This window comes from Corythoichthys intestinalis, chromosome 18 (genome assembly GCF_030265065.1).
Source record: "Corythoichthys intestinalis isolate RoL2023-P3 chromosome 18, ASM3026506v1, whole genome shotgun sequence".
NCBI lineage: Eukaryota > Metazoa > Chordata > Actinopteri > Syngnathiformes > Syngnathidae > Corythoichthys > Corythoichthys intestinalis.
In genome coordinates, this window is record NC_080412.1 from 38,670,072 (window position 1) to 38,729,055 (window position 58,984).

General features: G+C 38.6%; 3 protein-coding genes across 6 annotated transcripts in view; 2 read left to right on the top strand and 1 right to left on the bottom strand.

The window, feature by feature from the left end:
• Nucleotides 1-289: 289 nt before the first annotated feature.
• Nucleotides 290-12,907, bottom strand: vps36 (vacuolar protein sorting 36 homolog). Its single transcript, XM_057820025.1, has 14 exons — nucleotides 12,731-12,907; nucleotides 12,542-12,610; nucleotides 12,402-12,472; nucleotides 12,193-12,307; nucleotides 11,958-12,047; nucleotides 9,120-9,206; nucleotides 8,934-8,966; nucleotides 8,754-8,831; nucleotides 8,549-8,683; nucleotides 8,409-8,474; nucleotides 8,252-8,316; nucleotides 4,930-5,014; nucleotides 1,936-2,012; nucleotides 290-558 (listed from the first exon to the last, which is right to left on the bottom strand). The coding sequence occupies exons 1-14, from the start codon at nucleotides 12,824-12,826 to the stop codon at nucleotides 477-479; spliced, it is 1,149 nt and encodes a 382-aa protein (XP_057676008.1). The 5' UTR covers nucleotides 12,827-12,907; the 3' UTR covers nucleotides 290-476.
• A 239-nt stretch (nucleotides 12,908-13,146) lies between these two features.
• Nucleotides 13,147-45,081, top strand: proser1 (proline and serine rich 1). Of its 3 annotated transcripts, XM_057820932.1 has the most exons (13): nucleotides 13,147-13,634; nucleotides 14,015-14,080; nucleotides 14,172-14,240; nucleotides 15,799-15,893; nucleotides 15,996-16,089; nucleotides 17,744-17,854; nucleotides 24,546-24,644; nucleotides 24,780-24,858; nucleotides 26,536-26,628; nucleotides 29,022-29,504; nucleotides 30,135-30,375; nucleotides 36,340-36,484; nucleotides 38,449-45,081. In XM_057820932.1, exons 1-13 carry the CDS (start codon nucleotides 13,590-13,592, stop codon nucleotides 38,569-38,571), a joined length of 1,743 nt encoding a protein of 580 aa, XP_057676915.1. In that variant the 5' UTR covers nucleotides 13,147-13,589; the 3' UTR covers nucleotides 38,572-45,081. The 3 variants fall into 3 exon arrangements, with proteins under 3 accessions (XP_057676915.1, XP_057676912.1, XP_057676913.1); XM_057820929.1 differs by having other exon boundaries at nucleotides 29,022-30,375; XM_057820930.1 differs by lacking the exon at nucleotides 26,536-26,628 and having other exon boundaries at nucleotides 29,022-30,375.
• A 1,183-nt stretch (nucleotides 45,082-46,264) lies between these two features.
• The window catches only part of stoml3b (stomatin (EPB72)-like 3b), a 13,284-nt gene continuing 564 nt past the window's right edge, over nucleotides 46,265-58,984 (top strand). The window contains exons 1-8 of one of the 2 annotated variants that reach the window (XM_057820933.1): nucleotides 46,265-46,469; nucleotides 54,464-54,567; nucleotides 54,658-54,730; nucleotides 54,792-54,874; nucleotides 54,951-55,154; nucleotides 56,784-56,918; nucleotides 57,039-57,219; nucleotides 57,471-58,984. The exon at nucleotides 57,471-58,984 is cut by the window's right edge and continues 564 nt beyond it. In XM_057820933.1, coding sequence (XP_057676916.1) covers nucleotides 46,406-46,469; nucleotides 54,464-54,567; nucleotides 54,658-54,730; nucleotides 54,792-54,874; nucleotides 54,951-55,154; nucleotides 56,784-56,918; nucleotides 57,039-57,219; nucleotides 57,471-57,523 — 897 coding nt within the window. In that variant the 5' untranslated portion in view covers nucleotides 46,265-46,405 and the 3' untranslated portion in view covers nucleotides 57,524-58,984. Of the gene's footprint in view, nucleotides 46,470-54,463; nucleotides 54,568-54,657; nucleotides 54,731-54,791; nucleotides 54,875-54,950; nucleotides 55,155-56,783; nucleotides 56,919-57,038; nucleotides 57,436-57,470 lie in introns of those variants that run through there. The other variant, XM_057820934.1, reaches the window with a different exon arrangement.

The window sequence follows — 58,984 nt, forward strand, 5'->3', positions numbered from 1 at the left end:
GAAGTAATTGTCATTTATCTGTTAAATTCCCAAGCATCTGCTTAGAAATCCCAGTTTTTGCTGCACATACAGTATGTATAAAATGCACTTATAATTCATTAAGTTTACCCTATAGTAATTTGTACATTTAGACCTTATTAGGATAAACCCATTTTCATTTCAGCTCCCATTTAAGCTATTTAAACCACGTGGCAGGCAAATTTAATTAGTGGCCAGCATGCTTTGATTTGACCTCTGCAGAAGTAATTCAAAAGCTTTTCTTGCAATGAAAATAACCCACAGTAGTAAATACGTCATTCATAAAAGTTGCCTAGGTGGCATTTATTTACATGACTTTTCATACACGTTCATTCATAAAGGAAGACAGCATACATTTTTCAACATACAGTTTTCATGATATGGTATCAAACAGAGGAGTCGTTCTGAGTGAAAGTTCTGATACATTTTATATCTAATATAGTATGAATGGAAACATGTCAAAAGAGGTTTGGATAGAACCTCAGACCCTCCACAGAGTCATCGCGACACAGGTGGCCCATCTTCTCAGCCAGTAGCAAACTGTAATACGAGAGAAAAATTGACAACATACAAAGAAAAATTGAATCAAATAAACTTCCGTAAACTTAATTCGAAATGTTGACATCGCATGCAACCAGTGGCAGATCCTGGTTTTTCAAAGTGTGTCCGCCTGTCAGTGTTTTATGACAGTGGAGGGGCTGCTCGGTAGGGAAAGAAACTAGAGTGGCAGAAGTCAAGTCTCTAAACATACGCAGCTACAATAGAAAAAAAACCATGCAAAAATATGCTGGATTTTTCGATAGTCGATTTTTAACAAAGAAAGCCGCTAGGATGATTAGGATGATGAAACTAAAATTAATATATGCTACCATGGACGTTTCCATCACACTATCACTAATTCGCTCATTTCGCTAGCAATCAAAAACAGATTCAGCCGCAGATAGATCACTCAATCATCATGCATAACATGTGTAGTCAGGGCATGCCGAGCCAGCGTCCGATGGGCGGGACAAGCTCATGCATTTGACCAATGACTTGTCTCTAAGGCTGCAGCTATCGATTATTTTAGTAGTCGATTTATCTATCAACTAGTTAGTTTGAATAATCAGATTAGGAACATTTAATGCATTGCACAATAAAATAAATTTTAGGAGATGTAAAACAAAGGATAAGGATAAGATTGCACTTTCAAAAGAGCATTAAATGCGAAAACTAAATAAAATTCTTGAGTGGTTCTTCAAACAATGCAGACTTGCACTTTCATTTAAAAGTAAATTATAAATACCTGAGCTTAGCCTCAAACAGTGTAAAAAAAAAAAAAAATACACGATCTCAGTACAAAAAAAACCCCAAAAAACAATTGGCTCACTTGCATGGCAAAAGTCCGCTAGCTTGATTGCAATGAAATGCTAACTTTTTTACAATACCCTTGCTCAAACAGAATCTTACATCACCTAAATGTTATGTTGGTCTAAACAGGGAGCAGCTGGATTTAGCCATGTTAAGTTAATTACCACTAATTAAACGAATACTCGAAGCAGTAAAATTGGATTCAAAGCTTGTTTCTAATTGAATTACTCGAGTGAATCGATTAATCGTTACAGCACTACTCGTCTCGCTTCACTGCTTTGGAAACTGCTTGCGTCCACGCTGTTTAAAGCACTGTGAAGGTGCGCGAACGAATGAAAAGAAAGCTGCGTCGTTACCAGCTATAAGAAGCGTTGTAGTGCATAGTTAGTCAATGACATGTACACACAATAGTATAAGTTTGATCACTTATTTTATTTTTTTACACTTTAAGGGAAGCTGATCTTCCCTTGCAGTCTTATAGCAATTGCTAACGCATGCAACTTGTGAGGAAAATTTGTCCATGCTAGAATGTTTTGTTGTTCTCAGCTGCATCTATACGACACTTACCGCTCCTTAGACAAAAGCACAGAGAGACCCAACAGTTTAGCGAACTCCTCTGCTGTTACAGACCCTTTCTCAGACACCTGATAAGGGAGAAGAAAGTTTGATGTAGTCAGGAAAAGTTTACAGACCTACAAAAATTAGGGAAGTTCCGAATTTTTGGTATTTGGCTTAATTTTTGAGTTAGCGGTCATTTAATTAGTCAGTGGAGTGGGTTTCAACAGATTACAGTGCCTTGCAAAAGTATTCGGCCCCCTTGAATCTTGCAGCCTTTCGTCACAATTCAGGCTTCAAACATAAAGATATGAAATTTAATTTTTTTGTCAAAAATCAAAAAGTGGGACACAATCGTGAAGTGGAACAACATTTATTGGATAATTTAAACTTTTTTAACAAATAAAAAACTAAAAAGTGGGGCGTGAAATATTATTCGGCCCCTTTACTTTCAGTGCAGCAAACTCACTCCAGAAGTTCAGTGATGATCTCTGAATGATCCAATGTTGTCCTAAATGACCGATGATGATAAATAGAATCCACCTGTGTGTAATCAAGTCTCCGTATAAATGCACCTGCTCTGTGATAGTCTCAGGGTTCTGTTTAAAGTGCAGAGAGCATTATGAAAACCAAGGAACACACCAGGCAGGTCCGAGATACTGTTGTGGAGAAGTTTAAAGCCGGATTTGGATACAAAAAGATTTCCCAAGCTTTAAACATCTCAAGGAGCACTGTGCAAGCCATCATATTGAAATGGAAGGAGCATCAGACCACTGCAAATCTACCAAGACCCGGCCGTCCTTCCAAACTTTCTTCTCAAACAAGGAGAAAACTGATCAGAGATGCAGCCAAGAGGCCCATGATCACTCTGGATGAACTGCAGAGATCTACAGCTGAGGTGGGAGAGTCTGTCCATAGGACAACAATCAGTCGTACACTGCACAAATCTGGCCTTTATGGAAGAGTGGCAAGACGAAAGCCATTTCTCAAAGATATCCATAAAAAGCCTCGTTTAAAGTTTGCCACAAGCCACCTGGGAGACACACCAAACATGTGGAAGAAGGTGCTCTGGTCAGATGAAACCAAAATTGAACTTTTTGGCCACAACGCAAAACGATATGTTTGGCGTAAAAGCAACACAGCTCATCACCCTGAACACATCATCCCCACTGTCAAACATGGTGGTGGCAGCATCATGGTTTGGGCCTGCTTTTCTTCAGCAGGGACAGGGAAGATGGTTAAAATTGACGGGAAGATGGCTGCAGCCAAATACAGGAACATTCTGGAAGAAAACCTGTTGGTATCTGCACAAGACCTGAGACTGGGACGGAGATTTATCTTCCAACAGGACAATGACCCAAAACATAAAGCCAAATCTACAATGGAATGGTTCAAAAATAAACGTATCCAGGTGTTAGAATGGCCAAGTCAAAGTCCAGACCTGAATCCAATCGAGAATCTGTGGAAAGAGCTGAAGACTGCTGTTCACAAACACTCTCCATCCAACCTCACTGAGCTCGAGCTGTTTTGCAAGGAAGAATGGGCAAGAATGTCAGTCTCTCGATGTGCAAAACTGATAGAAACATACCCCAAGCGACTTGCAGCTGTAATTGGAGCAAAAGGTGGCGCTACAAAGTATTAACGCAAGGGGGCCGAATAATATTGCACGCCCCACTTTTCAGTTTTTTATTTGTTAAAAAAGTTTAAATTATCCAATAAATTTTGTTCCACTTCACGATTGTGTCCCACTTGTTGTTGATTCTTGACAAAAAATTAAAATTTTATATCTTTATGTTTGAAGCCTGAAATGTGGCGAAAGGTTGCAAGGTTCAAGGGGGCCGAATACTTTTGCAAGGCACTGTATATAAAATGCAGAAAAAAAAAATACATTTTTTAATCATCATTCGTTTTTTTTGTTGTTTTTTTAAGGTTTGATTATTTTATAGGAAGAATAAAGCCTGTTGGGGAACCAGTTGAGTAAAAAAATATTTCCATATAGTGTATAATATATACTATATGGCAATGGGCCTATGTTTTTTTTTTTTTTTTTTTTTTTTTTTTTTAAATGAAACTGAATTTTTCTATCCGGATGGAAGAGGCACATTTTAAATATATTAAAGTGATATAGGGCATCTTTGAGTGAACTTCGAGTAAAATTCAAGCATCTCAAGGCCAGGCCGAGTGTCCTCTTTTTTTGGAAATCAAAATATGGTCACCCTAGCCAACACTATTGATTGCATGGGTGATTCTCATACGTGCATATGTTGTTTTTTATTGGCATGCTAGCTAGTACCGTTGACTCGCGCTAGCTTAGCCACTCCGAAGCCCTGCAACTAACAAGTGATCAACAAACAGCAATGAATTTGTTGAAACCAACTCAGGCAACTCATTAAACTCTCCCTACCTTGGAAATTAAGACTAATGTCAAAAATTCATAACTTCCCCTTTAAGGAAAAATTTGCACATGATACAACTGCCCCCCCCCCCCCCCCCCCCCATTTGAACACATATACAGACATATAACGTACTAACGGGGGCTATTGTAAATATATATAGTTAAAAATATGTTTAAGTACTTTATATAAATCCATATAGGTCAAAAGTTCTGTTTATAATATTTTTTTGTTCATTTTTTTGTTGCTTATAGCTCATTAACTGCTACTGACAATTATAGACATCAAATCCATTTCAATTGTGAATGCTGGCATTGAGTAATTGAGTTTCACTGCCATTGATGGCAATAGACATCCAATTTAGTCTAACTGCAGGGCTGGCTGCCAACCCTCCCAGTCAAAATCAGTTGGACGTTTCTCACCGTCAAAGGCAGCCAATATGTTAATACTTAAAGATAAATAAATACGTTTTAAAAACCCGATCTTTTGATGCAATTTCAAATCACGTCATCCTATCGATGACATCCCGGATAAAAATGGCAGTTTTATAGTGTCATATTTTTCAAGGATGTGGAACCAAAGCCTGCGGCGTGTTTGGAACAGTGGAGCTCACATTGTCTAACGCTGAGGCGATCATTTCCTCTTCGCTGTGAGACTGCAGCTGGACCACCATCACGCCACTGTCGAATACACGCAGCCTACATGAAGATAAAAGTACGTCACATTTTAGAATGAGTTTAGAATATTTTGTCAGTCCATTTGTCTTTTTTTTTTTTTTTGGACACTTAAGGGAAGGTGCAGCACGTAACACTAACAGGGAATGTTTCGTACAAAATCCCAGGAAGTGCCAGGAAGTGTCAACGCGTTCAAAAACAGGAAGCCTGACAGGAAAAGCCTGGCTGGTTCTTCTGTGTAGGTCAACTCTGGGCGACTGGAGGATCAGAAGGTTTTTGTGCTCTAAACCAAGCAAGATAAATGTATATTTTTGTACATATTTACATGTTTTTTTTTAACAAAATAAAAGCATCAACACATTTTGGGGACAGCCTTTGACTAATCCATCAAACCGAATTGAAGTTATTTAAATTTAGAGCGACTAGATTCATAAAACAAACATATCGTGACTAATTTTTAAACCAGAACCAACCAAAGCATGCTTCGACGTTGAATTGGAATGAGTTCATCACTAATAGACGTCCAATCCGTTTGAACTGGGAGGGATGGCAGCGAATGAACATTCGTTCATTCGCTGCCATCCCTCCCACTTCAAATGGATTGGACGTCTAGCAGTAATAAAATCATTCTGTGAATGCTCTGGTTTCAGTGACATTGATGGCGCTGGACGTCATGTTTAGTCAAAATGAATTGAATGTCTAGCGCCCTCAATGGCAGTCAGTGAGCTAACGTAGACACTACTCGAGTGCAGCAACAATTAATAGATTCAAGTAATCCGATTAGAAAAAAAACTTTGAGTAAAATTTTGCTGTTTCGAGGATTCGTTTAATTAGAGGGGTGTTATAATGGTTGGTTTTGAAAGTGTTTGCATTTAGTTTTATTGATTTAGCTGGATACACTGCCCTCTAGTGATAACAATGAATATGACATAACTCTTCTAACATGGCTGGATCCAGCTGCTCCCTGTTAAAACCAACATAAGGTAAGTTTTGTTAGAACAATATGACTTTTTATGTATTCGTAATTTAGTTCAGAGGTATATTTAGCATTTTTTTTTTTTTTTTGTGACAATATGTCTATGAGCGATTTGTTAACTCATTTGCTCCCCAAAAAGTATAAATACCTTCTATTTTTAATTGTTTCAGTGTCCCAAAGACGTATTTATACGTCTTTTACGTTTTTTTTCCACAAGAGACATCTCTAGGCTCTGATGCCACTTAGCTCCAAAGCACAATGCTGAAAATCCATTTAAAAGCAATAAAACTGCCCACTGGAGGGCAGTAGCACATTTGGTAAGACCCGCAACCCGATTCAACGGAACGATCGGCCAGGACGCCGGCGGAAGACGACTAAGTGCAACGACCAGGAGGATGTCCAGGATGCCAGGCGGCGGACGACCGAGCAGAACAACCGGGAGGACGCCCAGGATGCCAGGCGCTGGACAACCGAGCAGAATCACCGGGACCACCAGTGCAGCGGACGATGCCGTTGAGTCCGTGCTGCTCGTCGAGCAGAGCTCGCGCTGCCGTGCTCGGCCGCTCGCGTCCCCCGCTACTAAGCCGTAAATGCTCACGGCCAAACCAGTTCGCCCCAGGAACACAACATGCCCCACAAAAGTTCCCCAGGTGAACAGGCAGTGGTCACCACAAAAGAAAGACAAAAAAAAATCCATCTTGATGGCGGCGATGAGGGAAAAGTTTACCCCGGGTGTCGCGGCCACAACGGCGTCATCTCTCAGTTCAATAGTTTAGTTATGTGTAAATAAATTGTCACTTTGCTATCAAGAGCTCTATTTGTTTTGTTGTTTATGTTCTTTTGTGGAAGGAAAACATTATTCAGATGTTTGGGATGTCACAAAAGCAAAAAATAGCTGTATTAAAGTCAAAGTTATGTTTGAAATGTATGCTTTTACAAAATTTCTCTGTTTTTTCATCAGAAATTGGAAAATTGCTCAGACTAAGCTATTTTCTAATGCTGATTTCTAAAGAATGTAAAAAGATGTGAACTAACTTTTTCCCTGCTGAAAGAAGAGAGTCTAATCTTTCTTTTGGTGGGTTCCATGTTTATATAGCAATAGAACAGAATTTTCTGTGGGCCTTGACAAATCAGTCAAAATCCAGTGAAAATGGCTGGGAGTGAATGAGTTATTTAGAGTAGTGTTGGAATGGTTTGTTTTGAAAGTGTTTGCATTGAGTTTTATTGATTTGGCCGGATACACTGCCCTCTAGTGATAACAATGAATATGAAAGCACACAGTCACAGTTGAAGCCAGTTGAAGCCTGGGACCGTGTGCTTTGGTCAGATGAGACCAAGATTGAGCTTTTTGGAACCAAACACTCTAAGTGGGTCTGGCGTGCCACTGGGACCGTGTGCTTTGGTCAGAGGAGACCATGATTGAGCTTTTTGGAACCAAACACTCTAAGTGGGTCTGGCGTGCCACGAAAGATGCGCATGCTGAAAAGCACCTCATACCCACTGTGAAGTATGGGGGTGGGTCTGTGATGCTGTGGGGCTATTTCGCTTCCAAAGGCCCTGGGAACCTTGTTAGGGTGCATGGCATCATGAATGCGTTGAAGTACCAGGACATTTTAAATCAAAATCTGTTGCCCTCTGCCCGAAAGCTGAAGATGGGTCGTCACTGGGTCTTTCAGCAAGACAATGACCCTAAACATATGGCCAAATCTACACAGAAATGGTTCACCAGACACAAAATCAAGCTCCTCCCATGGCCATCTCAGTCCCCAGACCTTGTTTTGTTGGCAAAAGGGGGTTGTACAAAGTATTAACACCAGGGGTGCTAATAATTGTGATACACATTATTTGATGTCAGATAATGTTTTTCTTTATGTGGGATTTTTTCCCCACTGAATAAATGCACTTGTATTGAAGGTTGGATTTTTCTCTTTTTTTCCATTAAGGTCCCATATTATTTGAATTAAAAAAAATTATTAGAAGCTAAAAAACACATCTTAACCAGGGGCGCCAATAATTATGGCGGGCACTGTATTAGGTGGTGGGGTGTCCTAACTTTTTCCTCAGTTAGTTTTTTTTTAGATGTGTGTTTTTGTTGATAAATTTGGCTTAATAAGTAAAACAATGTTAATTTATGTTGTTTACCTGCTATTAAAGCACTTTCTTTTCCAGAGATAAAGAAAAACAAGATCAGATATGTGAACATTTCTTAATAAAGTACTAAATGTTTAATAGGATGTCGTAATTTTTTCACATGACTGTACCTTTTCAATATATTGTCAACTCACCTCAATGGAAGCTTCAAAGACTCAAACATCTTGCAGGCATTTAACAAATCTTCCGGGGATAAAAGCTGCGAAAAGCGGATAAACACATCACTGATTCTGAATTCTCCAAGCAAAACTCATTTTTCCTTCTTTGTGTTTGTTTCAGTGACAGAATTACCTCCATGCCTCGAGCCCGGTTGACCAGACAGTACACCTCGGTAAGCGCCATCATGCCTCCACGTTCCTGCGAATGGCGTGCGTGATGAAACAAGTAAGGGCTTTAGTAAAATGGCAGTTTAAGTGGTATCTAATGCTTACCTCCAGAGGGGCCTGGAGCATATCTCCTAGTTGTTTAGCCAGCTGCATGTGGTAATGTGTGCCTGAGCCATGCGTTTCCCTGGTGACGGGGTTAGCGATACCCATGCTCAGCAAGTAAGACTTAAAGCGGATGGTCTTTAAGGCAGAAACAAACATGACGTTATCATACGTGCAAGTGTCCAATGTGATTACCTTCAGTTATCACCTCATCCTCTGTGATGTCCCCTTGCTTGTCTTTTATCTTGTTAGCTATAGATTTGGAAAGCTCCACCATCTCTTTGGCCTGTCATTCAGAGAATACAAGCACTCAGTAAAAGCCATAAAACTGTTTATATTCCATAAATATATGAATCACAAAATGCAATACAAATGTATTGTTATTCACCTTCACCATCAGTTTACTGAGATCTTCAAACGCCTAAAAAAGGGAATAAACTGGTTAAGCACAAAATTGCCACAATGCAATGAAAAATGTTTTAGTTGGCCTCTTTATTTACAACAATAACAGATTAATTGCTTGTGCATTTTGCTTTGGTTTAGCCACAACTTTAGACCTGACATTTTACAACACCTCTGAGATGTTTTTGTCCGTTTCTTTCCTTTTCTCTTCTATCTTCCGCTCAATGCCAACAATCCCGACTGCGCGTGTCCTTCCTGACTGCAAGAGCACAATGAAAAGGGACGAAATGTTAACATTCTCAGGGTAAAGGAAGGGAGAGAACGGGGAACAAATTGGAGTTGCTGCTTGCTAAACGTGTCTCTTGTGGGGATCATTTTATACCGTTGAATCCATGAATATAGTCAAAATTAAATAGCATGTCATCCAGAGTAGAAAAAAGTATTTTTCATAGGTAATCTGTACCCACAGTGTAGTAATACGTACCCACAGTTTACAAATCCATACACACAGATTAATAAACTGTGGGTACAGTTGAGTTTACTAATCTGCAGGTAGTTTAGTCATTTTCCCCACTAGTAATCTGTTGCCATAGATTACTAAAACTGGGTACAGTAGTAATCTGTACAGGCAGTTTAGACTCCGAACAGGCTGTTTGAAACAGCTACAAACCAAGCAAGCATCTGCACACCAGTCTGCTGATTTACGAAATTTGTCAAGTTTACATCTACTTGCTTGGTCTGTCGGCGTTTGGAGTCTCCACCAAACCAAATTGGTGAATTCCGTTTCATTGCTAAACTGTGGGTACAGATTAGTAAACTATGGGTACATAAAGAGGTGGGTTAGTAACGCATTACATGTACGCCGTCACATTTACTTAAGTAACATTTTGAGAAAAATATACCTCTAAAAGTAGGTTTACTAAGCCATACTTTTTACTTTCACTTGAGTAGATTTGTGAAGGAAAAATGCTACTCTTACTCAGCTACTTTGGGCTACACAAGAGTTGTTACATTTTTCCTCTTTATTCTACATATTACTTTTTTTTTTTTTTTTTTGCTAGCGATGCTGTTGCCAAGGGTAGCACTACTAATTTGACCAATAAGAAGTCGCAACAATAATCACATGACTCCATTACACCAATCAGACGCAAGCTTGCTGTTCTATGATCACGCAAGCCTGTTCAATCACGTGTCGTTAAAGCACCGTAACATATTAAGTATTTGACATAGAGCGCTGCCCTCAACATGAATCAAAATCGCGGATTTAAAACTCTCTCCCAGTTTTTATTTGGCACCGATTAACCACAGAAAACCGGATATATGATCCTTTTAATTTCATCATAGCAACTATGAAGGAACTACTGCAGACATGTACAAAGTCCGGCCCGGGGTCCAAATGTGACCCGTGGTCAAATTTCATCTGGCCCCCAACCTCTGTCATAAAATCAATAACATCTGGCCCGCACACAAACGTAATAAATTGGTCAGCAGTACTGCTGCCAGCATATGAAGTAGCTTACACACTAAATGCTGCTACTTATTTACCCACTAAAAGGCAGCAGCATTCTAAAGTAAGTTTGACCGCTTACTTCCAATTTTCTAAAATGGTGACAATAAACAAACAAAAAAAATTGACTGCAACGGCCGTCGCTTCGTGGGTAGGTGGAAATTGGACTATTTCTTCACTAAAATACGCAACAACTGTGTCTGCCTCATTTGCAAAGAGACAGTCGCTGTTTTTAAAGAGTTCAATGTGAGGCGATATTACCAAACAAGACACACTGACATGTACGACAACATTACAGGGAAGATACTCAGCGAGAAATTGAAGCAACGTGAAGGTAGTTTAATTTCACAGCAGCAGTATTTCGCCAGAGCCCGAGAGTCGAAAGAGAATGCCACAAAGGCTAGTTGCGACATTGTTGAAATTATTAATTGAAGAAATAATAAAGCAAACGTGACACACAGAATGGCTTGCTAAAATTTGCTCAAATATATTGTTCTACGTAAAAGACGTCAGTCAAGGTCAGCCCCCCACTATTTTACCACACCAAATCTGGCCCCCTTTGCAAAAAGTTTGGACACCCCTGAACTACAGTATTCACCAGTCAAACTAGGAACTATTTTCTCCACTAGAGGGCAGGGCACTCATGCTCTTTGGACGAATAATGCTTCATTACTGTTTTTTTTCTCTTTAATGATTTTTTTCCTTTAATTTCTTTGGTTTAATGTGTTTATGTAATGGGTTATTATACAGTACATTATAACAATAAAGTTCATATCGATCAGTTTGTGCTGAGAGAAAAATCCCTTGTAAAAAAAAACAAAAAAAAAACACAAGCAGTCACTCAAAATGTTACTAATTAAGTATTCTTTTCACGGGATACTTTTTCACTTGTACTTGAGTACAATTTTTTTTTGATGACTAATTTTACCCTTACTTGAGTAATATTATTTTGAAGTAACACTACCCTTACTTGAGTAAAATTGTTGTTACTCTACCCACCTCTGGGTACATATAACAAAACTGTCAATTTATTAATGTGTACCTTAGTTTACCAACCAGTACCCACAGTTTAGTAATCTGTATCCATAGATTACTAAAATTCAGTAATCTGTACCTACAGATTACTTAACTAGCCACGCAGTTAAGTAAAATGTACCCAAAGATTCCTAAACTTCAGTAATCTCTAGGTACAGATCACTAATCTGGGTACAATTGAATAATTTGTGAGTCGATACATGGGTCAGGAAATCATATTTTCAAATCATATTTTTCATAGCTAATTAGTGCCGGGTACAGGTTAGCTAGGATTCTTTTTTTACCCTGGGACCTGGGGATCTCAGGTCAATTGACATTTTAACACAGATATGTTCAAAGGACACTTGGCACTGACACTGAAGTGGAAGCAGCACTGCCATCTTGTGGTAGATTATTGAAGTAGCTGGTTGAGTCGTCATTCTTGAACATAGACTAAAAATCCACGGTAGTGAAAGGAATTGTTCTAACCTGTGTTTCGACTCCTGTTGGGATGGATTGGGAAGGGGGAGTGTTCTCCCATCTCTTCTGAATCATCTCCTCATTTAGTCTCCTAAAAAACTAAAGTTAAAAAAGTTAACATAGCTGTTTAAAGAGCGCATGCTATGCAAAACTGTCTTATAAAGTGTTTATATATTGATAATTGGGTCTATAACTTGAGGGCTAGACTAGGTGAACTACCGGTATTTTAAAATGTGGGATTTACCTCAATTTGTCCATGTTCTTTAAAAGAGAGCTTAATGTAAGAAAACTTGCTGTGTTGGTAGGGTCCTTGCTCTTTGTTAGGAGATGCTGGATGCAGGTGTATTACAATTTTTGCACTACAACACACGAGAACAAAATTTATTCACTTCTTCTTACAAACAAAATATATTATCGGATACATTGTGCTCTTCACTTTAAACTGATAATCACCTTTTTCCTATTCCTGCAGCTTGCTCCTCAAAAAATATAATATCTGACAATGGCATGGAAATGCAGCATTCCTATGAAAAATAACACATATTCACGAGTCCCATTATGACATGGGAAGGTTAAATTCTTGGCTCCCTTACATGATTTTTCCCGTCCCTCCAAATTAGGCGATGAGTACTTAGCAAAGCTACTCCAATATCCAGTTTAGCCTATATCAGGGTAAAAAAAATATATACTTCATGACAATTCACAAAATCTGAGGATATTTTCATATTCAATTATCTTGTGTATGCAGGCAGAACTAATCGTTTCAATCCAGAAAACTATACCTTGTCGTCGCCATCATACAATCTGACGCCGCGCTGTTGAATTACTAAAGTTTCATTAATATCCAAAAGACCATTAGACCACGAAAAGCGATCCATTTTTTGTGTGTGGAATGAATCTCACAACAGTACCGACTAAAAATCACTCATTTTATGTTTACTTCCTGTTTGTACACCGTCTAAAAATGCCCGGCACTGCCTGTCAAAAAGGCGGCATCTTCTTCTTTTATTTTAAAAAGTTTAACGAAAATATCAATCGAACTTATTGTGATAAATGAAAATAAAAAGTTTATACACACACATATATATAACTTTTTAGGCTTAAATTTCCAATTTGGAATTTAAAAAAAAAAAAAAAAAAAAAAAATCTAACCGGCATTCTGTTGTGCTGCCTAAATTAGGTCCTTGAATGTGTTGACGTGCTAACGCCAGATGTCATTTCGCTAGCATCGGAGCTATCACCCTCTTCGTTTTTCTTGATTTTGTTATGTATATCCTATTATTTTAATATTTTCTCGTATCGGGTTTAAAATAAATCAAATAAATAGTACGAGTAAAGGATTTTTCCCAAATGCATATCGTATTTTAGTTTGATTATACACTTAAATTAGGACGCTAAGTTGAGTAGCTTGTTGTTAGGGATGTAATGCAGGCAGGTTTGCACTCCACTCGGCATTGTGGCTTCTCTTTTTTTTGTTGCGTCAAATGAACAGATATTTTTAAAATATGCTTTTTTCTAGTTGCATGTCCAGGCCAGCGTTGTTTGGTCGCACACAGTTTAGATCATCATAAATAATCAGTTTTACAGTGAGTAGTAGATTGAGGCACAGTTCAAAACAGACTGATTTTTTAGAACATCATCATGGATAAGAAATCATTTGACATCGTCTTGGATGAAATAAAAAAGGTAAAATCGGCCGCCAAGTCATATCACAATGGAAGCTTTCTGATTGAGCCAGTGTGTATTATTATTATTATGTATTGTAGTATTACCTACACTGCGCATCTGTGTTCAAATGATAATAAAGCAAGCTTTCAGAGACTGCAAGTGGCATACAATGACTCTGAGTCTGTTTTAAGGACGTTGAAGTTTAATTTTATTAGTCGTTTGAATTCTGGAAGCACTGGTATTGGTGCCTTTTGAAAGTGGTTTGCTAAGAAACCCAATGCTGAATCACTGTAGTTCACTTTTTTATTATCATTTTGTTTTTAATTCTGATATTTTCCTTGTATTGTGTTGTTGTGATTTGGACCTTAAATCTGTTAATAAATTCTATATCTATTCAGTGTGTCCTGACCGATCAACGGATTAAAGCCATTGAGCAGGTTCATGGATACTTCTCCAGCGAACAGGTAATTACCTTTTTTGTATTATAATTCTACTGAACTGCATTATTAAGCAACATATGACGAAGTTGTAAGATGCCTTTTAAAACACCTGCAGGTCATGGACATACTGAAATATTTCTCCTGGGCAGAACCTCAAATTAAAGCAGTAAAAGCTTTACAGCATGTAAGTACATATCAATTAGTCAACCTGATTTAAGAAAAACTACTTGTACTACTTATACATATGTAAGTACTTATACTGGACTAGGGATGTCCCTGATCCGATAACAAGATCGGAAATTGGTGCCGATAGAGCCATTTTTCAGAGGATCAGAATCGGGTGAAAAGGATCGGTTCTTAATTAAAAAAAAAAAAAAAAAAAAATATATATATATATATATATATATATATATCTTTTTTTTTTTTCAAGGACTAAAAAGTAACAAAATAATCCAGAAATGCAATGAAAAAGTCCAAAATATACAAACAAACAAAAATGTTTTATACTCTGCAACTCTCCTGGAAAAAGCATAAAAGGAAGAACTGTAACATGTTTGTAACTTTTGTTCAAATGAAAAAAAAAAACGAAAACTTTTTTTCGGTTTTGGCTCGGGACTCGTATCGGTGGCTTGAACTCGGGTGCAAAAATATGCTGGGTTTCCACTACTATTAAAGATTGTGGCGCACCGCCACATCAAAATAAAAGCTGCCACGTCTTGCAAATTATATACATTTTTACATTCTAATTTATAATTTGTATAATTTAATAATATGTCTGTGCTGCTTTATGCGCCAGTCTGGGAAACCAGTTGACGTTTTGCGTTGCCTTACTGCCACCTGTCGGTTAGAATAATTCACTGCATCCATTTTGTACAAAGTCTAATTGAATATATGTAGCTCATTATTTACATTCTATTTGCCAGAAGTCGTCTGAAATAGCACGTCAAATAAAAATAGTTCCTTTACACGCTTTATTTTGAAAATCACACCGGTTCTCCTGTTGCAAGCTTGTGCCTGACGACGGTTGTGCGGAGTTGGAAATTGAAAGAAAAATCCACAGGAAGGTATTTCAAGTTAAAGAATGTAATTCTGGTTTAAGCCTGTAAAAATGAGCTTAGTATTGACATTGACATAACGTTTAAGTTCTTTACAGCGTGTGTTTGACCCGAATCTTCGCGTACTTGCGTAGCATTTGTTCGTTACTGATATCACTGGTTGTAGTTTCAGATGAGTCTTTTGAAGTATTAAGAAAATATTTAAGTTGTCAACGGACGAGGGTCTGTAAACAGACGAACTATTATTGTTGTGGTAATGTAGTAGGTATTAGGGCCAAATAAAGAAAAGGGATAAAAAAAGACTGAGCTGTGAGTAGCTGTAATCAACTACGCATTTTACGTTCATCTACCGTAGCTGAGAGCGATGAATTTAGCCTGGCTAATAAAATATTTCAAATAAATATTTGTTTTGGTTCTTATCGGAAAAAAATAAATGGGAAAAAAAAAAAATCTCATTTCATGATATGAAGCAATTTCACCACAGCACAACATGTTGTGACTGTCCGACTCCGATTTAGCCCACCACCACCACAGCTTCAAAAAAATCCTAGGCGAAACCCTGATATGGGATCGGGACATCCCTAATAAGTACTTACACTAGTACTTACTTACTCATCTGGAACAATGTATAAATTATTGCCTTGTATTTTGTTGTTTGCCACACTTAATGGATGATTTTTCTTGTAGAAAATGGTCGCAATCTCCACCACTAAAGTTGCCAACATTCTGAATTGCTTCACCTTTTCAAAGGACAGACTTATTGTCTTGGAGTTGATCGCTTTGTAAGTGCATGAGCTAACAAATCACTCTGCATATCAGTACAATCATCCTGTGTAGTTCATTTAGGAGTGAAATTGCTTTGTTTCTCCGTAATTCCTACGCAGGAACATCGCTGATGCCCAAAATTTTCGTCCCGTGGAAGATTTGTTTCGCATACACCTGTCGGAGAAAAAGCGTGCTCGTAGGATCCTGGAGCAAGTACGTGAATAATTTAACATGTTTTTTGTCAACATTAAAGCCCTAACTGCAATTTTGCGTGTTGGATGTAAAGCTGTGCTTCTCAATTATTTTCTGTTACGCCCCCCCCCACCCCCAGGAAGATGTAAACAAACAAACATTAATGGAACAAAAACGACAGTGTCATTGGACAGAGGGACAGTTTTTATTTTTGCTGCAGGCAGTATCGGCGCCTTTGTGATGGTGTGTGTGTTTTTTTTTTTTTGGACTGAGCAACTTGTTATGCCACCTTTTATGAGGCTAACAGTGCTTGCTGGCTCACTGACAAAGCGGGACGATTGTTGGCGATATTCAGCACGTCTTTGCCCTAAAAAAAATCAAACGGCTTATTAATGTGATTGGTGTCTTTAAGTGACATTTTAATTGATTTGGCTTCCTGCTGTCCACTGCAAACATTTTTTAGACACTGTAAACTAGTGCTGCAACGATTAATTGATTAACTCGAGTATTCGATTAGAAAAAAAGATTCGAATTGAATTTTGCTGCATTGAGTATTCGTTTAATTAAAGTGACATTGTAATGGTTTGTTCTGTAGGGTTTTCATTTAGTTTTACTGATTTTGGTGGATACACTGCCCTCTAGTCTGCCTCATTTCACATGGCTGAATCCAGCTGCTCCATGTTAAGACCAACATAGGCTTTTGTTTGAGCTAATTGTTTTTTAATGCATTCGTAATTTAGTTTACAGGTATATTTAGCCGTTTTTTTTTTTTTTTTGTGGGAATATGTGTCTGAACCATTTGTTAAGAGCATTGTGGAAAAAAAAGTTAGCATTTTATTAGCGTTTAAGCTAGCGGACTTTTGGTGTGTATGTTAGCCAATTTTTCTTTTGTTGTACATAGATCCTTATTTATTTTTTTTATACTGTTTGAAGCTCAGCTTAGGTATTTTAATTTCCTTTTTAATGTTCCTTATCCAATTACTCGATTAATCGAACTAACTAGTTAATCGATTAATCGACTACGAAAATAATCGATAGCTGCAGCCCTACTGTAAACACACTGGTCTTTACTCGTCTCCCACTGTATTAAAAGTCAAAGCCAAGCGCTACAAACGTTTCGTCATATTTCCTTGTCTTCGCTCTTCATATCTCCAGTGCTCTTTGCTGTGTGCTCTTGTTTGGTTCAAAAATACTCCACACACTCTGAATATAAGAGCACCACTCTCACCCACTGAGTGGATCTGCAAATACACTTTATTCAAGTACAGCAAAAACAGTATGTTCCCTGAGGTCACATGCGCCACCCTCTACATCGCCCAGCGGGGCGCACCCCATTATTTGAGAAGTGCTGATGTAAAGTGAGGGACAGCGGACTGGGTTACTGTTGGTATGCCTGCCTCACATTTTAAAGGTTCAGGTTTCGAATCTTGACACTGACCTTTCTGGGTGCTGTTTGCATTTTCTCTTGTTGCTCTTGCTTCTTCCCTCATTCCATAAAGACCATTTTTTGTTACTGCAACTGGCTGGCAACCAGTTTAAGGTGTTGGGCTAGGCTCCAGCACCCTCGTGGCTCTTGAGGATAAGCGGTTCAGAAGATGAATAAATTAATTTTTTGTTATCGCTTTTTATCTCTACATACATACCGAATATACTGACACATTTTTTTTCTCACCAGGTATGCAAGGTTGGGTGCAAGGCCCCTGTTGCAATGATTTCGTCCTGCGGTATGATACCCGGAAATCCATATCCAAAAGGCAGACCCAGTCTGGTTACTGGAACGTTCCCAGTAAGTATTTTGAAGACAAAATGACCATGTTTTTCCCTTAAAATGATAGTTTCTCTCAGTTTAAACTTTTGATCTGTTGTCTATAGTCACTTTCGATCTGTAGGAACTATTTGCAGTTCCTAGAACCTTTTCAGGGACAATGATGTCATTTTGCGTGTTCGCACACGTAGGAAATAGGGATCCGAAACCTCAGGTTGCGAGAACCATTTTCGTTCCTACTCTGAGTTAGGGACTATCAGTTGGGTGTAGATGTTTCGTGATTTGCTGAAATCAGCCGCTATACCTCTTCTATACGCGCATGTCTCGAGGAGCCGCCGTATTTAAGTCATTCAATCCCAGCCATTTTCACCGGAGCAAGGCCCTTCGCTCCCAGCCGTTTTACTGGATTTTGACTAATTCTGCAATGCCCACAGAAAATTCTGTTCTATTGCTATATAAACATGGAACCCACCAAAAGAAAGATTAGACTCTCTTCTTTCAGCAGAAAAAAGTAAGTTAATATATTTTTCCATTCTTTAGAAAATAGCTTAGTTTGGGCAATTTTCCAATTTCTGATGAAAAAACAGAGAAATTGAGCTTTTTGTGAAAGCATACATTTCAAACATAACTTTGACTTACACACAGCTATTTTTTTGCTTTAGTTACAGTGCCTTGCAAAAGTATTCGGCCCCCTTGAATCTTGCAACCTTTCGCCACATTTCAGACTTCAAACATAAAGATATGAAATTTAATTTTTTTGTCAAGAATCAACAACAAGTGGGACACAATCGTGAAGTGGAACAACATTTATTGGATAATTTAAACTTTTTTAACAAATAAAAAACTGAAAAGTGGGGCGTGCAATATTATTCGGCCCCTTTACTTTCAGTGCAGCAAACTCACTCCAGAAGTTCAGTGAGGATCTCTGAATGATCCAATGTTGTCCTAAATGACCGATGATGATAAATAGAATCCAACTGTGTGTAATCAAGTCTCCGTATAAATGCACCTGCTCTGTGATAGTCTCAGGGTTCTGTTTAAAGTGCAGAGAGCATTATGAAAACCAAGGAACATACTGTTGTGGAGAAGTTTAAAGCCGGATTTGGATACAAAAAGATTTCCCAAGCTTTAAACATCTCAAGGAGCACTGTGCAAGCCATCATATTGAAATGGAAGGAGCATCAGACCACTGCAAATCTACCAAGACCCGGCCGTCCTTCCAAACTTTCTTCTCAAACAAGGAGAAAACTCATCAGAGATGCAGCCAAGAGGCCCATGATCACTCTGGATGAACTGCAGAGATCTACAGCTGAGGTGGGAGAGTCTGTCCATAGGACAACAATCAGTCGTACACTGCACAAATCTGGCCTTTATGGATGAGTGGCAAGAAGAAAGCCATTTCTCAAAGATATCCATAAAAAGTCTCGTTTAAAGTTTGCCACAAGCCACCTGGGAGACACACCAAACATGTGGAAGAAGGTGCTCTGGTCAGATGAAACCAAAATTGAACTTTTTGGCCACAATGCAAAACGATATGTTTGGCATAAAAGCAACACAGCTCATTACCCTGAACACACCATCCCTACTGTCAAACATGGTGGTGGCAGCATCATGGTTTGGGCCTGCTTTTCTTCATCAGGGACAGGGAAGATGGTTAAAATTGACGGGAAGATGGATGCAGCCAAATACAGGAACATTCTGGAAGAAAACCTGTTGGTATCCGCACAAGACCTGAGATTGGGACGGAGATTTATCTTCCAACAGGACAATGCTCCAAAACAAAGCCAAATCTACAATGGAATGGTTAAAAAATAAACGTATCCAGGTGTTAGAATGGCCAAGTCAAAGTCCAGACCTGAATCCAATCGAGAATCTGTGGAAAGAGCTGAAGACTGCTGTTCACAAACACTCTCCATCCAACCTCACTGAGCTCGAGCTGTTTTGCAAGGAAGAATGGGCAAGAATGTCAGTCTCTCGATGTGCAAAACTGATAGAAACATACCCCAAGCGACTTGCAGCTGTAATTGGAGCAAAAGGTGGCGCTACAAAGTATTAACGCAAGGGGGCCGAATAATATTGCACGCCCCACTTTTCAGTTTTTTATTTGTTAAAAAAGTTTAAATTATCCAATAAATTTTGTTCCACTTCACGATTGTGTCCCACTTATTGTTGATTCTTGACAAAAAAATTAAAATTTTATATCTTTATGTTTGAAGCCTGAAATGTGGCGAAAGGTTGCAAGGTTCAAGGGGGCCGAATACTTTTGCAAGGCACTGTACATCCCAAACATCTGAATAATGTTTTCCTTTCACAAAATAAGATAAACAACAAGACAAATAGAGCTTTTGATAGCAAAGTAACAATTTATATACACATAACTAACTGAAAGATGACGCTGTTGTGGCCGCGACAGCCTGTTAAACTTTTCCTTCATCGCCGTCTATCTCATAAAGATGAATTTTTTGGAGTCTCTGTGGGCTCTGCTCGCGAGCAGCACAGACTCAAAGGCATCGTCCGCTGCACTAGTGGTCCCGGTCGTTCTGCTCGGTCGTCCAGCGCCTGGCATTCCAGGCGTCCTACCAGTTGTTCTGCTCGGTCGTCCGCCGCCTGGCATCCATTCGGTCGTCTTCCGCCGGCGCCCGGCCGTGCGGCTTGGCCGTTCGTTGCCGTTGAATCGGGTTGCGGGTCTTACCAAATGCGCTACTGCTCTCCAGTGGCCAGTTTTAATGCTTTAAAATTGATTTTCAGCTTTGTGCTTTGGAGCTAAATTGAATCAGAACCCAGAGATGTCTGTAAAAGACGTATAAATAAGTCTTTGGGACACTAAAACAATTAAAAATAGAACAGATTTATTAGGGCTGTCAAAATTATCGCCGTAACGAGCGGTAATTAATTTTTTAAATTAATCATATTAAAATATTTGATGCAATTAACTAGAGCTGAAACGAGTACTCGAGCAACTTGAGTAGCTCGAGTTTAAAAACTGATCCGAGTAATTTTATTCACCTCGAGTAATCGTTTATTTTGACAGCTCTAAGCATCACGTTTTGCTAGGACCACTTTTAATGTGGGACAACGCGCTGTCACGTGCGGAGAGGAAGAAGGGAAAAAAAAAAACTTACCGCAGCCGACAGCCGCCACAAACGACGCTGACGTTGCTAAATACTAGCCCGCACAATGCTACATTGGTAACAGGTAGTGTCTGGTGCATCTCATAGAGATCACATGTATGTTGAACTAGATGCGACATGACAAACTCGGCCGCGTCTGGGCAGCGTTTGTAAACAGCCGCCATCTTAAAGCAGTACAGCGCTAAGCGCTAATAAAGAGCGCTAAGTGCTAATAAATAAGATTAACGTTACTGTTGCTACTAGCTCACGTAACGTTAGCCCTGCGGAGGGCTAGGTGTCAATTAATTATGACCACTGTCGATGCGTGGCTAACGTGTCTTACATACTTTAACATAACATAACGTTGTGGAGTGATGAGGGTGTAAAATAAAAACTCAATAATGCTAACTATCAATTTTAGCTCAGTAGTCATTGCTGGATAAAACACCAAGTAGCACTGGTCCCTAATGTGCTCCAATACAGCCTGTATCATACATTTATTTTGAACACTGCAAAAACTCAAAATCCTATCAGGACTTACAGTTTAGACCAGCGGTCTCAAACCGACTCCACAAAGGGCCGCAGTGGGTCCTGGTTTTTGTTCCAACAGATCCAGCACAAACAGTTCAACCAATGAGGTTTCTACTAACATAAGCAGCACATGATTGCAATCAACTGATTACACTTGTAAGAAACCAGATTGGTGAAAAGGTATTTGTCTCGTTTGGTTGGAATGAAATCCAGTACCCCCTGCGCCCCTTTGAGGACCGGTTTGAGACCACTGGTTTAGACTAACTTAAAACTTAACTAGAACTTAAAAATGGCTTGACACAAAGAGAAATTCAATTGAAACACGTGGGGAAAAAATCCTAACTTTTAAGTGATGTGTGTTATCAAGCGTAACGGCATTTTTAGGTAAGATATACATATATATATATATTTTAATAAGATCTTAAAGTTTTTTGAGTGAAAGCAGTGAATTAGTCTTTTTTTTTTTTAATTCTGTTACATCTGAGATGCAATTGTTGGCTGTTTTCAACAATATACATCGAAAATAAAGACATTGATTGACAGAAAATGGTTCAAGATTAGATGAAATGTCTTGTTTTCTCATGTATATGTATAATTGCTCTTCACCTAAAAATATATTTGTTTTATCCGATTACTCGATTAATCGATAGAATTTTCAGTCGATTACTCGATTACTAAAATATTCGATAGCTGCAGCCCTACAATTTACGCACATGCCCCGCTCAGATTAAAATGACAGAAGTGTAATGTCAGTTTGTTACTTGTTATTTGTTATTTGTTTTTTGTTATTTGGCGCCCTCTGCTGGCGCTTGGGTCCAAATAATTTTATGGGTTTGGGGAGTGAGCATGGTGTAATGATATCAACAATGGCGAGCTACTAGTTTATTTTTTGATTGAAAATTTTACAAATTTTAATAAAACGAAAACATTAAGAGGTGTTTTAATATAAAATTTCTATAACTTGTACTAACATTTATCTTTTAAGAATTACAAGTTTTTCTATCCATGGATCGCTTTAAGAGAATGTCATTAATGTTAATGCCATCTTGATTTATTGTTATAATAAACAAATACAGTACTTATGTACGATATGTTGAATGTATATATCTGTCTTGTGTCTTATCTTTTCATTCCAACAATAATTTACAGAAAAATATAGCATATTTTATAGATTGTTTGAATTGCGATTAATTACGGTTAATTAATTTTTAAGCTGTAATTAACTCGATTAAAAATTTAAATCATTTGACAGCCCTAGTATTTATACTTTTTAGGGAGCAAATGAGTTTAAAAAAAAAAAACTACCGTGTACTAAATCTGTGTGCTCTTCCAGTCACATCGTTAGACGCTGGATTTGTACGCCAATGGTCACTTTTCCCTTCAAACATGTAATAGTTGCCTCGACGGTTCAGCTTAGTTTTTGCGGTTTTATTTTGCTAGCCGTGGGTGTGGCGAGTAAATAATGCCTCACTGTCGCAGAGTACAACGTCACAGCAGTTCATATCAGACACAGTCCCCATATTCGAACATAGTTCTTATAACTATTGGCAAGGCCTATAGTTACTAGATATAGGAAGTAAGTACCGAAATTTTCAGACTATAAGCCGCTACTTTTTTCTCTCATTTTGAATCCTGCGGCTTATAGTCCAGTGTGGCTTATTTGTTGATTTATTTAGGTTAATAGGTAACACTTTCTTTGACAGTGGCATCATAAGACCATCATAATTATTACATGACATTATAATGGGCATTAATGACATTTTGAATTCTGTTATTAACTTCATTTACGTCCAGCTCGCATCTTTTACATTTATTTAAAAGTGAGATCATTTGCCAGTGACACAAAATGTCATCTGTCATAGGCATTCATTAATGGGTGTCATGTCATAATTATGATGGTCTTATGACAGTTTTATGGCGCCACTGTCACATAAAGTGTTACCGACTACCAGAGCTAGCAATTAATGAAACAACTGGTAATGAAAAACTGAAGAAATAATTAGCACAGAACATGAATTTTGATTGTTATTTACATCTGTAGCGCTGCAATGCATGCTAGCAGGCATGTTGTGTTAGGTTTTGTGTTTGTTTTCTCCTAATGTGACTTGTCCCTGTGATTGCCCGTTGATTTCACCTGTTGTGACTGCTCCTAGTATATCCTCCATTCTGCATCCTCCTGTTCTCACCTGTTCCTCGTTGTGTCGTTACCCCTTGTCTGTGTGTGTGTATATAAGCTTCCGGTTTCTTTTCACTCCTTGTTGCGTCATTGTCAATTTTGAAGTCAAGTCCTGTCCAAGCCCTCGTGTACCCGTCCCTCCTATTAAGTAAGTTTTGTTTGAACATTGCCTTTTTGATGCCTAGTCCTTTTGGTTGTACTTTGTGATTTTGTTAGTTATTACGTTTTTTGAGTTCACTGCCACCTGCCTTGCTGCGTTTTTTGTTTCCCTGCATTTGGGTCCACACCACCTGCCTGCCCCGCGTCCCTGACATGTTGAATGACAATAGTGTTGACAGCAGGTGGCAGTAGAGGTTGACTGTCTCCCCCAAGGGAGCAGTTATGGCCAAATGAAGCTTCTTGAAGCAATGAGACTTTGCAGCCAATTGGCTCAAAGCTTTATGGTGGTTCATTTGGTCTTATGATGTCGCTGTCAAATGTAGTGTTACCGGTTAATATCTTTAGTTGTAAATATCCCATTACACAGTGAGGACAGCTGCGGCTTATAATCCAGTGCAGCTTATCTATGAACAAATGCCCTTTATGGTGGGTGGCAGTTTATAGTCAGGTGCGCCTTATTGTCCGAAAATTACGGTACTCAAGTCCCTACTGTCTGAAAGTGGTCTTTGTTCTGTTCAGAATAAAATATTAGGAACGTCATTGCATTTAGTTTTTATTCACAATTTGTATAGTGTCCCAACTTCTGTTGTACAGAATATAACCTTGAAATACAGTACTGTGCATACGTTTTATGGCACTTTGTGCTTTTTCCATTTGGTCATTTTTTTATTAATCAATTCTTCCAGTGATGAAGGGCAGAATTATATCGCTGAATGTGTGCTCCCTGTAATTACAGGGAATTCCTCTTGCAAAGAAAGAAGTAGACAAGAAGGACGACACTAACAATACAGAGGGGAAAGGGATAGCTACTCGGATAATTGGGCCTTCCAAACCTGTAAGTACCTTTTATAATGGGATGGTGTAATGTCATAATGAAAATATAGTGCTGCAAAACTTGTAGAACTGAGTTAGTCACCGCATCATTCATTAGAACTCTTTAGACCGTAATAAGTGTTTTTCTTTCTCGCAGTTCCCTTCAAGCTACAACCCAAATCGGCCTGTGCCTTATCCAATACCTCCGTGTAGACCTCATGCGACCATTGCACCAAGTAAGAAGCGACACACAAGCACAAAAACTAGCCGCTTGACAAACAACAAAAATGGCTTCTGGACAGTTGAGTGTGCTGCAAGGACTAATCGATTAACTAAGTAATTTGATTAAAAAAAAGCTTCAAATCAAATTTTACTGCCTCAAGGATTCGTTTAATTAGAATGGCGTGGTAATGGATTGTTTTGAAAGTGTAGCTTTGATTTGGATGGATACACTGCCCTCTAGTGGCAGGAGGGAATATGCCATAACTTATCTAACATGGCTAAATCCAGCTGCTCCGTGTTAAGAGCAACATAAGGTATGTTTTTGTTTGAGCTAAAATGTTTATTTATGCATTCGTTATTTAGTTTCGAGGTATATTTAGCAGTTTTTTGGGGGAATCTGTTTAACAATTTAAGTGCTTTGAAAAAAAAAACGTTAGCATTTTATAGCATTTATGCTAGCTGACGTTTGCTAGTAAGTTAGCCAATTGTTCTTTTGTTGTACTTACAGTAGGTTAGTTTTTAATACCGTTTTAGGCTAAGATCAGGTATTTTTATTTATTTTTAAATGCATTTATTGCTGTTGTGAAATAGAAGTGCAACCGTACATCGTTTTAAGAAACACTCAGGTATTTTGTTTTGTATTCGCATTTAACGCTGTTTTGAAAGTGCAATCTTGGCAAGTCAAAATAAATAAAACAATGCAATACATGTTTGTAATTCGAATACTGTATTATTTGAACTATCTAATTGATAGATTAATCGATTACCTAAATAGTTGATAGCTGCAGCCCTAGTGGAGCTACTGTGCCCCCTCCGTAATTATTGGCACCCCTGGTTAAGATGTGTTTTTTAGCTTCTAATATATATATTTTTTTAATTCAAATAATATGGGACCTTAATGGAAAAAAAGAGAAAAATCCAACCTTCAATACAAGTGCATTTATTCAGTGGCGAAAAAATCCGACATAAAGAAATAATTATTTGACACAAAAAGTGTCACAATTATTAGCACCCCTGGTGTTAATACTTTGTACTTAGGAGCTTGATTTTGTGTCTGGTGAACCATTTCTGTGTAGATTTGGCTATATGTTTAGAGTCATCGCCTTGCTGAAAGACCCAGTGACGACCCATCTTCAGCTTTCGGGCAGAGGGCAACAGATTTTGATTTAACATGTCCTGGTATTTCAAAGCATTCATGATGCCATGCCACCCTAACAAGGTTCCCAGGGCCTTTGGAAGCGAAACAGCCCCACAGCATCACTGACCCACCCCCATACTTCACAGTGGGTGTGAGGTGCTTTTCAGCATGCGCATCTTTCGTGGCACGCCAGACCCACTTAGAGTGTTTGGTTCCAAAAAGCTCACTCTTGGTCTCATCTGACCAAAGCACACGGTCCAGGCTTCAACTGGGACCGTGTGCTTTGGTCCAGGCTTCAAATGATGTCAAATAATTATTTCTTTATATGGGATTTTTCCCCCACTGAATAAATGCACTTGTACTGAAGGTTGGATTTTTCTCTTTTTTTCCATTAAGGTCCCATATTATTTGAAAAAGTAAAAAAAAAAATATTAGAAGCTAAAAAACACATCTTAACCAGGGGTGCCAATAATTATGGAGGGCACTGTAGTTCTTGATTGCAGGCTTGTTGCTGCATAGGTGGACATTGACAATATTTGCAACTGCTACACAGGTGCATACAACAACGCAGGCCTTGTATCTATAGGAGGGGTCATAATGACCAGTGTGCCCCCTCCTCCCTACAACTCTGCCCACAAGGTAGCAGGTATGGTTGAACAGAGAAGCCTGTGAGTGTGTGAGCAAGTAGAAATCTATTCAAGCTCACTGCCTGAGAAGCTAGCATGGTTGCTTATCTGTGCTTCTGCAGCTTTAATACCCTATCGGGTGCACAATATGCTTTTTTTTTTTTTTTTTTAACCTTTAGGTGCACTGAATGACCAGAAAATTGCAACTCCTGGTACATTTTAAGGCTGGAGAGTTCTACAATTTAATTTAGAGCAGGAAGTTTACCGCAGCTGATAAGACACCATCACAATGTACAGCCTGAATTGTGGTTAATGTATTTCCTCCTGTCGTGGCCAGAAGTGTTATTTACTCAACTGCAGATAGTACCAGGTAATTCAACTGCAGAGAGTACCAGGTAATTTTAGCTGAACAAATGATTTTGAATCATATTCAATAGTTTATATTTCTAATGATCATGAATGATTAGCATAACATTTTTAGCTTTTAGGCTTTACAGATGTCATGTCAAAACATGGTTGTGCAGCTAGTCCCCGGGTTACGAATGAGTTCCATTCCTACGCTGGCGATGTAAACCGAATTTCCACGTAAGTCGGAATTAACCCTTTAAGTACCCCCAAATAACCATCCAAAAGTACAGTGATCCCTAGCTACTTCGGGCTTCAAACTTGAAGCCCTCAGTCCATCACGGATTTTTTTTTTTTCAATTAAAAAAAAAAATAAATGAATACAGATGAGCCGTCCCGAGCCGATCATGTAGTCTCACTCTCCCTCCTGCTGCTCTTTGTTGGCATTTCCAGCAAGATCTTTCGACCGAGCCGGGAGAGAAAGCCATTGTCTGACGCAGCCACACAGGCTCCCACCGTTTCGTCCTAATTCCTGTACTTTTTCGCCCTTGGACAGATGAGAGATGCATATAGAATCGTTTCGATGCCTTTTGACTAAATTTCGAATGCGGTTTTCTTATCTTTTGTTCATCTTTGCTCGTGTTAGGGCTGGACGTGCTCGACGCCATGTTTTTTGTTTTCGAAACTAATGGCAACAATCCTCGTCTCCTATTGGTGCATGTGACCTAAAACAGCTTCACACACTGACGATACTACTTCGCCATATCAATATTACTGCGCAACGGGGAAAAAAAAAAAACAGCACAAAACCGCAAATTACTAAAAAATGACTGGAAACAGTGAGTAGCACTTTTTTTTGGTTCTAATTAGCAACATATGTAGCACTTTTTTTTGGTTCTAATTAGCAACGTATGTATATTATAAAGCAGAGTTCATGTAGATCCACTTGAGTCGAACGAACCAACGCCATTTTGCTCAGCCAATACAGCCTATGATCCCAATTAACCGCAAAAACGAGGGATCGTTGTATTGTATTTTGTTTAATGAGGCCCTCTGGTGGCAGCCTTGAGTCTGGCTGGACTGTCGCCTTATGACTGAGGAGCAGACTCTGGTCTAACATGGATAAGGGACAGCTGCGCTCTGGTTTGGCCCACATAACGCTGCCTGTAAGTTGTTTCCGCTAATAATCTGTGTATACATTTGTAATTCAGTTTACAGCTACAGTTTGTGGAGTTACGTGTGAGCGATTTGCTATGAGAATTGTAAAAACGTTAGCATTTGTAGGATTTAAGCAAGCAGACTTTTGTTTAGCAAATTAGGCGTGTTTTCATTTAGTAAATTTACGTATTGATCATACTGGATGGACGTTTGAGCACCAATTGTCTTGTATAAAGTGTTTAATTGTTAAAATACAGGCCGTATTGAAAATAAGTTTACATATTAAATGACTAAGAGATTAAAACGACTGGAGAGAAAATGACGGACAAGACTCCGTATAAAGTCAAAATCGCGTAAGCAGAGTACGTTGTAACCCGGGGACCACCTGTATACTCAATGTATTTGAGGAAATACGCTAACTGCATTAATGTGCTGTGTTTTTTGGTCAGTCAATGTGGAAAGTTTATGGTTTGGTTGCTTATGGCGCAAATAGCTTCGGACTAATGCTGTTAAGGGTCTTTCTGGATTCATGCTTGCAGCTCATCAGGGGACTTTTAACTCACAACGCTTTATTTTTATTTACTTAAAATCCATATCTCTGGGCCTTTGGGGAGGCATGTGACCACAACCACAAATTATTATTATTATTATTTTTTTTGCAATTATATATGTCCTTGTCAAACCCTAATAATGTAATTGCCAAACTTAGCGGTACTATGATGCTAAGAGCCCCCCAAAGATCATATTCCTTTAGAGTTGCACGTGGGGAATCTCTTTCTATTCTACCTTGTTCTACTTTCTCTTAGTTTATGTGTTTACATGTATACTGTACCCTGACATAGAAGTTTATTTGTCATCTTTGTGGTCACAGAATGAGAACCGAATCATCCTGTTGTCTTTTCATCATTAGGTTACACCAAACCTGGCAATCCCCAGAACACAACACCAGGAGTCAAGAGCGGGCCGCTGCAAATTCCTCACGGCTCCACGCCGTCAACCCCCGTCCCACCGCAAGCTTCCCCTTCTCAACCTCCAACGACTCCCATCACCCCCGTTTTCCCCGGCATGGTGCCCTCTCACAACTCTCCCTCCCCTGCTCCGTCGCCATCTGTCATTAAAGCGGGTCCACAGACCCCCGTTGGCCACACTACACCTACATCATCTTCTGTCATTAAAGCTCACACACCCTCGGGTACCCCTTGCGGAACTCCCGTTCCTGGCAGCGGGGGCTTCTCGCCTTCCCCTTTCAATTGTCATTCCCGACCCGGAACCCCCGGCACCTCCCGCAGCGGCCCCGACATCCTGTCTCAGATCATCTCCGCGGGCTCAGCTCAGCAGAGGGCTTTTGCCCCCTCTACAGAAAACCCTTTCCATAACGCCCACCCACAACCAGGTAACCACTCAGGCTCGGTGATCCGCAGCTACACTCCCTCTGAAACGTCATCCAACACCCCTGGGTCCTCCACTCCGGTGATTCCGAGTTGTTCCACCCCGGCCCCTGGTCCGGGGCCCAGCCCTAAACCCTCCCCTGCCCACTCTGCCCAAGTTTCCATGGGGCCACCTGGACTCCTTCAGCACGAGCAGCAACGCGTAGCCACAAACAGACAGAGCGGAGGTAGCGGCAGTGGTAGTAATAGCCCCGTGCCTTCCGCTTTCAAGGGGACATCCCGCTCTGGTACGCCCTCTCTTAGCCCTCTGGTGGTACCGGGATCAGCTCAGGCTGCACTGGCTCGTTCTCTAGGGCTCTCGCACCCCCCGGGCTCACCTCAAGTCTCCCTCGCCAGTCCTGTGGCCATCAGTGGCCTACAAGCTTTGTCTGCTAGCCCAGGACCACCCCACTACCCAGGCCTATCCCCTTTCCCTGCTCTTTCTTCCTCCCTCCCCCCTACTTCCAACTCCTCATCGGGCAGCATCTCAAATCCCTCCCCAAATTCCATCTACCCGGGCCTGGCTCCCAACGCTGCCCCTGGCACAGCCTCGCCTTTCGGGCTAGGCCTCACTTCTGCTCCCTCTATATTCCCAGGCCTTCCGCCTGGTCCGAGCCCTGCAGCGTTCCCAGGCTTGGGAGTTTCAGGAGGGCACGGTGCAGGGAGCCCCGTCTTGCCATCATTCATGGGATTAGCAGGAGCCGCTCAGTCCTCCGTTGCGTCGGTGGCACCGGTGCAGGCGGCTGCGGTAGCGGCGGTGGCGGCAGCCGGCGTCCCGGCGTCATCGCCAGTCTTACCCGGCTTTGCGTCTGCTTTCAGCTCTAACTTCCAGCCGGGGTATGTCACAAAAATCTTCTGAGACTACTAGAGTTGTAAAATAGTGCTAGGGGTGGGAACATCTTGGTATCTCACGGTACGATTTCTGATACAAAGCTCACAATCATGATGATCTAACGAGATGGCGATAGAACGATGTAGGGCTGAAGCTATCAAATATTTTAGTACCATAATTTTCAGACTATAAGCCACTACGTTTTCCCCTCATTTCAAATCCTGCGGTTTATAGTCCAGTGCGGTTTATTTTTTGGGTTTATTTGGGTGATTAGGTAAAACTTTATGTGACAGCGGCATCATAAGACCGTCATAAGACCGTTATAACTATGACATGACACTGTCATGGGCATTAATGAATGCTTATGACAGATCTCATTAAGTGTCATCCATCAAATTTTGTCACTAAAAGCTCTGTAGCGTCGGTTGCCGACTGGCTTACACTCACAAGGGATTCACACGAGTACTGGTTTCTAGATCACCGTGCTGATTTGTGTACACTCCACCCCTCCCAATCACTTAGCTTCTAGACTCCCCCACCCCTCTCCCCTTCTTTCCTTGGTCAACAGACCCCCCACATCGTGTCAACCGGAAATACATCTAGCTGACGATAGCACCAACATATTCATAGTTGGTGTAGGCATTCAATGTATTTCTTGTTGTTGTTGTTTGAGTTTCTTTTCTTTCTTTTCTTGTGTTTGTTTTCTTTTGTTCAACCATAACCCCTTCCTGTTCGCTGCTTTGTCGTAATAAACGAGGTACAGTGGGGAGAACAAGTATTTGATACACTGCCAATGGGTTTTCCCATTGGCAGTGTATGTTGAATGATCAGTAAGGGAGTATGGCATACTCTCAATGTTAAACATTAAAACTGTTCAGACCAACCGGACACTTAGACTTCCATTCTCCATGTCAAACAGCTGAACAGGACAAAAAAAAGTGTCACTGACTTCATTTATGTCCATCTCGGATCTTTTACATCCATTCAAAAGTGAGATAATTTGCCGGATGACACTAAATGACATCTGTATTAAGCATCCATTATTGCTCATGACAGTGTTATGCCATATTTATGACGGTCTTATGAGAGTCTTATGACGCCACTGTTAAATAAAGTGTTCGGTGTTCTGCCAAAATATGTTACATCGGCGAAACTTCCTACATGAGGCGAATTTGACACCCAAAGTACTACCATGCGCTCTCAACTTGTTTGGTTTAGATGCATACAGGCAGAACGTACAAAAAAATGAAAATAATGAAATGTAGTTATATCCAATAAGGACGGTTTAAATTCGCTATGTGACTAATGTGGTCAACTGCTTTTAAGCTACTTCAAAAAAACACAATGGTTAAAAGTATTACAAGGAAATACATTCAAAAACTATTTTTGAGGCAATGAAAAAGTGATAAACTCAAAACCAAAAATCGTGAGTATTCGCAGCTTTTAACTGATGTGCGCATGCGTGAAAATGCTTGCACAAGCGCGCTGAGCATTGTGTAGATGTTTCGCCGCATGGGAAAGAATTGCAGAACACTGGTTAATATCTTTTCGCGTAAATATCCCATAATACAGTGAGGATAGCTGCGTCTTACAGTCTGGTGCGACCTAACTAGGTACAAGTGTTGTTTTCGTGTCAAATTGGGTGGGTGGCGGCTTATAGTCAGGTGCGGCTATGGTCCAAAAATTACGGTAATCGAGTAATTTACTGAAAATCAAATCGGTTAATCAGATAAAACATTTTTTTTAAGGTAAAGAGCAATAATAAATATACACGATAAAACAAGACATTTCACCTAATATTGAATCATTTGTATGCTGTATATGTGTTTATTTTATATGTACATTGTTGAAAACAGCCAACAATTGCAGCTCTGATTTGACAAGAAAAAAAGCCATACATTCACTGCTTTCACTGAAAAAAAAAAAATTAGTTAGAAAAAAAAAACAAATCTTACCTAAAAATGTAATTACGCTTGATAACACAAATCACTTAAAAGTTAGTTTTTTTCCCCACGTCTTTCAATTGAATTTCCCTTTGTGTCAAGCTGTTTTTAAGTTTTAGCTAAGTTTTAAGTTAAAGTCTACATTGTAAGTCCTGATAGGATTTTGGCTTTTTGCAATGTTCAAAATAAATGTGTGATACCTGCTATATTGGAGCACATTAGGCACCAGTTCTACTTGGTGTTTTATCCATCAATGACTACCGAGCTAACATCGACAGTTAGCTTTATTATGTTTTTATTTTACACCCTCATCACTTTATAGCACTGTTTTTACAGATTAAATAAAGCCTGTATTAAAGACACGTTGCCCACGCATTGACAGGCGTCATAATTATTAGAAACCTAGCCCTCCGCATGGCTAACGTAACGTTAATCTTATTTATTAGCGCTACCTTAACTTCATTTTACCTTTTCCCGAGTATCGCTCCTCCGCCAAAAATTTTAATGAGTATGTCGACACTTGTGTGGCCACATTATTTCAGTTGTTTATTTGTACTGCCCCTCTTGAAGTTTAAAGCACAAAAGCCTGGTGTTTTAACAGGGGTGTGTAGATTGTTTATAACCACTGTATCTCAAGTGGATGACTATCTTCTACACAGTGGACTCTGCCCTAGGTGGAGTCCGTGGACTTTGTCTGGAAAAAATGCTACCCTCCCGTTATGACAAGCTATTACGTTCATATATGTGATAAATTTAAGCCACACCCTGAACTCAGCATGTGACGCTGCACTGTTCTAAGCACGCCTTTTTAAATGACAGGTTGGGAGCAAAATATTTTGAAACGTTTTCCACCATTATGACCTGAAAATTGTACAATTTACCGTATTTTTCGGACTAAAAGTCGCACCTGAGTATAAGTCGCACCAGCCATAAAATCCCCAATGAAGAGGTAAAAAAATTATATAAGTCGCACTGGAGTATTAGTCACATTTTGGAGGGAAATTTACTTGATAAAATACAACACATAGAACAGATATGTCATCTTGAAAGGCAATTTAAAATAAAAATACAATAGAGAACAACATGTTGAATAAGTGTACAGTATGATAATGTTACATGATGCATGAACAACGAAATGCAAACGTGGCCGGTATGTTAACGTAACATAGTTATTAAGAGTTATTCAGATAACTATAGCATAAGAACATGCTAACAAGTTTACCAAACCATCAGTGTCACTCCAAAACACCAAAATAACATGGAAAATGGTATGATAATGTGTTAATAATTTCACACATAAGTCACTCCTGAGTATGTCGCATCCCCAGCCAAACTAAGAAAAAAACTTCGACTTATAGTCCGAAAAATACGGTAATGGTTTTTAAAATTATTTTGATTTGATGCTGATACAAAAGACAGACCCTTTGTATGATGAAGTGTGTTCACGTGTAATAATTATAATTGTAATACTGCTATAACACCTCCTGTGAAATTGGCACCCCATCAGTCACAAGTGTATATAAAAATGATGTCAAAAGTTTTGAGTTCGAGTGATCACTCGAAATTAATATCTCAAGCCCCCCCCCCATTTACTGAAAAATGGACCCTAATTGGTGCCACTCGTTTGCACTAGTTGTTACCACTCTGTTATTGAGTTGGTACGGTCTTTCAGCCACTGGAGTTAAGATACCGAATGGCTGCAACTGACGTCATCACTCGAAATTAGTACCTCAATATTTATAAAATACTAGCAGCACAAACGAACACAAACCTAGCACAAACAAATGGCATCGTTGCGTTCTGCCGTAGATGTGGGGTCTGCGTGACGTAATCACTACAAATTAAAAGCATAATACAGTGGTACCTCTACATACGAAGTTAATTCGTTCCAAGACTTTGTAAGTCGAAATGGTCGTATGTCGAGCAGGATTTTCCCATAAGAATTAGTGCTGTCAAATTTATCGCATTAACGGGCGGAAATTAATTTTTTAAATTAATCACGTTAAAATATTTGATGCATTTAACGCATGCACGGAATGACCCGCTCATGCATTGCCTCAAACAGATTACAATGACGCCGTTTTTTGCACATTGAGAGCTAAGAGGCAGAGAAAGGCGAGTGGACACAGGCGTTCATTGAACCGCGCCGTTTATTGGCATAAGCTTCGGCAACTCCTTCACACCAAACATAAGTTTCATTTAGTGAAAGCACAACAAAAATAATTTTCCTATCTCTCAAAAAAAAAAAAGTTCATTCCCAATCAGAATAGCTATGCAAAGTTCATTCCCAATCAGAATAGCTATGCAAAATACACATAAAACTTACTCAGACTTTGGTCAAACTCTATTCAAACATTTCGTTTAGCTCAACAAATACACTGGATGGCAATATTTAGTCACAATAAACAAACTATCAGAGGTCTCGTACATTGTGAAGCCAGCACTCAAATGACCGTGAAGTACAATGGATGGGAACTACAGCGTCAGTGGAAGGACTAAGTAATTTAAAACTCGCCATTGACACCTTGTAGTGTATTTCAATCACTACCTTACATAGTTAAAGACACTGTGGAAGAACAGCAGGGAGCCCATGTGACGTCACTGCTCGGCGACGTCAACAATGGCGAGCTACTAGTTTATTTTTTGACTGAAAATTTTACAAATTTTATTAAAACGAAAACATCAAGAGGGGTTTTAATACAAAATTATTATAACTTGTACTAACATTTATCTTTTAAGAACATCAAGTCTTTATATCCGTGGATTCCTTTAACAGAAAGAATGTTAATAGTGTTAATGCCATCTTGTAGATTTATTGTTATAATAAACAAATACAGTACGTATCATATGTACAGTATGTTGCCGTCTTGTGTCTTATCTTTCCATTCCAACAATAATTTACAGAAAAATATGGCATATTTTAGAGATGGTTTGAATTGCAATTAATTACAATAAATTTTTAAGCTGTGATTAACTCGATTAAAAATTCTAATTGTTTGACAGCCCTAATAAGAATATATTATAATTCCATTATTGCAGGTACTACTGCAAATAGCAATAACACAGAGCAAAACAAATAATTTATTAATAAAAATCAAGAATAATAATATAATAGCAATAATAATAATACCTGTAATATAGTAACAAATTGGGTTCTAATGTGGCGTATGTGTTTTGCGTGGTGTACCTGAACGCACCGCATGGCTGACGTGAGTGTGGAGTGAGAGAGGTGTATTAGAGTTTTTACTTTCACTTTTCATGTTCTGTTGTTGTCGCCAGCTGCGGCGGACAGTGGGCGTGTTGTGTTGCACAAGTTCTGTAATAAATGTTTAAAAACCTGACAAAACTGGCAATGTTACCATAAGAATAATTGTCACCTTAACTTATAAAGACTTGTGAACGGAGTTTGGAGGAGGACCTTCAAGATCGTAGACATTGTACGGCCATATTGTCAAGCCAGTTCATGGAAGCGCACACCACACTCCTATTTTTCAATTAGTTCCATCTTCATTTCAGTGTTAAGCGTCACCTTTTTCCTTTTTTCACCACCTGCACTAACCTTCTTGGAACCCATGTTGATTTATCTCTCAAGAAAATCAGCCATGCATCCGTACTGCGGGAAAACAAACTGCGGCGCTTTCATAAATCGTTGTATTTCGATTCGAGCATGTCAGATGTAGAAACAAATGGCGAGTCAAATTTTACGTCGGATGTCCAAAAGATTGTGTATCGAAGCGATTGTATGTCGAGGTACCACTGTGTATACAAAACCGTTAAGGCACAAACGAATGACAAAAATTTTAGCCCTTTTTAACCAAAATGGGGGCCTGATTGACCTCAGATTGACCTATGAAAGAATTGTAAATGTCTCAAAAATGATAGCAGTACCAACAAAACCTTTTACAGCACAAACGTTTGTGACATAATTTTTTATAGGAATTTGCGTCTGATGGGGAGGCAATTTCACGGAAGTTGTCCAAACAACTGTTTTGTTGATTTTTTTTTTTTTTTTAACTTTAATTCCAGGTTGAGCAGTGGCCTCCAGGCTCCAGCAAACAACGCTTTCCCAGGTCTGCTGTCCTTTCCCGGAGTCCCGGCCTTCTCCCCGGCGGCTTCCCCTGCCGCTCTTAGCGGCCTTCACAATCCAGCTTTGCAGCCTGCCCTGCTGCAGGTACGCACAATGATTCAACACTAGAGGTGTGCCATCTTAGGCACCCCACGATTCGATTCGATTATGATTCAGGGGGCTACGATTCGATTCTTGAACGATGATCACGGTATTGATGATGATCACGGTTATCACGCTTACCACGATTATCGATGCATCGTACATTACTAATTACTATAGTAGACAAACAAATTTTTGTCTATTATTTAGGGCTGTCAAAATTATCGCGTTAACGCGCGGTAATTAATTTTTAAAAATTAATCACGTTAAAATATTTGACGCAATTAACGCACATGTCCCGCTCAGAAAGTATTCTGCCTTTTGGTAAGTTTTACAGCAAGGCTTTTTGCGCTGTCCAACAGCGAACTCTTGTGGTCGCTTTGCGACATGGTTTATTATTTTCGTCTTTTCTTTCTTCATTATGGCTGCACGACGTCTCGGGCTCATAATGTTGTGCTTATATGATCCTTGGACAAGATTTGTCCGTAAGTATGGTTGTTGTAAAGAATGTACATATTATGTTAGTAAGCGAAATGTTATATTTTTTGTATGAAACGCTTTTTGTTTATGTTTAGTGAACCTGTATAGCGTGCTAAGCTAACGTTGTTGCTAATGCAATGCTTGTGTACTTTTATTTTGTAGTTTTACGACGGTCTAAAGAGGACAATGGTTTGAGGCCATTTTATTAATAAATCAGATGAAAAAGGAAGAAATCTAATTATTAAGGCGTCGTTCACTAGCTGTCTAGCTTTGGAAAAAGTAGACGCTTCGGAGTGAGGACAGCATAGACAGATTTAAATGACAGTAGAGTGAAATGCCCCCTACAGTCCTTATGTACCGTATGTTGAATGTATATATCCATCTTGTGTCTTATCTTTCCATTCCAACAATTTATTTTACAGAATATATATAATTTACAGAAAAATATGGCATATTTTATAGATGGTTTGAATTGCGATTAATTGCGATTAATTACGATTAATTAATTTTTAAGCTGTAATTAACTCGATTTAAAATTTTAATCGTTTGACAGCCCTACTATTATTTATTTAAAATATCCTGATGATTCAACAGAAATGATGGAAACATGCTCATACAACAAAAACCTGCGCTTAATCTGCTTTTTTATTTATTTATTTTTACAAGAAAGTGCAAAAACGTTAACCATTTTAAAGGGAGTACTTATTTCACTCAACAATACAATAAAATTTACACAGGTGGAATGAATTCCACATTTTCTGGAAACAAAGTGTCTTTAGAAATAAACCTTCCTTTAACCAATATACTTTGTTTTCACAGATTTCTGTACTATTTCGCATGTTTATAGTGTTACCGCTGTACTTAATCATGGTTTTACATATTCTGCTTACGAAATACACGTTAGCGAATTAGCTAATTAGCTTAGCGCTCTATTAACACCTCAAAAACAACAACAATAAAGGCTAAACAGTACAAGAGGTGTTCGTGTACTCACCTCTTGTAGACACACACGGGTCTTAGCAACACACTCAGGACATTTTTCAATTGACATGACGTCAAACTACAGCTGGTCATCTGAAAGACGAGGAGCTACGAACTATTTTTCTTCCCCTCTTGCTCTAAAAAATAATGTGCGCACAAAGGCACGACCCGGCGCGCTTCTGTTTCTGCCTGTCTCATACACAAATTTATTTTACAGTCTTTTGAAAAAGAGTTAATCACTCAGTTACAGCCAGCATCCATTATAACGTGCGTGCGTCCGTTAAAGGTGTCCGGGCGGCAGACGTGTCTTGAATTTCATTCCGCTACGAGCGGCTGTCATAAAGGTGTGCGGGAAAATCATTGTTTTTGAGCCTTTATGAATCGTAATCGAATCGTCACGTGTCGAATTGCGATGCATGTAATAATCGATTTTTTGGAACTCCTCTATTCAACACTACTCACAAACTTACAGTATTTCAGTTTGATCAAAGTTGTTCATTTTCCAGGCTCCAACATCTGCATTGGAGGGCCTAGCTCCTCAGCCCAGCTCATTCACCAATTACCCCGCTGGACCAGGAAACCCCTTTCCCCTCCAGCCTGGTTTGCACCCCCAGTTAGGTTGGCAGTGATACCCGCCATTAATTTCGAGTATGCTAACGCTCCTTTCAATGGCATGTGAGGACCTTTTGTTTTCATCTCTGAACCCAAGATAGAAGACTGTGAAATGAATTGAGGAAAACGTAGTATTTGCATTTTTAATAGTGAACAGATGTAAATATCAGGTTATTTTTTAAGTAGGCTGTCAGTAGTTTACATGTTAGTGTTGTGCTTTTGTCAATTTTAACAAAGTGAAAATGAATTGTAAAAAAATGAATGCTGCCCTCTAATGAAATCACTGCATCATGCGGGAGCTACTGACAACGGATTTCCTGTTACCGTAATGTCCCGTATATAAGGCGCACCCGTGTTTAATGCGCACCCCAAATTTGCTTGCAAAATCTAGGGGAAATTATTGTACCCTTTTATAACGCGCACCCTAATTTTAGCACCAATAAATAGAAGAATAAAAGAAAACAGAGCTGGTGTACAGATACAGAAATGTCATTTTACTGACTGGTGAAACACAGCACAAGCATAGCATATTGGTAGTTCAAAACATTACCATAAATTAACAATATTTACGGTAATAATATGATCTGACAACTTCTCCAACTTACCAGAATCCAGGAGAAAACAAAACACATGTGACTTTTCGTTTAAAGGCTGCTATATAACTTGTTCGTTTCATTATGATGAATAAATGTTTCTTCCATGGATTGATACGGTAAAATAAAAGTGGGGACTGAAGTCTGAAAACGGAAAAAGCGCATCGCTGTGGACTGTAACAAGAGGAACTATTGTTATTTGGGTTTGAGTTTCCCGAGGGACAGATATAGTTGACGGACACAGGAACTCTGTGTTGTGTTACGTTTGTTATGGTCCGAGTTGCAACAAACGTTGACTCAAATGAGTTCAAGAAACTAAATGCTGTGCTTTATGAAGAGTGAAAAAAGCAGAATTTAACACAGACGAAATGATTCGACCAATCAGTGTGGTATTACCGAAACAAGTATTACCGAAACAAATGGTGACGTCATGTACCGTAATGGTCGGCAACGGATCGCCGCATACGTTTTCTTCAACACAACATGGCCGTGTCAATAAAAAAAAATCTGTCTTTAGATATATATATATATTTCTGTCTCCATCCATGTACCCGTGTATAATGCGCACCCATGATTTTATAAGTTGATTTTGGGGGAAAAAAGTGTGTGTTATATTCGGGAAATTACGGTAATTCCTTGAATAAATCTTTCGGGCATATATCGTTAAACAAAAAAAATGGCAGATTTAGTTTTATACTCTTCAGAGGTGGGTAGAGTTGCCAAAACCTTTACTCAAATATGAGTAGCGTTAATTCAACATAAAATTACTCAATTTAAATGTAGTCATCCCAAATATGTACTCAAGTACAAGTAAAAAAATACTTGGTGAAAAGAAAACTCAAGTAATGGGCAACTGCTTTACAATGTTTGCTTCTTTTTTCTTTCTCTTTGTTTTTTTTTTTTTTTTTAAACAATGGTATATTTTTTCCCTCAGCACATTGTCATCTATATGAACTCTTATTATGCGCTGGCTCGCCCCCCAGCTCCCCGATTGGCTGGGGAAGGGCCGCAGCCCTGGGGCAGCACCCACGCGGCATTTCCACTCGTCTGCAGGACTATCAAATGTCTGATGGGATTCACGCATGACTAGGTGAAATTAGACACACTCAAGTAGAGAAACTTTGTGTCAGGATTACCGATCAGGCAGCATAGAATAGTTTGCCAACATATCCACACTCACAAGGGATTCACACAAATACTGGGTTCTACACCTCACATGGCTTATTTGTGTACACTTCACCCCTCCCAATCACTTATCTTTCTGATTCCCCCGCCCCCCTTTCTCTTTCTCCTTGGTCATCAGGCTCCCCACATGGTGTCAACCAGAAATACAACTCGCTAACGATTGCCCCAACATATTCATAGTGCAGGCGTTCAATGTATGTTTTTGTTGTTTGTGCTTCTTCTGTCTCTCTCGCCTTATCTCTTTTTTTCTGTCCCCCCATAACCCCTTCCTGTCTGCTGCTTTCTTCTAAAAAAATATAAAAAATTTGAAAAAAGCTTATAATGCTGTACTATAACGTGGCCATAATAGGGCAAAACAAATACACAACAATCATCAAATTCAGACTACAAAAATGAAACATCAACCGTCCAAAGATAAGGGGTGCCCTCTTGTGGAGAAAAAAACTTTTCCTACCATGAAATTAAAACTACTCGATCTCCGGTTTTCTGTGGACTATCTGTGTCAAATCAAAACTGGGAGGAATCCGCACTTTCGAGTAATGTTGACTCTTAGTCAAATAGCTTATTTTTTAAAGCGTTTTAAAGACGCCAAGTGATTGAACAGTCTGGGGTAATCGTAGGACTTCTGATAGCGATCTTGTGTGTGTGGTCATGTGACTGTATTGTAACGTCTGAATGCATTATGTGATTATTGTTGCGACATCCCATTGGTGAAACTGGCGAAACCTAGCAAAAATGAATAATCTAATATGTAGAAGGAAGAGGAAAAATGTAAGGGATGTCTCTGATTGGATTACCATCCATCATCTACAGCTTAATCTGGGGTCGGATTGTGGGGACAACAGTTTTAGCAGGGAAGCCCTTACTTCCCTCTCCCCAGCCACTCAATCAGTTCCAGCCGAGAGACATTAGCCCCTTTTATACTTATATCCTGGTAAATTCCCATCACCTTACGCGAGATTTACCCGCGTCATTGCTTTCACACATAGAGATATATCCTGGGAATCACGCGAGTTGGGCACTTTCACGGACTTGTCCCACGTTACTGACTCGGCTTCTCTTTGCGGAGAGGGCGGCTGGCGCGATTTTATAACCCGGATATTACGTCATTTTTGACCGGCATCGACAACAAAATAAACCACACATTTCCAAAGATGGACGATGGACTTCCTTGGCTCTACGATCTAGTAGCAATTTAATTTTGTTATATTTTCAGTTTCATTTTGCTATTTCCAGTTTGCCATGTTGATAATTACGTTGTTTGTTTACCGCTTTTCGCCCTACTTCGAAGAAAGAGGAAATGACGTTCGGCCTGCCATGATATTTACGTCATCAGCCATTGTGCTGTGATCCGGGAATTTAACGCCTGCTTTCACACATACGGCTTCCCGGGAAAGTCCAGGACATTATACTAAGACACGATTTGGTAAATGTCCGCGTCATCTCCGTGTCAATGGACCTGGGAAATTGCTTTCACGCATAAGGGCTACCCGTTTAAACAAGGGTTGGGAATCTCTGGCATGAAGCCGATTCGATATGTACTGTATCTAGATACACAGTTTACGATTTGATTAAAAAAACGATACATTTTTAAGGGCGAGCGATTCGATACGATTCGATACAGTTTAAGAACGATACGGTTCGATACAGAGTGAAAACGATACGATAGTAAACATTTGTTGTGTGTGTTCGTACAGTATTAAAGATTAAACAAAATTTCATACCAATGTTATGTTTTATTTTTATATGGAAAAAAAAAAAAAGCTTACTATATGACCGTCATTTTGTTGGATGGGATTGATTATAAAATAAAACTCCAGTGACAGACAACAATAAAGTATTTCCTGGTGTTTTGAACACAATAGGTAAGTAATTTAAGTGCAAACTTCCAACGTAAACATCTTACAAGCAAAAAATATTAATTATATGCAGCAGCTCTAGAAAAAAAGAATTAAACCTGCTAGTGTTATCATAAATAAATAATAAATTATGCTTTACCACTGGTATAACTGGGGGAATAAAAACATGGCTTTTTAGACAGACAGGTCTATAATCATTACTTTAACCTTATACACAGCAAAGTCATTCACTTATGCCTGTGTTTCTACATTTTTTTATTCCTCATCACGGTCTATATCTTTTTTGAAGGGCAGGTTTTTCTTGAGGAAGATCAACTGATCCACATGTTCATGTTTAAGGAGACTGCCTTTCGTAGAAACAATATGCCACCCTTTCCACCATTGTAGTGGGTTATTTTTCAGGGTTAAAAACTCACGATCTCTGTACCGCTTCACACTTCACACTAGCTCTGTCTCACGCGAACAGATCTGGCTGCCTTCGTCACTTCAAAGTCCGACTTTTGTTTTCCGGGGTGCGTTGAAAATCAATCGCTGCACGTAGCTGGCGTGGTGCGCAAACTGTCCATTGTTTTAGCATGTTGCTTCGTTGCCACAACTAGTTTCGTTTTGGGCTATGAAAAAAACGTTACGGAGCATGCGGTACAGTGGTTTTGTTAGCGCTCGCGTTGTTATGACACGCCCGTGACGATCGAGTAATGACGGCGACTGCTAGCGGTTCTGCCGAAATGAATGGGAAGTTGAGGCAACCACGATGGCGGTCACAATCTAAGTGCGCTGTGTGGTGAATGACACAAGCGCAGCATGTGAGGTAAAAGCTAAATTATTATCATATTAAGCATTGCATTGAACTAGGCATTAGAAGCCGATTCTTGTGCTCACGATAGCCAAATTCTATCTCTATTATCGATTCATTGAATATTTAATGGCTAATTACTGTCGAATGGTAACTTTACTATCGATACAGCTGTATCTCTCACCTGTAAAACCGGATATCCGGTCGTATCGGTTTATCGTTCTCAAGCTTAGTTTAAACCAGTGATTTTAACAGTGTTTAGGTATGTGTGAAAGGCGCTATAGTCTCTCCAGCATGTCCTGAGTCGTTCCTGAGGCATCCCGCCGGTAGGACATGCCTGGAACACATCTCCAGGGAGGCGTTTGATGGTCGAGGGATTTGCGTGTCGTGTCCTAATGATCCTAGGAGCTATGTTGTCTGGGGCTTTATTCCCCTGACAGGGTCACCCATGGCAAACAGGTGAGGGACCAGACAAAGCACGGCTCAAAAGACCTCTTATGATGAATGATATAAATGGACTTAGTCCACCTCGCCCCCCCGGAGCCAGGCCTGGACGTTGGAGCTCAAAGGCTAGCGTCTGGTGGCCGGGCCTATATCCACCACCTGTGGGAGCGGCCAAAGGGTTGGGCCGGGTGCGTAGGGAGTTTAGCGGCAGCCAAAGGCCTTGTTGGTCCGAACCCCAGCTGAAGTGGCTAACCCTTGATTCAATCACGTAATTTGAAATCGGACCATTTTTCAGAGGATTGGAAGCTGGTAAAAATGATCGGGTTTTAGATTTTTATTATTTGTTTTAAGGGGCTAAAAAGTAACAAAGTAATCCAGAAATAGAATCGCATTGCCAAAACAACCGTATTGGCCCGAATATAAGACGGTGTTTTTTGCATTGAAATAAGACTGAAAAAGGGGGCGTTGTCTTATATTCACGGTCTAGACATTATACCCATTCACGACGCTAGATGGCGCCAGATATCATTGAATCGATGTTCTGTCATGACAGCTACTCTCAAGTTTAACCAGTTTGCATTATTTTATTGCAATGTTTTTCCTTATTGAGATTTGTTTCAATACTACAGTTACAGTTAGACTTCACTTTGATAGTTAATGCAGTTATTGCAATTTTGTCGTTTTATCACAATAGATTGGTTTATTTACATTTCAAAAACCAGAAGCCATTCATTAACGAATGTGATTGGACTTTAGTTTACATATTTAAATGTGCAGATATCAAGATTTGAATGAGGCAAAATAACATGCTTTTTCTCTCAAATATATTGTTATAATCATTTTAGGACTGTCAAACGATTAACATTTTTAATCGAGTTAATCACAGCTTAAAAATTAATTAATCGTAATTAATCGCAATTCAAACCATCTATAATATATGCCATATTTTTCTGTAAATTATTTTGGAATGGAAAGATAAGACACAAGACGCATATATACATTCAACATACTGTACATAAGTACTGTATTTGTTTATTATAACAATAAATCAACAAGATGGCATTAATATTATTAACATTCTGTTAAAGCGATCAATGGATAGAAAGACGTGTATTTCTTAAAAGGTAAATGTTAGTACAAGTTATAGAAATTTTATAATAAAACCCCTCTTAACCCTATATTGCCAAATGTATCACATTTGATACACCTAAAATTTCATGATTTTGAGACTAATTCAGAATTTTGACATTTCTTTTTGAAAAAAAAAAAAAAAAGATGGATGCAAGTCAACACATGCATCTGCAGGTTCCATGAAAAAAAAAACAGGATTTAGCAAGGGTTATATATATATATATGCTATATAGCGCTTAATTACACATATTCATTTTGACTTTTCTTTTTTCAAATTTGAAAAAAAGGTTTCATTACGACCTTATTTTTCAAATTTTGGGATTCTATGATGATTGCTTCATATTGCTGGCATTAAAGGGTCTTTTCATTTCAATAAAATTTGTAAAATTTTCAATCAAAAAATAAACTAGTAGCTCGCCATTGTTGATGTCAATAATTACCCCATGCTGCTGAAACCCATAAAATCAGTCGCACCCAAGCGCCAGCAGAGGGCGACAAAACACAAGTAACAAGTTGACATGACACTGTGCTGTCATTTTAATCTGTTTGAGCGGGGCATGTGCGTTAATTGCGTCAAATATTTTAACGTGATTAATTTAAAAAATTAATTACCGCCCTTTAACGAGATAATTTTGACAGCCCTAAATCATTTGTTTCGGATGTACTGTAATTATTTTCTGTATAAAAATTAATTTTGTGTTCAAAAAGTCTTTTTTCAAACTTGAGTCTTGAAAAAGAGGGGGTCGTCTTATAATCAGGGCCGTCTCTATTCGGGCCAATACGGTACATGTATGTTTTATACTCCGCAACACTCCCGGTAAGTGGAAGAGGAAATACTGAAAACAATACAGTACTGTAGCATGTTTAGAACTTTTATTCAAATTATTATTATTTTTTTTTTCGGTATCAGATCGGGACTGTATTGGCAGCTTCTCAAAATTAGGTGACTCTAACTCAGGTGCAAAGATATACGATCGGGACAACCCTAGTAAGGACGCTAGTGTAGCCAGGTAAAACTAACGTTTTTTCTTCACAAATCCACTCAAGTTAAAAGTATGGCGTGTTAAAACTACTCTTAAAAGTACATTTTTCCACAAAACGTTACTCAAGTAAACTGAGTAAATGAAACGCATTACTGCCCACCTCTGATAGTTTTTTTTTTTTTTTTTTTTCTTCCCTTCTGTTATGTTGTTAGAATAATTTGTCATCACTGTGAAAGAAACACTATTCATTGCTGCCACACTGATGTTTTTAATGCAAGGTTTTTAACATTTTAGTCCTTACTGTTTGATAGTTTGTTGTCCTTTTGTTACACTGTATTTTGTTTTAGTAGGTTTTAATATGTTGAAATATTTACTACCAGGTACTGTAACCTTTGCTCTTGTGTGTCATGCCTGAGCCAAGGCTACAATCTAATGAGGTTGACTAAAAATAAATGGGGATTTTCAATGGGAAAAAAAATGCTTTCATTTGATTACAGTGGATTACGATTAATTTCCTCAATGCGATGTTGGAAAACTGCTCAGAAGTGAATATTTTTTAAACTCAACTATTGAAAAATTTTTCATGGCAACTTTCATGTCACATTTATTTATATACACAGTAAGAGGGCTCATTGTATAAGACACAAGTTGTAGTCAGAGTTTGCGTAAACACGGAGGAAAGCCATAAACCCGTCACGATTGCCTACTAATTGTGATAATCAACACAAGAGCCACACCTACGCACCTTCCAACCACAGTACAATATCATACTGCAGCTTTAAAAGGTCCCGGATGACTTCCTGCTGATTAGTAACACTTCATACGCTCAGTCAAGTGACTCTCACTTCACTTTTCCCTTGTATATGGAAATGGAGCACCAAATGGAAAGCCAAAAGAGGGTCGGGGTGAGCAAAGAGGACTTAATATGTAAGTATGTAAATATGTTGACATTGTTTTTCATCCATTTGTGGCTTTTTAAGACTAATCCAAACTTTCCAATGGTTCGTTGCTCTAGATAAGGAAGAATGTTATCTTCCAAGAAATCATTTAGAATCAGCATAGTGTACATAAGAGCAACTTCACGCTCGCGCCTCTATTTGATCATGCACCTGTGCAAGTAATATAAAATAGCCGAGGGTGTTGTACATCTTCATTGTCATAGAGACACTTAGATAATGTGTCCCCGAAGCATGTGACCCTGGCTGTTTGTGCATCTATATCCATGGGCATATCATCGCGCTGATATATTTTTATTTTTTTATGACAGAAACATCATGACAATTGATATGAAGTAGATAAAAGTACTTCCATTTAAAATTGTATGCTGTATATCTTTCACATTTACATAATAATGTTGGATTAGATGTGTAATACGTTACGCTTGGGGATACAATGTCACTAATTTATACAGCTAACGTGTGAATTCTTCCGTGTATGAGTTTTTATTATTGTGCAATTGGATAGTGATAGTGAACGTAACAACTCAAACTTTTACCCAACCCTTTATTATTCAGTAATAAAGCATGCCATAAAAGAGAATATGTAATATAATGTGTATATATATAAATATTTGTATATATATTTATATGTATATACTATATACAGTACTGTATATCCCAGTTAAATCTATATGGTGATGTATTATAATGTACTTTACTATTCAGTTATATATAACATCAAATAGTATATGAATAGCAATATGTTATAAAATGTCAAAACCAATTATAAAGACAAAAAATATATTTACATATATTCATATATATGTATTTATATATGCACACATCACAGGTAAATGTTCACAACTATGTACAGTATGTATGTGTGGACATACGTACATACATACAGTGGTATGAAAAAGTATCTGAACCTTGTGGAGTATGTCACATTTCTGCATAAAATCACCAAATGTGATCTGATCTTTGTCAAAATCACACAGAGGAAAAAACGGCTTTAACTTAAACCACCCAAACATTTTTAGAATTTCATATTTTAATGAGGATAGTGTGCAAACAATGACAGAAGGGGGGAAAATAAGTACGTGAACCATCACATTCTATATTTTGGGCCCCCAACCAGACACTTCCTGTAGCTACAGATCAGTCTGGCACATTGATCAGGACTAATCTTGGCCCATTCTTCTTTACAAAACTGCTGTAGTTCAGTCAGATTCCTGGGATGTCTGGCATGAATCGCTGTCTTTAGGTCATGCCACAGCATCTCAATGCCGTTCAAGTCTGGATTTTTCTGACCGTTCTAAAGTTTATTTAATTTTGTGTTTTGGATCATTGTTTTCTTGCAGCATCTATCCTCTTTTTACCTTCAACTTTCTAAAAGACAGCCTCAGGTTTTCCTGCAAAACATCCTGATAAACTTTTGAATTCATTCTTCCATTGATGATTGCAAGTTGTCCAGGCCCTGAGAGAGCAAAACAGTCCCAAATCATGATGCTCCCTCCTTCATGGTAGGGATGAGGTGTTGATGTTGGTGGGCTGTTCCATTTTTCCTCCACGCATGACGTTGTGTGTTAGTCCCAAACAATTCAACTTTGGTTTCATTACTCCACAAAATATTTTGCCAAACTTTCTGTGGAGTGTCCTAATGCCTTTTTACGAACATTAAACGAGCAACAATGTTTTATTTTTTTAGACAGCAGTGGCTTTCTCCGTGGAGTCCTCCCATGAACACCATTCTTGGCCATGGTTTTACATATAGTTGATCTGTGCACAGAGATATTGGACTGTGCCAGTGATTTCTGTAAGTCTTTAACAGACACTCTAGGATTCTTTTTTACCTCTCTGAGTATTCTGCGCTGAACTCTTGGCATCATCTTTGGTGGACGGCCACTCCTTGACGGTAAACGGTGTTATACTTATATAGCGCTTTTCCACCTTTCAAGGCGCTCAAAGCGCTTTACACTATCTCACTATTCACCTACTGGTGACGCAGCACCAGGAGCAACATGGGGTTCAGTATCTTGCTCAAGGATACTTAGGCGAGTTCATCAGGGCGAAGAATCAAACCCACAACCTCTGGGTTGGGGGACAACTACTCTACCACTGAGCCACACCACCCCATCCTTGAGTGAGAAGCAACAGTGCCAAACTCCATTTATCGATAATTTTTCTGACTGTGGATTGATGAACATCAAGACTTTTAGAGATGGTTTTGTATCCTTTCCCAGCTTTATACAAATCACAATCCTTTATCGCAGGTCTTCAGACAGCTCTTTTGACCGAGCCATGATGCACATCAGACAATGCTTCTCATCAAGGCAATTTTTACGCGGTGTGTGTTTTATAGTGGGCAGGGCACCTTGAAACCACTCATCAGTGATTGGGCACACACTTGGCGTAAAATGTTTGGTAAAAATTTGTTTCAATTGCTCTTTAAGTCCACTGAGGCAGAGGGTTCACTTACTTATTTCCCCCCTTCTGTCATTGTTTGCATGCTATCCTCATTAAAATATGAAAACCTATAAATGTTTGGGTGATTTTAGTTAAAGCAGACACTGTATTTTCATCTGTGTGATTTTGACAAAGATCAAATCACATTTGATTGTGATATTTATGCAGAAATGTGAGAAATTCTAAAAGGTTCAGATACTTTTTCAAACCAATGTACATATACATATATACAGTATATATATATATATATTTCATACACTGCCAATGGGTTTTCCCATTGTCAGTGTATCGAATACTTATTCTCCCCAATGTATATATATAGTCTATGAACTAGTTAGTTCAAATATTCGAGTAATCGGATTAGGAACATAAAAAATTTAAAATTCCCGTGCTTAGCCACAAATGGTATTTAAAAAAAAAAAAAAGAATAATTAATGAGGATCTAAATACAACAAAAGAACAATTGGCTACCTTGGATAGCCAAAATCTGCTAGCTTAAATGCTATAAAATTCTATTTATTATTATTTATTTATTATTATTATTATAATTATTTTTTACAATTCTCTTAACAAATCGTTCAAACACATATTCCCACAAAAAATGGCTAAACATAGCTATAAATTAAATCACGAACACATCAAAAAAACATATTAGCTCAAACAAAAGCCTACCTTGTGTTGGTCTTAACAGGGAGCAGATGGATTCAGCCATGTTAAATGAGTTATGTCATATTCACTGTTGCCACTAGAGGGTAGTGTACCCACCCAATCAATAAAAATACATACTTTCAAAACAAGCCACGACAACGCCACTTAAATTAAACGAATACTCGAAGCAGCAAAATTTAATTCGAAGGATTTTTTCTAATCGAATTACTCGAGTTAATCGATTAATCGTTGCAGCACTACTGTAGACGCATCACAGTTAGTTAAATATATGATGACGTAGGTATGAAGTATGGTTATGTATAATACTGTACATCAGCGGTCTCAAACCGACTCCACAAAGGGCCGCAGAGGGTCCTGGTTTTTGTTCCAACAGATCCAGCACAAACAGTTCAACCAATGAGGTTTCTACTAACATAAGCAGCACCTGATTGCAATCAACTGATTACACTTGTAAGAAACCAGATTGGTGAAAAGGTATTTGTCTCGTTTGGTTGGAATGAAATCCAGTACCCCCTGCGGCCCTTTGAGGACCGGTTTGAGACCACTGCTGTACATTATGGTGGCACTCATAACTTATTTTGCCGAAATATAAGACACTTTACGATACTATAGAGTGACAATATGTGTGATTATGATAATGATTATGATCATTTTTGGTACATAAAATATACATCTATGCAAAAAAATATGTAAGCTAGGATACATGACCGGAGAGAGTTCCTCCTTGTGATTATGATCAATCAGGTGACTTGACTTAGTTTCGCAATGAGACTGTGACCATGTCACTCTCTTTACACAATAGTCAAATTCCCTTTCGTCCAACAAATCATGTGGTTTTACCACGAAAAGAGAGAACAATGGTGGTTGTCTGATTCACAATCAAAAAATGACATCCAAAGTATATTTCTCAGCTAGTTTATCCATGTGCAATTGCCATTCCATGTAAAGCTCCTAATGTTTAAAAATATAAGGATTATTGCAATAAATTGAATAACGTACAGTGGAAACTCTGACGCATATTGACAAACTGACCCTTCCCTGGTTTACTTGTTTTTCTTTTTTTTTTTTTTTTTTTTTTTTATGAGGAAGCAGAGATGATAAAGCTTGAGTCAACATTTTAATGTTTGCGTGTTCTTTGTGTTAAGACTCTTTGTGAGTAAAGGAGGAGCTGAATCACAATGCATTTTCCAATGGAAATATGAGATTACCACAAACTAATTATTCATTCATTCTGAATTGGTTGTCAACCAGTCACACCCAATTATTATATACACTGTATTATTGCTGATATACAATAACGGTAGTATGCTGTTTTAAGCTACAGTCCTCATTACAATAAGGGTCCCTTAACGTTAGTTAATGCATTTTTAGAAAAGAGCCAATGTTTAAGTAACATTACAATAATTAGTATAATTGCTTATCTAACATTAATTAATATATTAATTAACATGAGTTAATGCATTAGTTAATGCATTAGGTAATGCATTAGTTAATGCATAACCAGACAGTAACTAATGGTTTGGTAAAATTAAAAATATATGTAGGTCTATATAGGGTTAGGGTTGGAGTTTAGGGTTTGTTAACTTAGCATTTATAATTTCTTAGTTAAGGGACACATGGGCTACACTTTACAATAAGGGTCCACAAAGCATTCAGTCATGGTTAATAAAGGTTAAGGGGGGGAACTTAAGCATTTATAGTTTCCTAGTTAAGGGACACATGTGCTACACTTTGCAATAAGTGTTCAAAAAACATTCAGTAATGGTTAATTAAGGTTAAGTAATACTTATGAGGTATGTTCACGTGAAATAATACCATATTTAAACCTAGGTTAGCAGCACCCAAGGACTCACAGAGCAGTGTTTCTCATTTTAAAATAACATAATCACTTACTAGTACCAGTATACATTAATAACTCTTTATTAATGCACTAATGTATATGTGAATTAATGTTAAGTAATGTATTATATATGCGATATATATTATAACCTAACCTTAAGTATGGTATTATTTCACGTGAACGTACCTCATAAGTATTACTTAACCTTAATTAACCTTTACTGAATGTTTTGGACCCTTATTGTAAAGCAGGGGTCCCCAAACTTTTTCCTGTGAGGGCCACATAACTTTTCCCTTCTCTGATGAGGGGCCGGGGTCAGTTTGTAACAGAAAAAGTGTGACGATTGCAGGAGTGCCTGAATGTATAAAATTATTGTTTTTCAGAAAGCCACAATCAAATAACCCTATCTGGATTCTTCACGGAACAAAAGTAAATAAAATAAAAATGTTAATAGAATATAATATAATAATAATAAATAGGGTCGTTCCGATCAAGTTTTTTTGCTCCCGATCCGATCCCGATCGTTTTAGTTTGAGTATCTGCCGATCCCGATATTTCCCGATCCGATTGCTTTGTTTTTGCTCCCGATTCAATTCCAATCATTCCCGATAATTTTTCCGGATCATATACATTTTGGCAATGCATTAAGAAAAAAATGAATAAAACTCGGACGAATATATACATTCAACATACAGTACACAAGTACTGTATGTGTTTATTATGACAATAAATCAAAATGGCATTTACATTATTAACATTCTTTCTGTGAGAGGGATCCACGGATAGAAAGACTTTTTTTAAAGGATAAATGTGACTTTGTATATTGTGACTAAATATTGCCATCTAGTGTATTTGTTGAGCTTTCAGTAAATGATACTGTAGCCATTTAACTGTTCTGCCCAAATGCATGATGGGAAGTGCAACCATGACTGTGCGTAGTGGCACCAATTGATATATCTTCTCTGCGTTGGGAAATAACATAGGGTGTTAAGGAAAAGATCAACTACTCCCTTTCGTCCCCACATTGCTTCCCACGATATTTCTAATTGTTGAGAGAGGGATTGTAAGGCTTTAGCCAATTAAAAAAAAGGCTCCAAAGACTGCCAAAATCCACTCTACTCATTTTACGCTTCCTTTAAGCTCTATATATAGGTAAAACGACACCATTATATATTAAACGCGATAATGCGTGAGTGGGTCATGCAGCGCGTGCGATAATTGCGTCAAATATTTTGACGTGATTAATTTTTAAAAAATAAATTACCACCGTTATCGCGATAAATTTGATAGCCCTACTTTAAGCCAAAACTAAAGACTCTGGATGAGTGTAAGACATTTTGTCTGTAACGTTAAATACAATTAGAAAATGATTTACTTAAAAAAAAAAAAAAAAAAAAAAATGCCTTAACTAATAAATTATAAATGCTTAATTTCCCCCCTCTTAACCTTTATTAACCATTCCTGAATGCTTTTTGGACTCATATTGTAAAGTGTAGCACATGTGTCCCTTAACTAAGAAATTATAGTTGCTAAAGTTAACAAACCCTAACCCTAGGCTTATACTAGTATATATTTTTATATAGTTTTAATTTTACCAAACTATTAGTTACTGTCTGGTTATGCATGAACTAATTCATTAACTCATATTGATTAATATTAGGGCTGTCAAACGATTAAAATTTTTAATCGAGTTAATTACAGCTTAAAAATTAATCGTATTTAATCGCAATTCAAACCATCTATAAAATATTCCATATGTTTCTGTAAATTATTGTTGGAATGGAAAGATAAGACAAGATGGATATATATATTCAACATGCGGTACATAAGGACTGTATTTGTTTATTATAACAATAAATCAACACGACGGCATTAACATTGTTAACATTCTGTTAAAGCGATCCATGGATAGAAAGACTAGTAGTTCTTAAAAGATAAATGTTAGTACAAGTTATAGAAATTTTATATTAAAACCCCTCTTAATGTTTTCGTTTTAATAAAATTTGTAAAATTTTTAATCAAAAAATAAACTAGTAGCCTGCCATTGTTGATGTCAATAATTACTTACACAATGCTCATGGGTGCTGAAGCCTATAAAATCAGTCGCACCCAAGCGCCAGCAGAGGTCGGCAAAACTCCACAAAACACAATTAACAAGTGGGCATTTGACTGTATTGTCATATAAATCTATCTGAGCGGGGCATGTACGTTAATTAATTACCGCCCGTTAATGCGATAATTTTGACAGTCCTAATTAATATATTAATAAATGTGAGCTAAGCAATTATATTAGTTATTATAATGTTACTTAAACATTAGTTATTGTCTAAAAATTATTGTTGGAATGGAAAGATAAGACAAGATGGATATATATATTCAACATGCGGTACATAAGGGCTGTATTTGTTTATGATAACAATAAATCAACAAGACGGCATTAACATTGTTAACATTCTGTTAAAGCCATCCATGGATAGAAAGACTTGTATTTCTTAAAAGATAAATGTTAGTACAAGTTATAGAAATTTTATATTAAAACCCCTCTTAATGTTTTCGTTTTAATAAAATTTGTAAAATTTTCAATCAAAAAATAAACTAGTAGCCTGCCATTGTTGATGTCAATAGTTACTTACACAATGCTCATGGGTGCTGAAGCCTATAAAATCAGTCGCACCCAAGCGCCAGCAGAGGGCGGCAAAACTCCACAAAACACAATTAACAAGTGGCCATTTGACTGTACTGTCATTTAAATCTGTCTGAGCGGGGCTAATACGTTAATTGCGTCAAATATTTTAACGTGATTAATTTAAAAAATTAATTACCGCCCAATAACGCGATAATTTTGACAGCCCTAATTAATATATTAATAAATGTGAGCTAAGCAATTCTATTAATTGTTATAAGGTTACTTAAACATGAGTTATTGTCTAAAAATGCATTAACTAATGTTAATTAAGGGGCCCTTATTGTGAAGTGTTATCTAAGTCCTGTTTTGTCTTTTCTTGCAGCTGAGCGGACTGGGTCTTTGGGATGCTTTGGGTGGGTCATCGTTATAATAGTTGGCATCTTCACAGTGTGTCTCTTCCCCATCACTATTTGGTTTTGTTTGAAGGTGCGTGCAAAGAAAAGCAAGCAGTGGTCTGGAACATTTCATTTCCTTTTTGATTGTGGTTTAACCTCACGCATGACTGTTTCTTTGCAGATAGTTCAGGAGTATGAGCGTGCGGTTATCTTCCGATTGGGCCGCATCACAGACAGGAAGGCAAAGGGACCAGGTATGAAACATCAAGAGATCATTTTCAGTATTTTATCTTACTGACAGAAATATTTTTACAGGAATTTTCTTCATTTTGCCCTGCACTGATTCATGTGTGAAAGTTGATCTGCGAACTGTTTCATTTGACATCCCTCCGCAAGAGGTAATGATGGGACAACACTGCGAAACCGTATCATAACTAAGAACTACAGTATAGTTAGAAAACTTTTTCCCTTCAGATTCTGACCAAGGATTCAGTGACAGTGAGCGTGGATGGTGTGGTGTACTTCCGCGTCAGTGACCCTATTGCTTCCGTAGCTAATGTCTCGAATGCTGACTTCGCCACCCGCCTGCTCGCCCAGACCACCCTCAGAAATGTCTTAGGCACCAAGAACCTTGCTGAGGTGCTGTCTGACCGCGAGGGCATCGCTCATAGCATGCAGGTATGGATAAATACTGGACATAATCAAGGAACCTGTGTTTTAAATTACAGTGGGTCAAATAAGTATTTAGTCAACCACCAATTGTGCAAGTTCTCCTACTTGTAAAGATTAGAGAGGCCTGTAATTGTCAACATGGGTAAATCTCAACCATGAGAGACAGAATGTGGAAAAAAACAGAAAATCACATTGTTTGATTTTTAAAGAATTTAATTTTCAAATTAGAGGGGAAAATAAGTATTTGGTCGCCTACAAACAAGCAAGATTTCTGGGTGTAAAAGAGTTCTAACTTCTTCTAACGAAGTCTAACGAGGCTCCACTCATTACCTATATTAATGGCACCTGTTTTAACTCATTATCTGTATAAAAGACACCTGTCCACAACTTCAGTCAGTCACACTCCAAACTTCACTATGGCCAAGACCAAAGAGCTGTCGAAGGACACCAGAGACAAAATTGTAGACCTGCACCAGGCTGGGAAGACTGAATCTGTAATAGGTAAAACGCTTGATGTAAAGAAATCAACTGTGGAAGCAATTATTAGAAAATAGAAGACATACAAGACCACTAATAATCTCCCTCGATCTGGGGCTCCATGCAAGGTCTCACCCCGTGGCGTCAAAATGATAACAAGAACGGTGAGCAAAAATCCCAGAACCATACGGGGGGACCTAGTGAATGACCTACAGAGAGCTGGGACCACAGTAACAATGGCTACGATCAGTTACACAATGCGCTGCCAGGGACTCAAATCATGCACTGCCAAACGTGTCCCCCTGCTGAAGCCAGTACACGTCCAGGCCCGTCTGCGGTTCGCTAGAGAGCATTTGGATGATCCAGAAGAAGACTGGGAGAATGTGTTATGGTCAGATGAAACCAAAATAGAACTTTTTGGTAGAAACACGGGTTCTCGTGTTTGGAGGAGAAAGAATACTGAATTGCATCCGCAGAACACCATACACACTGTGAAGCATGGGGGTGGAAACATCATTATTTTGGGGCTGTTTTTCAGCAAAGGGACCAGGACGACTGATCTGTGTAAAGAAAAGAATGAATGGGGCCTTGTATGGAGAGATTATGAGTGAAACTCTTCTTCCATCAGCAAGGGCATTGAAGACGAGACGTGGCTGGGTCTTTCCGCATGACAATGATCCCAAACACACAGCCAGGGCAACAAAGGAGGGGCTTCGTAAGAAGCATTTCAAGGTCCTGGAGTGGCCTAGCCATTCTCCAGATCTCAACCCCATAGAAAATCTGTGGAGGGAGTTGAAAGTCCGTGTTGCCCAACGACAGCCCCAAAACATCACTGCTCTAGAGGAGATCTGCATGGAAGAACAGTTTGGCCTCCATTATTGCCAACAAAGGGTACATAACAAGGTATTGAGATGAACTTTAGGTATTGACCAAATACTTATTTCCCAACATGATTTGCTAATAAATTCTTTAAAAATCAAACAATGTGATTTTCTGTTTTTTAAAAAAATTTTTTTTTACATTCTGTCTCTCGTGGTTGAGGTTTACCCATGTTGACAATAACAGGCCTCTCTAATATTTTCAAGAGGGAGAACTGACTAATTAAGATAAAATAAGAATTGACTAAATACTTATTTGCCCCACTGTATGTTCTTTTAGACAAGCCTGGATGAAGCTACAGATAACTGGGGTATAAAGGTCGAGCGTGTGGAAATTAAAGATGTGAAGTTGCCTCATCAACTGCAGAGAGCAATGGCTGCCGAGGCAGAGGCTGCACGAGAGGCCAGGGCCAAGGTAAAATCGCAGTCGAACAGAGAATAGCCTTTATTTCATCCTATGGTGTGATTCTAGGAACGTAAACAACTACAGAGTAACCGTCTAACTAACTAATCGTCATTGACTTATCCACACCAGGTGATTGCTGCCGAGGGCGAGATGAATGCATCCCGCGCCCTAAAGGAGGCGTCGTTGGTCATCGCCGAATCCCCGTCAGCTCTGCAGCTCCGTTACCTGCAGACCCTCAACACCATCGCCGCGGAGAAGAACTCGACCATCATTTTCCCCCTGCCCATTGATGTCCTTTCTCACTTCATGCGCAAGTAGTCTTTGTTGCTAGTGTGCCGAAGTTGCTCTTCACCTGATATTGTGCATTTGTTGAGAGGACAAGATTTTAAAGAAGTTTTGGTTGATTTGGTCAAGATTAATGTCATTGTAGTCACTGCTTTTTCGATGAGACCGTACGTATAGTTTTTGTTTTGATGGAATCATCGCATGCTTCAAACATCAAATTTAAAACATTTACTCTTCCTGATGCAATCTCAGAGTGTCCTTTATCTTCTGGAATAGTGGCGGATGCTGATCTTTCGATGAGGGGAAGCTCAAAGTGTGTCCACCTGTGAGTGCTTTGTGACAATGGAGCAGCTGCTCGGTAGGGAAAGGAACTAGAGTGCCAGACGTCAAATCTCCAAACACAAGCAGCTACAATAAAAAAAACCCCAAAAAAACACAAGAAATAGCGAAATTTTTGCTCGTTTTTTTTAACTGCACGAATGATTGAAAAACTACATGCAACGCAGTGATAAAAAACTAATTCTGGACAAAAGTTGAATGCGTTGTAGCACATATTTAGTTATTTAATGACATGTACACGCAACAGTATACATTTTCTATACATTCTTAGAGCAATCGCCACTGTCTGGGAACAACAGGTAGTCCCCTGGTTACGATGTACGCGACTTCCGTGATCTACGACATCGCGGTCTCGTTTTTTTGACCGTTTTTGTTTTGAATGTTGACTTTTGTTTTGTCATGCATGCTTTTATCTTGGCGCGGGAAGCGTAGAGCAGGTAGTACTAATGGCACGTGAGTAAGAGCGCATATACAGGACACACGAAGAAGAACGTATTTGCGCACACGAAGAAGAGCGCCCGGGCACGCGCACACAGGAGGAAGAACACTTTTTTTTTTGTTCTCACGAAAAAGTTGCGCAGCCGAGTGAGAAAGAGAGCGGAAAGCCTGCAAGCCTGCGCGCGCATTTGTTGCTTGTGAAGCATCCACAGAGGAAACATCTTTTGAACTGTTTATTGTTCGTTTTATATTGTGGTGGAATACTTGAGGCAAGTTTATGTGATTGTTTTTGATGATGTGCGGACGCTAACTGATACATGCTAATTGTTTTTGTGGATTGTTACTGCTGCTGCTGGTTATAAACGCAACTGTGAATTGCTGTTATTCAAGATTAAACTGATTTCATTTCATTTTTATTTTAGTTATATTCTGCAAGTGTTGCTGTCATGAGCAGCTGAATAAAGTCAGCAAACCCCACGGATGTTTGACATCGTCATTTCGGAGCTTAGCTAGCTTTCTAGCTAGGACTTCGCTCCAACGTCTTGACGAGGACAGTACAATTACTTATAACACATGTTTTTGGATAGTTATTTTGAGATTTAAGGGTGCTTAAAGGGTTAATTCCAAGTTACACGGAAATTCGGGTTACGTTGCCAGCGTAAGAATGGAACTCGTTAGTAACCCGGGGACTACCTGTATTTAAAAAAAAAAAAAAACTTTGTAACCTTAATACATTTACTTTCACTTTCTACTTACAGGATACTGTAAATTAAAGACAACTTTGAGTTATTGTCTGGAAAATATTTGCCTTTAGTTCACTAAAAATAACTTTCGACATATATATTTTTTTCTTATTGTCTGATAGATGTTAATCCCTAGGATTTATATTATTATTTTGATTATCATTGAGGAAAAATGCTGTAACTGATTAATTCAAGCAGATGCATTGAAGAAATTTTTGTGTTTTTCAAATTTCAAAATATTTACTTAATACCTGCCATTACCAGCAATAG

Bases quoted from the DNA above. Each gene is read 5' to 3' on its own strand.
- vps36 (XM_057820025.1), bottom strand. From the start codon at position 12,826: ATGGATCGCTTTTCGTGGTCTAATGGTCTTTTGGATATTAATGAAACT. The intron at 8,967-9,119 runs GTGTTGTAAAAT...TCCCTTTTTTAG, and splicing joins CGGACAAAAACATCTCAGAG to GCGTTTGAAGATCTCAGTAA. The intron at 8,684-8,753 runs GTGATAACTGAA...TCTGCCTTAAAG, and splicing joins GGGACATCACAGAGGATGAG to ACCATCCGCTTTAAGTCTTA.
- proser1 (XM_057820929.1), top strand. From the start codon at position 13,590: ATGGATAAGAAATCATTTGACATCGTCTTGGATGAAATAAAAAAG. The intron at 14,241-15,798 runs GTAAGTACATAT...TTTTTCTTGTAG, and splicing joins CAGTAAAAGCTTTACAGCAT to AAAATGGTCGCAATCTCCAC. The intron at 36,485-38,448 runs GTACGCACAATG...TTCATTTTCCAG, and splicing joins TGCAGCCTGCCCTGCTGCAG to GCTCCAACATCTGCATTGGA.